The sequence below is a fragment of the Varanus komodoensis genome, unplaced genomic scaffold, assembly GCF_004798865.1.
Source record: "Varanus komodoensis strain SLA01 unplaced genomic scaffold, ASM479886v1 scaffold41, whole genome shotgun sequence".
Taxonomy (NCBI): Eukaryota; Metazoa; Chordata; class Lepidosauria; order Squamata; family Varanidae; genus Varanus; species Varanus komodoensis.
Genome location: NW_025335954.1, coordinates 1001662 through 1073529, shown reverse-complemented (window position 1 = coordinate 1073529; position 71868 = coordinate 1001662). Strand labels below are relative to the sequence as shown.

The 71868-nt window shown below is 43.9% G+C and overlaps 1 protein-coding gene across 1 annotated transcript; it reads left to right on the top strand.

The window, feature by feature from the left end:
- The first annotated feature begins 22873 nt into the window (after positions 1-22873).
- SLC4A8 (solute carrier family 4 member 8) lies at positions 22874-68261 on the top strand. Its single transcript, XM_044443117.1, has 22 exons — positions 22874-22991; positions 24074-24209; positions 26577-26737; positions 31291-31479; positions 33214-33305; positions 34597-34754; positions 39112-39199; positions 40478-40624; positions 42305-42405; positions 43562-43736; positions 44854-44987; positions 50587-50832; positions 52873-52978; positions 53730-53891; positions 55022-55135; positions 56962-57123; positions 58767-59018; positions 61515-61583; positions 62454-62627; positions 65290-65427; positions 66536-66663; positions 68174-68261. The coding sequence occupies exons 1-22, from the start codon at positions 22889-22891 to the stop codon at positions 68259-68261; spliced, it is 3123 nt and encodes a 1040-aa protein (XP_044299052.1). The 5' UTR covers positions 22874-22888.
- Positions 68262-71868: the final 3607 nt, after the last annotated feature.

Sequence of the window (71868 nt, the reverse complement as noted above, 5' to 3'; positions counted from 1 at the left end):
GTTGTTGCCACCAGTACCCAAGACACCCAAATTCTGTTTCTACTTTGAAAAGTAGAGTCAACTGGCGGCGGTGGTGGTAGTAGTAATACTTAGCATTTAGAACACAATGTTTGAATTCTCAAAGGCTTTTATCTTAGGTCCTTTTCACATCAGAGTGCTTTACCACAGCTGAAGCACTGGTCTCCTGCAATCATCTGAAAGCTAAATCAAGTGCCTAAACAGTTGTTACATGGTGTCATTTTGTCTTTGACTTTCCCTAGCATTATTGCCTTATGCACTGAGTTTTACCTTCTCACGATGTGCCTGGAGTATTTTTGCTTTCGGGGAAAGTTCTGGCTTGATTGGATCCAGGATCCACTTGTTTGTCTTTCTGTCAGTCCAAGGGTGTTTGCAAAGCACTCCTCCAGCACCATGTTTCAAATGCATCAGTTTTCTTCCCAAGAGCTTTCTTCACTGCCCCCATTTTCACATCCATACATAAGGATTAGGAAATCAATAGTGTGGATTGTCTTGACCTTGTCTGCTAGTGAAATGTTCTTGCACTTCACAATCTTTTCCAGTTCCTTCATTAGTATCCTTCCATGTCTCAGTCTTCTTCTAAATTCTTGGCTGTAGTCTTTACCTGAGTTAATGATGGAGGCAAGAAATGGAAGATTTTTCACAATTTCTGTATCTTAATTGTTGACTTTAAAGTTCTACAGTCCTTCTGCAGTCATAATTTTTGTTTTCTTACCATTCAGCTGCCGTTCTGGTTTTGTACTTTCTTTTTTCATCATCACCAGGAGTCATTTCAATTCTTTGCTGTTTTCTGCCAGTAGTATGGTATCATCTGCACATTTTAAACTTTTGGTGTATCTTCTACCAATGTTCACTCCTTCTTCCTTTGATCCTAATCCAGGTTTCCTCATGATATATTCTGCATACAGATTAAATAGAAAGGGGGATAAAATATACCCTTGTCTGATGCCTTTGCCCATAGGAAACCATTCTGTTTCTCCATATTCTCTCCCCACACAGCTTCTTGTCCATGTACAGGTTACACATCAGGACAATCAAGTGCTGAGGCACCCCCATTTCTTTGAGGATCATCCATAGCTTCTTATGATTCACACAATCAAAGGCTTTGCTGTAACCTGTGAAGTAGAGACTGATCTTCTGAAATCTGTTGGTGCAGAGCAGTAACCCCACTCCCAGACAGCCACCCCAGGGGTCCATGAGTATTAGTAGAATCACACTCTTGCTGTCCTTCATCCAAAGCAGGTCATCCTAAAGGTGACCAAAGTTTTTTCTGTACTAAAACCTGGTGGTAACCCTGACTGCAATGTCTTGAGATAATCTGACTTACTCAAGAGCATGTGGAGCTGGTTGGCCATCTATTCCTGTTGTCCAGAAAGCAAACATTCATTACCAGCCTAAAGTTATTAGGAACTTCTGAGTCCAGAGATGGCTTTTTCAGGGGTGGCCTCATCACTGCTTCTTGCATGTTCAATTTAAACATGCAAGCTAAAGAGCTGTTGTTAGCTGTTATACATACCACTAAGTATTTCCTTGAAGGTATGGTTAAACAGGAAATAAAAGAGACCTTTTATCAATCATGAAGACTGGGATATTAGGAATTAAAGTGCAATCCTATGCATGGTTAGACAGAAAACATTATACAACTCCAAGCATTCCCCAAATGGCCCTGCTGGGTGGGAAATGCTGGGGATTGTAGAAATTCTTTTGGTCTAAACACACACAGGATCATGCCCCAAAGTGCATATAAATGAGTTTATCATAGAATAGTAGAGTTGGAAGGGGCCATGAAGGCCATAGGGCCCAATGCCCTGCTAATGCAGGACGCCACGTCACACCATCCCACTCAGAATAGAATCAAGAATGGAATCAGGATTTACCTTTTGTTACTTTCAGACTCCTGGGCTCCTTCCTTAGGGGGAACAGTAATAGTGATCTTTGCTTTCTCCTGATTAATGTTTTGATATAGGACTTGCCATGCGCAATTTCCTAGTAGAAAATATGGTCTTACAACAGAATAGAATTTACTCTCCAGTAATGAGTTGCTCTTGTGCAAAAGCACCTGTGTATTATTTGAGATAGGGCTAAATTCACAAGTCTTAGAAATTAGAAAAAATGTTTTATTTTTTAAGAGTTGGGATTATTTATTTATTTATTTATTTAGGAGACTTCTATGCCGCCCCATTCACCGAAGCCTCGGGGCAGCTCACATCCATAAATAAACTTCCATAGAATAATATAAATAACAGCATAAATGAAGTCGCCCTGGCCAAAGAATAAAATGAATAAATACTATTAACAATTAAAATGACATTTGAATATAAAGGTCTTTGCCTGGTGCCAAAAAAGAAATAACGACGGCGCCAGGCGGACCTCTCTGGGGAGCATATTCCATAGATTGGGCGCCACCGCAGAGAAAGCCCTCCTCTGAGTACTCACCCTCCTAATTTCCTTCATGGAGAGTTCTCGGAGAAGGCTTCTCCCGCTGATCTCAGGGGGCGGGTGGGCATATATGCACGTAAGTGCTCCTTCAGGTAATTAACAATAAAATACATATTATCTCTCTCATGGTTATTTTACCCTGTTTTGAGTCAGTTTAAATCCCTGAACTTGTGCTTGTTCATTTGGCATTTCGAGCCATTTATTTTAATCGGCTGCCTAGTATGGACATATCTTAAAGGAGAGTAGAAGAGGAAGTCTTTGCATGGGTTGCTTTCCTTTTTCCTGCATGGCCAGCAAAACTTGCCAGTGTTCTCTCTTCTACAAGTACACGATTCTTAGATGACTGGGCATTGTATTTCCACCTGCCTCTACACCTATTTGGAAGATACCAGCAAGTATACGTGCACCGTGTTCCTGGAAATGAAACCGCTTCCACAAAACACTTTGTAGGCCTGCTTATAAACCCTGCCAAATTCTGCTAGGGAGCTGTTGCTAAGATAGGAAGGAGGATGGCTGGTAGTGTTGCAGAACTAATTAGCAAGTGGAGCCAACAGTTACCACAATAATAAGCCTGCTGCTAAGTAACACACTCAACCAATTCTCTTCCTTGTGAAACACTAGCGAACATTGCTAGCAAGATTAACACTGGGCCCTGACATCAGAATTTTCAAGACCAGAAAACTGCAGGTGTTTCTCTTTTTAATCTCCTTTTTGTGATTACAAATGCCCCATCACAGAGGACTGAGGAAGGTGACTGAGCAGCATTTGGCATCCGTAGCTTGCCTAAATACACTTCCCGTTTCATCCCTGATTGATACACTGCAGTTCTAAAACTGCAGTGCTGGACTCACCTACCTGGGAGAAAGCTCTATTGAATTCACAGAGATTTACTCCTGAGGAGACACATGTAAATGTACTCTGGCAGTGGCTTGCTGTAGAGACCTGCTGTATGGCTGTAGCAGGAGGAGTGGAAGGATTGTGGTGGTAGAGGGGACCATACCACTTTGGATCGCACAGGGTGTAGAAGCCCCTTTCAAATGTTTCTCCATGGGAAAAAATTCAGCAAGGCAAACAAAACAAGAACACCCCTCTCTATCACTGAGCAAGGCCCTAGACTAGCCTGAACTTTGCTTAGTCAAGGAGTTTTGCAGGAACTATTTTGCGCAGAAGTCTATAGCATGATCTTAGCTGTGTGTGTGTGTATGTGTTGGGGGTGGGGTGTCAGAGGAGCATTAAAAAATAGCACCCCTCACTTGAAGTTTGAACCAATACAGCCAATTCTACCAACTCTGGACTCCAAGGCTGAACTATATAGTATTTCATTAAATGCATGCCCTCATGCTTATTATCCTGAGACAAAAGCCAGAGTAGGGAGTACTTGCTAAGGAAATGAATGGTGGTGGAAGAAATAGTTCACCTCCGCTGTACCTACAGTCTGCCCTGAAAAACACTCCCACGGGTATTCTTATTTCCAGTCTCAAGCTGTGGCCAGGGAAAATGGCAGCAAAAAGACTTGAGACCATTTGGAGTGTACGAAAAGTAGGCATGGGTTCAGCGAGTCACCCCCACTTGCTGCTTCTCCTCTGTGATTGCTCCTTGCCCTGCATTTGACTGACAAGCAAAAGGCAGGCCTCAGGGCCTCAGGTTTGCTTTGTATAGTTCAGCCCGCTGCATAGGACAGATCTGAGGTTTCAGGCTTGCTCTAGGGACTGCAGTATTTGGGATTGCAGTTGAAGGTGTTCATTTTGAATAATCCCCTCTAAGATTTTTTTTTCCAAGTGGAGAACTTGCACAAATGGGAGTTAGACTCAAGCTCACTGTATGTTCCTGTTGGGTTAGCTTCCTAGAAGCTGTGAGTTTGTTCTGTTTTTAATGCAGGGAAGCTGTCAGAAACCAGACTTCCCATGTGCCTAGCACACTGGGACACTTCACCTACCACCTGATTATACTGCACCAGCAGATCCAGCCGAAATGCAAAACTGCCTTCATTGTGTCTGAGTTTATTTGACAGCTCTGCATGAAGTGTTTGTGCTGGGCTGGTCAAAGCGTCCGCAGTTTATCCTCAAGGGACAAATGCAAGAAACCATCTGAGCTGACCTCTTCTCTTCCCAAGTTTCTGTTTCCAGCTGATCTTTCCTGACTGGCTGGCTCTTGTGCAGGCTTGACTGGTCTCCCCTAACCTGCTGCCACTGATAATGCTGTGTGACATACCCAGGCTGCATAGCAGGCGAGGAAGTATCTCCTTCATAATGGCAATGGAGGAATGGTTTTCTGCTGTCTCTCTCTTTCTCTGGACTAGCCTTAATCTGTGTGTCTCCTGCTGAGGTTGCCAGGTCCCTGTTGGGCTGCTGGTGAAGGGCACAGTGTCCTGTGGGGGTAGCAGAGAGATTAATCTTAGCTGGCTTCATTGGCACATTCCTGGCATGCATGCAAGTTATCTCTCTGTGGCCCTCAGAGATGTGCAGAAGCCCGGAGAGAAAGTTCATCAGGATTGCTGAAATTCTCTTTCGCTCTCTTTTGAATTTACAGGCTGTTTTGCCAGAGCAGAACTCTCTGAATGCAAGCCAATTTTCGCAGAAATGTAGGAACATTCTATGGCAGCAGTAGAGAAAGAATTGTTCTTGGGTTACAATATAGATTTTCTGGCACACTTCCTACTTAGAGCTGTGGAGATTTCTGCAAGGATATCATTCCCATTTTTTTGGACTTTGTGACATTTCTCAGTAGGTATGTTTGTGATTTTTACAGAGATGTTTCTGCATGGGTTTGTGTAGCAATTTCACTTCCCTCTGTGTGATGTCATTTCTGGCTGGTATAGGTAGATAAATTGCCATTTTTCCTTCATTTTTAATGTTGATAATGCCGTACTCCTGGTGTTTTGAAACTGCACATATAGCACATTCTACTATAATGGGGTTGTGCAATTGTCTGTGCAAATAGAGGGCCTCTTGGTGGTGTGACACCTATTTTTTAATGTTATCCACAGTTTACATATGTTTGTATTTCTTAAAAAATTATCAGTTTCCCAGAGTTGCACCACTCAGTAGTGGAAATGGGAAGACTTTCCTGTGTGATGACACAGTAAATTTCTGCTAACAAAGTGGATCAGGTCTCAACCCTGGACAATGGCAAATAGGTTATTTTGTTGCTTTATGTTCAAATGAAGATCTGTCAAGGGGAAGTAAAGCCATGAAAGATCTTTACTCTTGTATGGGACTTTTTGGAGGGACTTTTTGTTGCCCTTTTCAGTGAGATCCTCACGGTTTTACTGTTCCTCCCATGGTTTTCCATGCCCCATGTTTTCCTCACTTTTGTGGGTTTTCAGCTGTTGGGAAACTCTAAAACATGAGGCCTGTCCCCTTTACAAATGCTTCTTTTGACAGTCACACATTTCCATATATTTCCCTGTCAAAAATGAAACATGAAGATTTGCATGGGAGTTTTAAAAAGCTCCCTGGGACACTTCCTGAGGAGGGAGGAGCAGGAGACAACTCACCGTGTGCCTGATTATTTGCTGCGTGCACCAGGGGTTCCGCAAGCAATCCATGCTGTGTAGGCCAGCCTTTTTACCTTGGAGGAACCCTTGCAATATTTTTAATGTCTCAGGGAACCCCTGCATAGTAATACTACCAATGTACTATGTATTTCAGTTTTGGTGCACTTGTTTCCAATTAAGGTAAACATTATTATTATGCTGTTAAGATTATTGAAATGATCATAAATTCATATTTGAATTATATTCATATAACATAAGCACACACGTTTGCGTGAATGGGAACACACACACACTCTCGTGGAACCCACGGGGACCTTTCATGGAAGGCTGAGGAAGGCTGGGGTAGCCTAACGGCTGGGGAGGTGGTGGGGTTGTCATGCCAGCTCACCCACTGGGAAAATCAGAAACTAGGGCTGACTTGCAGCTTAAGTAGCTAGCCAGGCAGAACTCTGTAGTGCACACAGCAGTGTTCCTGTTCCTCTAGGGATGTTTTTATCCTTGGACATCCAGTGTTCAAGAAAATTATGACAAAATAGCCATTATGGTTGCAAATATAGTGAGTGCTTTTTTTTTTTTTTTAAAGTAAAGACTATCTTAAGGATAATTTTTCGTTCCAGATTGCTTTGTCTCTTTATTTTACCCTTTAGCAGGAAGCATTCAGTCCTGCTCTACTCATCATAATAACTACAGAATAAACAAGCCTTTATGACAGGAAATGCATTTGAAACTGAAAGGGAAAAGAAGAGCAAAGGAAGGTTCAAGGACTGGTTTAACTCTACCCGGCAATGCAAAGCTCTAGTATTTAATTCTTTGATGATTCTGCTGCTAGACAGGCAGCTCTTTTCAAGGTCACTTAAGGAATTATAGGGTGATTGTGGATCAAGGAAAATTCCACCCTCAGTCAGGGCAAGTGAGCAGACTTTTGGTGCTCCTTTGTTGAGTGCTTGCCCTTTCTAATTCCCTGAACTTTTCAGAGGTAAACAAGTCCTATTCCTAACACAGTCATTCTTTAAATGGAGACTGCCCTTGTCTGTCATGTCACAAATTAAACGAGCCGTTTCCTCCCAAATCCTAGCAGGAATGGAGCACAGCTCTAGAGGATGGTGTTCCCATTTGTCTCAGCCTAGCTACAGTGCTGAAGGGGGAGAAGGAGAATGATGATGTTATAATAATAATAATAATAATAATAATAATAATAATAATAATAATGATGGAGAGATTGGGAAGGTGATAGGAAGAAAAGGTACGTGTGTGGACAGGAGGTTGCTTCACACAGCAGGGGATAGCAGGGAACCATTGTCAGTGTGGTATGTACTGTAAATTACAAGCTTATGGAAAAAAACAGAAGGCAGCAAATTGTTTCAACAAGAAGGCTACCCTATGAACAAACCCTGCTTCCCATTTTCTTTCTGGGTTATTTCAGTTTTTTATTCACTGATGTATCTGTTTCTCATCTCTGTTCTCTCATTTTGGCCCTGTATTCTGCTGACTGGCTTGTTCTTTCCGTCTACTGTCCTAACGCCTTCTCTTTTGTTTTTCCTAAGAATTTTGTATACTCTAAAACTATCCATTTCTAATTTTAACTCCTCTTACTCTGTTTGTCTCTACTTATTCCACCCCCAACACCTATATTCTTTCTAATTTCCTTTGTTTTTTCCCCCTAGGTTAAAAAATTCCTTTTCCCTTGGATTTGAATGTCTGTGCATGGTTGTTTGTGAAAGTGTGGCAGAATATTGTTGCTAATTGCCACATGCATTCGGGAACTTGTTTTTCTAGAAGATAAATTTCACAGCTTCTGCTTTGTTAAAAAGTAACTTATAAAAATAGGAAATTCCAAATCAGTCATTACAAAATAGAATAAACCTCTTCATTAAAAGGAGTCAAACAGAAGAACAAGAATTTTATTGAAACCTCTGTAACCTATGTTTCAGTGAAGGTGTTCAGTCTAGCATGTTTGATGTTGGAAAAAGCCTTAATAACCAAGAGAAAAAAAAACACCAAGAATCAAATGCCTGGGGAGAATAAAAATGTCTTGCCACCTTCCCTAAAAGAAAGAACAATGTTGGCATCTGATGCAATTTCCAGCTCCTGCTGGGCCTTGGTTGAGAAGGGTGGATGTCAGTGAGGAGGCAGTGGGCGCTTCATTTCCCTATGAGGTGAGCTTTCCCCCTGCCCCTCTGTTGATGAGGGCAGAGGAGATATTACAGTAGAATGTAGGGCTATGAAGGAGTGAATTAACATCACAGCCCAATTTGTGCTGTTCACATAGATTCAGGCTGAAGTATAGCCCGCACTATATTATATGTAAAAATATCCCGCACCATTTCAGAGACCTCGCTCAACCAAGAATAATGCAAAATCAACAAAAGCTGGGTTGTTAGAGGATATGCCAATGCACTGTGGGTTAAATAACCACTTTTGTAGACTCTGGCTTGTAAGGCTGTCTTATGTAAGCTACCCTGGCAAGAGCAGTCTGGGATTGCATGACATGCGAACTCACCAGGTTTATTAGCCATGGTGGATGGTTGTGCCATGTGATCCGTGCGGGGAGGCTTAGCTCCCTCTTTGAATGTGAGACTGCAATCACAAGTGTGGTTAGTGGAGCCTTTAAGGTGCCTCCTTAAGGGACACCTACCGGACGAATGCCATTACTAGAAAGTTAGACAGAGCGTTTCAACAGTTTTCCAATCACTGCATAACACATAATGGACAAACATTACATTATTTTAATCCATATACAAAGAATGTTTGTTAATGGGTTGTTTGAACACATAACCATCCACTCCATCTCTTCTTTTAAGCTGATTGAAGATTTAGTGTTCAGATCATAAAAGCTGCATAAGAACTCCAAAGATCCAAGCTCTGCTTGTTCAGCACTTCCTTGAATATGGACATAATCCTCCAACTTGAAGTTCTGCTGTTTAGAAAAGGTTGACGCTCAAGGACATCCTTGAGTTGCACTGCAGGCATTTATAGCAGGAACTGCATTTGATCTGCATTGTAAAGACTAAGAGTACAATCCAGTGTGGATGGCCATCGCCCTCTGAAGTTGGAGGGTTATGGGCATCATATCAAGAAAGGGTGGCCTGTGAAGGCACAGGTTGCCTCCAGGCATCTTGTGCTGTGCAATGGAACTAGAAAGCTAATCCAGCAGGACCCCATTCCTTCTTGCCCTCCCCCCAGAATACCCCACCCCCATCACTGGCTCCAAGGTTGGTCTTGTAACTTTGGAGCTGCATCTGGTGCAGAAAGAACTGAGCCAGCAGTGAGCGCGCTAGAGGACATTTCAAATTTGAAGGCCCACTTCTGACCTCAGAGGGCATTTCTGAGGCTAAAGCTGGGACTATGAATGTTCCCTTGGTCAGCCAGCCAGCCAGCCAGCATCTGTTGGCCACAGGATAGCACCCTAAATCTCCATATATGCCTAGGCTGTTATATTTTGTTTTGGGTTTGGCAATGAGTTTGTGCCTGAATGGGTGAGTTCTCAGACTTTTTTTGGCTAGCATTCATCTTCCCCAGTTTACTTTCTGCACTTGTTTGATTGCTATATAGCCCAGTCCAGACAAGGCTCAGCAGGGCCCAGAGGAGCCAGGTAATACACTAGACCCTCTATTAAAGCAAGCCCCTCCCCTAATATTGCACACAATTTTCTGATGAAGGAAGTTGAAAACGGAAGTTGAACTCTGGTTTGGACAGATCTTGATATTAAGTCTACTCGTTACATGTAGTTTTGGAGCTTGGCGTTTGGCTTGCTCTTGTTGTTGCTCATTAATGGAAAAAGAAATATTACGGTTTTCCTTGGGGAAATCCTGCTTTCAGCAGTGCTGTACATGATATCCAGCAGTGCTGTGCAAAATGCATTTTTCTAGGCAGAAGGAAGGGGTGGTACTGCAAGCAATTGTTAATGAAATGTCCTCTCTTCTCCTGTGAAGGACTATTAGCAGTTTAATAAATGATGTGAAACCAGAATGATGTCAGTAGTGGCAGGGAGCTTACTAGGTTATACCAAGAAGAGCTTCATCAGGGTATAGTAGTTAGTTCCAGAAGTCTGAAATGTTTCCTCTCCTTTGATCAGAGAGAAATAATCCCATTTCCCAGGCACCTTCCATGACAGGAAACCAAGAAGGGCTAAGTAAAATAGTTTCAAATCCTTCTCATAACTTACCTCTAAACAGTGACCATTTTAATTTTCATACAGACTTGAAAATTAGGATTCATGCATGTTTTGAATTTGAATGTGTTTTGTAAACTCCTCCAACTGTGCATTTAAACTTGATTGTTGGTATTTGGGCACAACTAGTACTGCTTTTAGTTTATGTTTTTATGGGTGCCTAATTTTGTGGCGCAGTAGTTTAAACTGCTGTGCTGCTGTGCTGGTTGATTGAAAGGTTCAATCTGCACAAAAGGGTGAGCTCCCGTGCTTCGTCCCAGCTCCTGCCAACCTTGCAGTTCGAAAGCATGCAAATGCAAGTAGATGAAAAGGTGCCACTTCGGTGGGAAGGTAACAGCATTCCGTGCACCTCGGTGTTTGGTCATGCCGGCCACATGACCACGGAGACTGTCTGCGGACAAACGCTGGCTCCCTTGGCTAGGAAATGGAGATGAGCACCGCCCCCTAGAGTCAGGCATGACTGGACTTTAATGTCATGGGTTAACCTTTACCTTAATTTTGTTTGCATTATTGAGAGCTGCTTTGGGTTTATGGGTTGTATAGAAAACAAGTGAATAAATTATGCTGGTGATGGTGTATATTAATTTATGTTTGTTCTGTTATTAATTATGGATTTCTGTATTTGTATAAGTAAGTTGCTTCAAGACTGCTTTTTGTGATGGGAATATAAAATATCTTTTAGAGTGAAATCTTGAGGGGCCTGTCACATTTAGCTAAAAACATCAACTATTCCTTGGCCAATTCTTCTGTATTTTCCACCTCAAACAACCTATGATATTTTAATGTCTTGGAGTAATTATCTTGACTAAGAGATGCGTGAGGAATTCAGTTTTTGCAAATTCTTTACATATATATATTTATTTTCTTAACATAAACAAATACATAAAAGGAATATAAAGCAGAACAACCTAAAACAAACAGAGCAAACTAAAATGAACAAGAAAGCAACGTTGTCAAGGGAATTTCAAACAAAAGCAACCTATACATTCAATCCCCCAAAACTACCTATCTTTCATTGCAACGCTCTGTGACAGTTTAACAGGGAAACAAACAAACAGACATTAACATAGCAACAACAAATCTTCCCGTCACTTCAAGCCCTCTACTACTTTTCCTTTTCCTTTCCAAACTCTCCTCAACTCCCATTAGCCATACTGAGCATAATAAAATTTCCATTTATCACTGAATTCTTCTAACACTCTTCTGTTTATATAGTTAATTAACTTTGCCATCATGGCATATTCTGCTAGTCTATTTCTCCATTGTTCAATTGTTGGGGGCTCCGATGATTTCCATTTAGAAGCAATTGTGATTCCTGTAGCTGTTGTCATATACTTGAATAACTCTGACATTTTTTGAAAGGAACTCTGGCACTATATTCAAAAGCATATTCTTGGGACTCATATGAAACTTAGTTTTGAAAACTATCTGCATTTCCACATGTATCAATTTCCAGTTTTTTTTCATTATTTCACAAGCCCACAAAATATGATAGAAAGTCCAATTTACCGTGCTACATTTGCAGAATTTTCCATTGTAATTCTTATCTATTTTTTCAATATCCTGTAGAGTGATTTACCACCGATAAAACATCTTGTACCAATTTTGTCTTAATGCTTAACTAGCAGTGAATTTAATATCTCTTTTCCAAAGAGTTTCCCACTGACATGGTGATATTTCTTCTCCAAAGTTCTGTTTCCAAATTAATGTATAGTTTTTGTGGATTACAATGCAAATTGGCCTGAATGTAATTTTCCTTGGGAATTTTGTGGTTTTCCAAATATTATGATGCAGTTTTCAGCTCACAAATTGAAAAAAAAATTAAAACATGAATTGTACTATCTACAAAGTTTAGAAATATATACATTGAGCTGCAGGGGGGTGTTTTATGTATTTTTGAAATCTGTGCATTGATGTGGGAGTGGGACAGAATGGACACAGAAGTGAATGCATGTGAAACTGACTTGGACCAAAAGTCAGCCGATCTATTCATCCATTTTTCATGACCCATGGGTTTTGGGAGAACCTTAAAGAGTGTTTAAGGTATTGGGAAAGACAAACAGTTTGACTTCCGTTTTCCAGAATCTCAGCTTGCATTTCAAACAAAATAAGTGCTGTGCAGAACTTTCCTATGGCCCTAGGAAAGGTCCAGGGCCATATGTTTTTGGGATTCCCACCTCCAAGGTCAGAAACAGAGCTCCATCTGGGGATCCACACTGAGATTCCCTCTTCACCTGCAGCCAGCATGGAGAGAATTGCAGTGGTTACTTCTCTGAGGTTGTACAAGTGACATCAAAGAAGCGATAGATGGGAAGAACGGGAGCCACTGGGATACGAATTATCCCGGCATTGTGTCACCCTCCCCATCCAAAATGCCACAAGTAGGCAGCTGAAACTGGCAGTCTTGCTGACTCACAGGAAGGTGGAGGTTGTCTCTGCTGCTTCCTCCACTGTGCACAGGATGCTAATAAGCCCCTGTGCTTAGAGTTTTATGAGTGTCTTGGGCACAACCCATTGCATTGTGGTGTAAATCAGTGTATTGATTTCCATACAGCCTTCCTGAACCTGGTGCACTTCAGAGGCTTTGGATTACAACTCTTAACAGCCTCAGCTATCATGACCAATGGATAGGGATTATGGGAGCAGTAGACCAAAACACCTTGAGCGTACTGGGCTGGAAAAGGCTGTTCTAAAGAAAACAACTGTATGCTTAAGCTATAAGTATCTTTTTGCACAGGTGGAGGCAACATTTAGGTGAGAGAATGAGTGGAGGTAATGCTACATAACAGACTCACATTTGCACAACAGCCTAGCAGTGAAAAAGTGTATGCCCCATTCTGGAGTGAAGTGGGTTTTCCTATGCTATCCTCTGAATCGTCATAAATGTGAACAAAACAAAACTGAAATGCGTACAAAGGTTGCTTGAGTCATATTTTACAATCAAACTTCACCATGAGCCACAGAAGGTGAGAATTCATGGAATGCTTTGTATATTGCAGAAGATTTTGAAAACAGCCTAGGATGTATATCAGAGCAACTGCATGGGATTGTGTGCATGTATGTAGGTCCACCTTTGTGTTCAACAGAGGAGAAAGCACGTATGTAGGGGTCAGAAACCATTAGAATACCAGAATATGATTCAGCTTAGAATCGCCATGTTCTTTATTCTAGTTCTAGATACAGAAATGTGTCCATGGAGGGTGAATTATTTGCATGATGAATCCTATTTATTTTTCTAACAGAGACCTGAGGATGAGGCTGTTGTGGATCTGGGAGGCACCAGCAATGTTGTCAACATTCATTATGAACCAGAAGAACTGGAAGGTACTTCCTAAATATTCTCATTCTCTCTCTCCCTCTCCCCCTCTCCCTCTCCCTCTCCCCTCCTTTTTTTCCAAGCAGGCCATTAGTCATCTTTAGCAATTTGGCAATTGAAGTAAATGTGCCTTCTGTCTGTGAATTTTCTAGATGCACTGAAAAGTATATTATAATACATACAACCAAAGCTGCTGCCATTCTATGGCAAAACAAAGAATCCGGTAAAAATCCAAGTATTTGTCAAGACAACATATGTCCTTCCTTTAGAACTTTGTCACTTGCTCATATTTCATGATGTTTTATTTCAAGTGCAGCAGTTCAGTGCATGAGGCCTTGTAGTATGTAACTGGAAGTTTCTGAAACAGGTATCTGTGGTGTAAAACAAACACGATGGCACACATGATAGTGTTTTTTAAGTATTTGGAGGATGGATGGACAGAACTGCATCCAGTGCATTTCTGTGCCCCCCTTCCAATCCACATAACATGCTCTTTTTGGCCTGTATTGGTCCCTTGTCTGTTGCCAGCCCTCCATGCTTATAGACAGGATGGTGTGGTTGGCCGATATCTTGTTTTTCAGCCTGTTCATCCCATGTAAATAAAAGTATCTGTCTTTTGGGCAGGGGCACTTGGTTTGCTGCTCTTTCAGTGTATAAAGGCAGCCTGGTTATCAAGAAAGCTGAATATCAAGGTGGTGGGATTCTATTTCACAGAAATGTTCAATATGTGTCTGCCCTGCTGTGGGATCATGGACTGTGGGCCCAGGGAGGACTCTATAACTGGGACTCTTCCGTGTACCAAAACTTCCTGTAATGGTGTTTAATGATCCTCTGGCCTAAATCCTGGAGCTCCGTGGAGATGGCACCAGCATCATTTGGGTGGAACAACTGCTGCTGTACTGACACTTGGATACACAAGCATGCTTAAAATATCTTAGCTCATGTTATGTGGCAGTATGAGAACTTCCTGCTCTATGACAAATATTTATCCAACAAATACAGCCTGCTGCCTTTTCTGCTTGCAAGCAAGCCTCAGAATAAAATAGTTCTGTGGTACAAACTAGTTCAAGTCTACATACAGATTTTGAACATACAGATGATGCTGATGAGCAAGGATCTGATTGTCCTTCATTCTGACAAAAAGCCAAAGCAAGCCTGTATCTTTCTGTGGACTGTAAGAAAATAATTGTGCTTCAAGGTTTGGGAATCATTCCAGAGGGGAAAAACTCCAAGTATGTTGTCCGATTAAATCCAAAAAGAAATATTATGGGAGTGCCAACAAAAGGCTAAAAGACTTTACATTATAGCAGAGCATCAATTTTTGGAAATTTCAGTTTTCTGTCTCTCTTTCTTTCTCTCCCATGCCTCCCTCCAGTGCTGACCTAAAAAAAATAATATTTTCTCTTGCCTCTTGCAAGAAAGAACATGGGGGCCTTTGTAGAAAGGAGTTCGAAGGAGAAAAGCTGCAACAGAGGATCTAGCAGGGGACTGGAGTGCTCAAGCTTTGGAAGAAGGACTTTTCCTAGAAAGGCAGAGGAAGTTATCAAATAATTATTTATTATTTTATGCATATTGTCTCATCATAAATTAGCACTTAAAGACATATAAATGTAGCTGCAACAATCACCATAAAATGACTACAGTGGCATGCTAATTATTTATCCAGTGCACTTTTGAGGACCTGAGGATTATTGCTGCACCTGCCTTGTGCATTTATTGGTCTTACATGGCACCTCTCATGTGAGTTGATGGTGCACATGAACGGTTGTTTGCACAGGGGAGCCATCTGGTACTATTTCAACTGATTCTCAGGGTGTGTGAGGGAGATTTGCCAAGAACTGATCTGTATATCAGGGACCTGCACAAATGTTATTTGGGCTATCTGGACATTTGTTTCTGGACACTGTGTTGCTTCTCTCTCTCTTGCTCTTCTTTACTGGTTGGATAGATGAAGTCCTATTCACATGCTGTTTTCTCTCTGCCTTGAAGGCAGGGTGCTATGTGAAAGTCCGGCACTTGCACTGGATTGAGATTTCGCCTAGAGCAGGGTCCCTAAAGGGAGTCCCAGGGGTTCCATGTGGCCTAGCAAGCCATTTCTGGGGGCCCACTAACTCCATTGCATCTCCCCCCATCAGAGTTTGGAGATAAGCAGTGACCATATTGGGGAAGGGGAAGGCTGCAGTCACCTGTCTTCCCCAGCAGCCCTAAGCCAGGACAGATTAGTGGGGTAGGAAGGTGACTGCAGCTTCCTTCCTTCTCCAGCAACCATGTGTGCATGCATATGCGTCTCCCCATCCACAGTATATGTATGCGTATTCCCTGCAGATTCCAGAGCAAAGACAAAAAGCCATTTCAGATTCTCAGAGTGGAAGACAAAACATAAAGCAGCATGTTGAGACCTGAATCAGCTACTCTGGAAATTTAAGAAATGTGGCTCTATTGTCCTTTTGAGGAAATACTCACCTTACTTTCACCATACCAGGAGTCAAAATACCAATTTTGTATTGACAGTTTCTGATATGTAGTTATGATGTTTCTATTTTGAACTTTATCTTGTCTTAGGTCACAATCCTAAACTGATTTACTAGAGAGCAAGCCCAAGGAGATACAGTGAAACTTTCCTCTGAGTAAACATGCATAGGATTGTGCTATGACTTGTTTATTTAAAATTTCAACTGTATGCTTTAGCTAAAAAGGGATCCTGGAAGTTGCTTAGAGCACTAATCCTCCCAGCACGATTTAGAAATCAATGCTGCGTATCATTTGCTTCTAGCCTCTGTCATATTCCACAGAAAGTAAGCGGGGCGTCAATTCCTATAAATAATTCCTTTTTATACCAAAGGAAGTCATCCTCAAGAGGAAGCCCATCTAAGTTCAAAGGTGAAAAAAATCCATGTATCTCCTTCTTCTGCTTCTTTCTCTGTATTCTCTTTTTGGATCCTGTCTGGCACAGAGCGCTTAAATTAGTAATAAAGAGTAGACCAGCAAAATGTCACAAATTTTTCCCTCCTTCCCAGTTTTGTATAGCTAAAGGTCATGGTTTATCAGGACTCTGTTCCAAATCTTCTGAAAAGAGGCATCGGTTTCCAGTGCTAGGACTCAGCCTTGGAACATGTGCAGTACTAACAGGGGAGGGAAGGCCTCTGAACATGGGCTGAGTGCATATTCCTCATCTTTAAGTACCCACAGACTGAGCCTATTTTGAGTTTGGGGTGGGGGCTGGTCTTTCAGGACAGGAAGGTATAAGGAAAGTTTTCTAAGGAGAGTTGCATTCACGCATCATTCTCGTTTCTCAAATCAAGCACTGGGAACACACATACATGCAAACCTCTTAATACAACTGTCAGCCAGGAATAACAGCAGACAGAACAAGTGAACTGGCTCTAAACTGGGAATGGACAAAGCTGCTGAACACAGATCCATCATACAGATTGGTGTATGTAATGCATCAAGCCCAGTGCTATTGATATTGATGATGCTTAGCCGTGTTGCCGATACTGCTGGACATTGGAGATTCTGGGAATGAAGCGTGGGAGCTTCTGCATGCAAAACCTCTTCTCTGCTTCTGAGCCGCAGGCCCTCTTGACGCTCTGCAAGATGGTCCTGCAGAGCAAGCCTTTGCATGTTTACTTGGAAGTAAGTCCCCGTGTATTGAATGGAACGTACTGCCAGGTAAGTATGTGTGAGACTGCACCTTTAGTTCAGTGGGTCTTGGAGACTGGCATAGTTGATCTGTGATTGTGGATTTCCTTCTACAATTCATTTTGAAGAGATTGGTTTGCCTTGGTTTGCCTGGGCCTTTTTGAGGTTTTTAAAAATCCCTGCTTCTGCTTAATGAGCTCTTCTAGCCTTTTCTTGTTAAAAGTGCTAAATTGCAATTTCCTAGTTAAAGGCTATTTTTGCTTAGTTTCCTATGAATTAAAAACAAAATCTGTTTTTAATCAGGGCACTGGTCTACTGTGCATGCTGTGATTCGTGAAATCTTGTTAATGCGTGGTCTGGATGATGGAAATAACCCTATTTCCATTTTGAAGGAAGTTAATGCCTCTTTCTAGCATTGGTGGTTGCAAAGTTGAGAAGGCAATAAGAATAAAGGGGGCAGAGGATGGTGCTTGCAGAGAACAGCTGTCAGGACCTGTCTGGGTCTGGACTCCTAAGCCAGATGAGACCTCCTCTGGGAGGAGGAACTGGACCTTATTATTGGTCACTGTTCAGACTTTTTTAAAAAACAAATTAACTACTGGGAAAATATATGTATGTGAAGCTTTTAATGAAACAATACCAGCAGACAGCACAGGTGATCTAGTTCTAGATGGGGAACACAGAGGCCATGTTCAGCCTTGAGAAGAGAAGACTGAGGGCAGACATGATATCCCCCTAGAAGTACCTCAAAGGCTGTCACAAAGAGGAAGGTCAAGATCTCTTCTCGCTGATGCCAGAGTGCAGGACACAGAATAATCAACTCAGGTTGTGACAACTCAGATTCAGGCTGGACGTCAGGAAAAGCTTCCTCACTGTCAGAGCAATACGGCAGTGGAGCCAGCTGCCTAGAGAGGTGGTGGGCTCTCCCACACTAGAGACGTTCAAGGTGAAACTTGACAGCCATCTGAGTGGGATGGTGTAATGTGGTGTCCTACAACACTAGCGGGCTGGACTCAGTGGCCTTCATGGCCTCTTCCAACTCTACTACTCTATGATTCTGTGAATAGTGGTCAGTGCTGTTGATACTGCTGGACATTGGAGAAGGTAGGGATGAAATGTGGGACCTTCTAGACCCTCATGGACAGACTGAGGCTGCCATCCGCATGGCACTGTGATACCCAGGGACTCAACACCTCCATGGGATCTTCATCTTGAGAAGAACAGGCAGACACGAGTGACTATTTTGGCTCAGGGCTCTGCTAAGCTCTCAGAAGAGGCAGGACTTATCTCTCAGTTTGGGATCCAGGAAGACTTGGGGAGCTCTTTGTCTCCAAGAGAGACTGCTGCCATCCCTCATCCGTGCAGGCCTCCTCTGCCTCAGCATCACCAGTGGAGCAATCCAAGGCTTGGGGCATAACAGTAGGTCAAAGAAAGGAGATTCTTACTTGGTCTTAGGTTTTCTTAAATCCTCTCAACCCAGGTATGCCCAGCCATGCTGATTACGTGAGAGTCACAAGGAAGGTTATAGCTTTTCAGCCTCCGAGTAGGCCAAGCCTGTCCTTGGGCTCTGTAAACCTCTTATTTTTGCTGCTTGCAGGGGACTGCAAAGGGACGATTTCCAAGGCCCGTCAGGCCCTCTGTGTATGTTTGGTGAGCTGTGTTTGGCGTAATAGGTCCCGTGCTGTGTAGGTGTGGTGTTGCCTTATGTCTCCCTGTAGCTGAATGCACTACCTGGAGAAACCAAGTCCTGAATGTCTCTGCTCACCCACCAGCAGATGGCCATTGGGACTGCACACCCACTGTACCTCCTGAGCCAGCTGGCAGGTGAACCCAGGGTGGGTTTCATCCTCTGCTTCCCCAGCTCCAGTCTGTTAAGTGCATTGCTGCTGATTTCCATGGACTGTAACAAAGCACCTGGAGGCAGAAGCTGGCTTTCCTTTTGCACAGTGTGTTTGCAATTACCAAGGCCACTCCAATCCCCTTGTCCCCTATATTAATACAGTCCTCCCACCCAACCCTCCCTGTGACATATAGTTGTTTCTGTAATTAGCATCGGGGAGCTCTCACCAAGCTTTGATTCTAATGGGAGATCCTGGCAGCGCAACCCAGGCCCACTGGAGGCCACTTGAGAGCTCTGTCGCGGTCCCCCGTCTATGCCAACTGGCAGCGTGATGGCTGCTGGGCAACCGAGGAGCAGCTGAGAGGCTGCCGTCAGCTCTTGCTCTCAGATGGGCAATTGAGGGCAATGGGCACCTGAGAGGGTTTTGTTTCAGTGCAGCAATTTTTATACAACCATATTCTGCTAATTATTGGCAGCAGTTTCCAAATGATTAAAATGAAAAATTTCTCCCCACAACCTTCATGTTTGGTTCAGGTGTTTTAGTTTGGTTAGAAAGTTGTAGTTGCCTCTTTCAGATTAAGAGCTGAGAACTTTATGCTTGTTTTCATAATCGCAAGACTAGATATTGACCTGGTTGGCATAAGAAACCATCCACCATGCAGGGGCTATCATGTCGTGTCCATGGGTGTCAGCTTGCTGTGACTTGTCATATTGTACAAATCTAGAGAGTAGCTGTTGTTTGAGGGTGAGACAACCCTCAAAAAACCCATGGCTTGTTTCAATCTGCAGTGGGTTGTTGTGACATGCAAACAGTTCCTTACCATAATATGCCCTGTAGGGGACATAACAATTGCCCAGAAGAGGGTAATAATGCAAAAGATACCACCTCAGCTTAATCTGGGCCATTAGAAATAATAAAACTGATATTCCAGGATCTGCATTCTCTCTTACAGTGCACTGTTCATGACCTATAAGCTCCGAAATGACTTGGGCATGATATCCTAAGCAATTTTTTTGTTAATTACATAACCCAAGGACAAACTCTCTCCCTGTGCATGGTTATTAGAGAACAATTTTGTTTTGGTGATGGTAGAGGTGAAACATCCCTGGAGTGAGGGATTACCCCAGAAAGAAGAGTGGAGCTGTTCTCCCCAGAGGGGGTCTGTAACACCATCATCTTCCACATGATGTTCATTTCATTGCTTCCATGATAAAGGTTTGCCTCCTCATTGCCAGCCATCAGACCTCAAACATTGTCAAGGACCGCAACTCTTTGACCTCTGTTTCTGTAGCATTAATACAATTTTATCTCTCTCTGCTGTTCAGGAAAGTTCACCGAGTGTCTTTGGATACATGCTTAATTGGATCTATTTCAGAGTGAAGGCAGGTACAAATACTCATGCAAAGGGTTTTGAGAGTAGGCGATAACGACTACTTTCAGCCATTTGGCCTTATGCTAAGGTTTATACATCTGCTATTATCTATACAGGTGTGGAAGAGTGGGGAGAGATAAGATTGCATTAATAATACAAAAACAAATAATACAGAGTTCTGTTCCACAACATTTCAGGCATCTGCAGCAGGGCCTCAGATAATGAACAGAGCAAGGAATGTGGCCGAAAAAGATGGCGGTCCTTTAAGCACCCAGTTTTCAGTCATTTAGAGTTTGAAAGGTTAAAACCAGTAACTGAAATAGGGCCTACAAGCTAATGGGCATCCAGGGAAGGTAAAAAATAAAGGGTGCAAGAAGAGACTACCATTTGGATTTTCTCCTGTGGAACTTCACTCTGCATTTAGGGTTATCCAAGTAAGCAGATTGACTAAAGCCTGTGCATCAGCCACTGTAGGAGAGGCGACTGGAACTGGCAGGGGATCCCCTGAAAGCAACAAGTGTCTCTGGCTGCAAAAGAAAAGCCCTTTGCTCATATAACATTTTTTGCTTGTGCTGAGAGAAATATGCACCTGTCTGATTGCTTTGTATGCAAATTACAACAATCGCAGGCACACCAATCAATCGATACATATTTGACCTGCTCACTTTGATGTTGATTTACAACAGGCATGGGCTCCATCATGCAGCAGAACAAAATGGGAGATCTGGCAGGCACAGACTACATCCTATGTTATTACAGATAGGTGCGATTTACTACATCCCAAGCTGTTTCAAGAAAGTGTACTAATTGCTTTCTCAGCACATAACATGATCTACTTCCACCAGGCCTAGCAGACCAGAAAATATTCAAGGTGTGAACATCTCCTACTTTTAGACCTCCTTCCATACTGTATAAGAATTTTGGACCAAATCAGAAAAAAAATATGGACTCTGGCGTGAAGCTTTCAAGTGGATGATCTGTTGATGATGTAATTAGAGACAATGCTAAGCTTGGAAATGCTCCAATGTAGAAGCATATATCCTAAAGGAAATCAACCCTGACTGCTCTTTGGAAGGTCAGGTACTAAAGCTGAAGTTCAAATACTTTGGCCACCTAATGAGAAGGAAGGACTCATTGGAAAAGACTCTGATGCTGGGAATGATTGAAGGCAAAAGGAGAAGGGGATGGTAGAGGTTGAAGTCATTGGAGAGTTGGTGTGGGGCTGAGCATACTCCGGGGGATGGTGGAGGACAGGAGAACCTGGAGGAAGGTTGTTCATGGGGTTGCGAAGAGTCGGGCATGACCTTGTGACTGAACAATAAGAAGCATAAGGGCCATATTTACAGAAGAAGTGGGGGATGTAGGCAGGAGGTGGGCTTCTTTTAACAGTAAAAGGGACTATGTATTGAATTGTCCCTCTCCTCTTACATTTTAGCTCCCTGTGGTTTCCTTTCTCCATTCCAGTCTGTGATGCTAGAAGAGAGCCATGAACACAGATATGTGGCTGAAGGAAAGAGCTGAAGGGGTTTGTGTAGAAGCCTAGGAGTTCTTGCCCATCACTGTATTTGAACAGGATGGACCTATGGAAAGATGCTTGTCCCTGTCACATCTAGTTTGGTCTTAATATTTTTCAAAAACGTTGGAAGACCCTTGAGATTTATAAGGTGCTGCCTGAAGAATCACTAAAAGAGGGCTGGAATGTATACATCGTTACAAGCTGTGAAACCTAGTGAGGGTTGGAAAAACAAGATAGTTGAATATGCAGTGATGGCAAAATTAACCAACTATGTAAATAGAAGACCAATCAAAGATTTTAATGATAAATGAGAAGCTTATTATACATATCTTAATAATTGAGATGAAAAATGGAGTTTAAGTAAGGATGATTAAGCTGATACATCTTCTAATAAGTCATAAAAAGTAAATCCAGTTAATTAATTTAGTTACAAATGGAAAACTTATTCATGTTTATTTTTCATAATTGAGAAAAATGAATTTTTGGATATCATTAATGTATAATACACATAATGATTAGAGTTGTATAATTTTGAAACAAGGAAAGGAGGAGAAGCAGGAGAAGGGGAGATGGGTGAAGAAGGGAGGCGGAGAGGAGGAGAGTGGGGAAAGAGGGAAAATATTGTTAATTCTAATTTGGCTTCTGAATACGCTCTGAGGTGAATCACAGCTTACCTATTGTCTATGTTAAAGCAGTTTTTCATGTGAAATTATTAGTTTTATTTGACTACTTAGCAATTTAATTGAGCATTATTTATAACTATGTATTATCATGTAAAATTGTTATAAGCTTAGATGAAATAATGACTATTGCTGATTCTTTGTGAAACTTCCCATATTTAGTTTGATAAGGAATCTAGTATGAGGTTCCTTGATAACTTTTTCTTTTTGATTCTCTGTTTTTCTTTCTGTTTCTTATTATTTACAAAAAAAATAGAAAATTAAAAAAAATTACAAGCTATGATGAGCAATCATGTCAAATGATGGAATGCACTGTTATGCCGCCAGCATAAAGTATAAAAGTATAAACATCTCTGCTTTTATTCCAGGGCACAGGACTTTATATGTTGGAGTACGGATGCCTTTAGTGAGACAGGGTCACAGACATCACAGACCTCATGGCCAGAAACACCGCAAGCGAGATCGGGCAAAGGAAAACATTCCAGATCAGGAGTCCCATGGTAAGTATAGCTTCCGTATAGCCTGAAGTTCCTGATCCTATGTAATCCTGGAAGTTAAGCAGGGTTGGGCCTGGTTGAAATCCGGATGGGTGACTTAAATGTTCCAAACTGCCCAGAGAGCTTTGTCTATGGCAGGTATAGAAATGTAATGCGATGATGATGATGATGATTTCTTTTTAAATCTGTTTCCCAAGACTCTTAATGAGGATCACACTGATTCTCCCCTTCTAGTAATACGCTGTAAATTTTACTTGCCATCCCTTTCATCCACATATTGTTTTGCTTTTTGTAAAATTATATCTTCAAATTCAGTATATTCTCTGCATTTACCATTTTTCTTCAACCAATCTTTAGTCCAATGATCTAATTAAGTATATTATACCAAGTTACTTGACTCTGTCCCAGTATTACCTCATTTCTTTACTCTAACCAATCTTTCAACCTAATAACATGTTTATTTTTCAGTACTTCCCTCTCTTTGCTGGAGAGCCATAACATGGGGTATACTAAGCCCAGCCTTCCATGTTTAGCTTTGCTATGCTGGGACCAGCCTGGGGCAAATTGCTCTGCCCGTCCTGAAGAGGGAAAGAAGACCACATGCCTCTAAGTGGCCAAGGATTCGGTGGGTGTCAGGCATGGTGGGGCAGTGCAGCTGAGGCACTCAAGCATTATGTGGGACTGTGGTGAACCTGCCAGCTCAAACTGCACAGCAGGGAATCGAAAGGATTAACCCAAATGCAACGCTGTCCAAACTAGGGATGGTGGTGTAGAGTTCTGCAATATTCTCTGTTGTCGCTGCACTCCTGGTTTAGCATGAAATGGCATAATGAAGAGCACAGGCTGTTGCTGCCTTTGCACAAAACTTTATTGTCTGGATTATCATATAATATACTTCCCCACGTTGTTCTTTAGGCTGAGCTGCTGCTGCGAAGAATGAGCTCCATGTTTAAAAACATCACAGGGCTTTTCTCAGCCTTGCAGGACATCTCAGAAAGGGATCCACCGTGTTCTTGCCACTTTTCTCCTTGCCTTTATCCTCTCCTTATATTTGCTTATTTGTTTTTTATATCCCATCCTGTTAGATACTCCATCTCAGCGAGTGCAGTTTATTCTTGGCATGGAGGAGGATGAGGAACATGTGCCCCATGACTTGTTCACAGAGATGGATGAAATCTGCATTAAAGAGGGCGAAGAGTCAGAGTGGAAGGAAACGGCAAGGTAAAATGACAGGTGGTGGTAGCGATGCAGCTTCCTGTGCAGCCAGCCATCGCCATGAGACTAAACCAGAAGCACAGTGTGAGCCCATAGAAAGAAACCCTAACAGAACCAGGTACATTTCCCCTTTCCGCGAGAAGGGAAGGCCAGTCAGGTAGATGGCAAAATGGAATGTTGATTCTGGGCCTTCTTTAGTGTGACTGACCTGGAATAGCAGGCAAATCACCACAGCAACTTTTCCATGCATGTGTAATGTAAAATGCAAAAGAAAGACGGACAGAAGTACACCGTTCTACTCTGGACAGAATTTGGCTGCCCAGGATTTCCTGTCAGGAATTCCTCCAGGCTTTCAGTTGCAGAATCGCTTCCTGGTTTCTCAGATGGCAGGATCTGTTCTTGCTATGCTACTGTCAGATCTAATGGAAATGGGTGGGTATGGATGTTTCCTCCATGTTGTCAGTCATGCTGGCCATGCACAGAAGCTTCCTGTGTCAACATGAGACGACAATGTCACTGTATCAGGTCAGCTCACGTGGCTTCTGTTCATTGGTGCTTCAACCTATGAAGCCGGGAAAAGCTTTCAGACTTGTGTCAGGATCTTTGGAATGCCACTAAATCCAATTTCTGGACTAGCTTGTTTCTGCTGGGCTCATTCTACTAAGCTGCTGTCAGAGCCTATTCTGACTAGATTGCACTGGTGTCTCTAGTTTAGAAATGCACTTTCAGACCTATTCAAAATACATGAGTATATATATGCTAAGTAGGAAATAGCAGTTGCCAAGCTAATATAAACCAAACCACATCACACGGGCATCATTGGCTTGCATAATAGCCTGATAATGCCACCTTGTGGCAGAAGAGATGTCATTGCCAGCTACATACAGGGTATGTAGTAGCTTACTGGTTTTTCTTTTCAAGAAATTTACTCTCCCTTGTCTCTGCTGTTGGTTTACATATGTATATGTCTGAAAGAATATCAGAAAGAATATCTGAAAGGATGCCTCTATCCATTTAAGCCTACCTGGACCCTGAGATTGTTATCAGAATCCTGCTCTGGCTGCCTGAGGCAGGGCCTTCTCAGTTATGGCACCCCATCTATGGAATTGACTTCCCAGAGATATTAATCAGGGGCTGTCCTTATATATATTCTGGTGCCAGACTAATACTCTTTTATTCAAGGAGCATTTTAATTGTTGATGATTTTAGTTGGTATTCAATTTTAATTATATTTTAATGCAAATTTTAATATTCTTAATTGTGACATTTAAGATAATTCTAGTCTGTTGTTAAATTATTATTTGGTGTTCCTGCTATGATGTTACATTATTCTATTATTGATACTGTGGTTTTAATTGTGTTATTTATGAAGTCCTATGTTGTCGGTTTTTATTATGTAAACCGTCTAGAGAGGCTACAAGAAGGTATACAAAAGTGGCAAATATATCACTCTCTTGCCTGAGCACCAACCTTACCTAGCCTGCTTCTTGAGCCCCATCACTGTTTTCCTTTGAACCATGTACATGGCTTCTTTTTCAGCCCTGCCGATGGTCGTGTACCTTGGTGTGACTCCTCATGGTTCATTGCTCCAGGAAAGAGCAGTCAGTAGAAGCCCGTCTTCAGAGCCCATCTGTTGCCAGGCACTTTCACCTGTCAGGAAGTTGTCCCTCACTGTTTTGTTCTGCAGCACTGATACATCACCACAAGCACCATCTTGTCACATCCTATCTTGCTTTTAATTCAGTAGTACCTATTTCTGACTCAGAAAGTACATGTAAATCAGATCACAGGGAGGCACTCAAACACCAGGCCTGGCCAAGAATTACCTCCCATCCCAAGTAACTTTTCTAAGTGCTTCTCTAACAGTGGTGCCATCAGAGTTGCAAAAGAAAAACTGCAGCAAAGGTGGCTTTGTTGTGGCAATGTTTTAAAACATAATAATAGTGCTTTTAAGGTATGCTCATCACTTGAAAATAAATAGAGCAAAGGGGGCTAGTTTTGGTTATGTGTAGGTAGATAAATATCCTCAGGACCTCTCTAGGTCTGGAAGAATCAAAAATGGAAGGCTTTCCCTGCTATACCCAGCAGGTGGCTTATAATATTGATGCTGCTGAGAGACAATTGCAAGCAGTTTTGCCCTGCCAAAAAGAGTCCACTCTTCACTCACATTAATGCAGAAAATGTTCCTCAGTCTCTCTGGGCTTTGCTGCTCAGCTTAACATAGCTGAAACACCTGAAATCTTTGACACAGTAAAGCCTTTGCAAGTGTTCTGGAAAAGCATGCACTGATGGCCGAAACCTGGGCCATTTGGCTAGATCCTTTTCCTTTTGCCATTGATTCGGGCTTCCTATGTGTGCATCCATCCCTTGCAGGTGGGTGAAGTTCGAGGAAGATGTGGAAGATGGCGGCGAGCGCTGGAGCAAGCCGTATGTGGCCACTCTTTCATTGCACAGCCTCTTCGAACTGAGGAGCTGCATCATCAATGGGATTGTCCTTCTGGATATGACTGCGAACAGCACAGAAGACATTGCAGGTGCTGGTTTGGGTTAATTCAGAGAGCAGAGAAAAGGGAAGCAGCAGGCAGAGCCTTCCTGCAGGGCCAAGCCTCCAAGAGCCAGTCCCCAGCACTTTCCCTGGCTGGACTGGGAGACCCTCCAGACATGGTTGGGCTAGGGGCCGCAGCAGTCTGGTTTGGTAGGGGGCAACCTCATGAGTTCATATTTGGGCTGGCCTAGGTACACCCAGCTTTGGGGTTCATCTATTTTATTGGTCCTCCAGAAATTGCATGTGGGATTTTGGGAGGGGGTGCTATGGCAGATGGCTGGCTCTTCCTTGTCTTTTTAATTTTTTTAAATGCCACACATGCAACTTGTGGCCGCTAAAGCAGAATTAGCCTGCTGCTGTGTTCTTCCATTCCCCCAACCCCTGCAAAAAAAATGAAAGAAAAGATGCTAGCTGTGTGATGCTAGAATTATTCCAGGAGGAAAGGGTGATGGATGGAGCTCGGCTCTTCAACTTTGCAGCGTTTCTTAATGAGTAAAAATAAAAAGAGAGGAAAAAGACTTGCCACCCAGTGTACTTTGCTGACTCTAACATCCAAGCTCATTGAAATGTTTCAGCTCTTTACCTTCAAAATCACCACGATTCTCCCCCTGCACCAACTTCCCTTTCATGAACCAGGCTGGTAATTCTGAGTGGTGCAGAGCTGGGGCTTGGCTTAGCCCTAGTCACATATGCCAAACAGGCATCCTCCCATTCATTAATAGTGGACAGAACTCAACCCACAAGCTTCGTTGCTCTCCAGCACCTGCCAGTGGAAGCAGCAGCCCCTCCCCTGTGCATGGATCCAGTTGCAAGGCTTGCTGAGTTACTGCCTCTCTGCAGGTGTGACGGGCTTGGAGAACAGAAAGTCAAGGCAGGGTAAGTTAGCCTTCTCCAACCTGGAGCTCTGCAGATGTGTCGTCCTGCAACTCCCATAATTTCCACCCAGCTTGCCCATTGGCAATGTGCCGTGTTGGCTGAGAATTATGGGAGTTGCAGAACAACACATCTTCAGGAATTCAGGCTGGAGAAGTCTGGCCTAACCATGCTTGAAAGGAAGTGCTGTTCACATTCCAAAGCATTTCCTCTTAAAAAAAAAAATGCTTGAGATGCTGAGACACTGCACCATGCAAAGAAGGTTGAGCCAGTGTGGTCTGAAAGGCAGTGAAAGCCAGTATTAAATTACTTTAAATTAGTAGCACAGTATATTTGGCTCTGATTAGTGCTGTTAGATTAGTTTGCAAGCTGACAATTTCCCCCAAATCATGGTTTTATTATGGAAGGTACCAGTGGGGTACGCTTGCCAGAAATAATGCATGTGTGTTGTATACTACATATTTCTAAGAAATACTGTTAAGGGTTTTTTTTTAAGTTAATGTTTTTCAGGCATTAAGAAAATCAAGTTGCAATGCCGTGTCTGTTTACACTGTAAAAGGAAACTTGGAACCCCAGCGCTGACCTCGGACAAGTGTTTTAAGGTTGGCGCTGGGCTCCGAAACTGGGGCATCACTGAAGTGCTTTGAGGGGCAAGGAAATCATGGAGGCATCTCCCAGCCTCTCACCCTCCAGTAGTGCCTGTGCTCCTCTGAGTTTTGGGCAGCCCTATTAAACTGTACCTGTTACATCCTAGAAAATATTATCCTCTCATGACTGGCAGTCTTTGAAACCTACTCATTACAAAATTCAACAAAATACTGGTAGACCCAAACGCTTTGGAAAACACTATTTGTTGTAACAAAACTAGCTGAACTCCACCAGGAAGTGTGTTATTTAGAGGATGATGAAAAAACTATCCCGAGCTGTTAAATCTGTATCATTTGGTAGCTGGCAAGCTGCATGTTGCATTGATCAAAGGCCTGCGTGTATCCCCCATGGCTTCTTGATCAAACAGGAAGAAATTTGGACAGGCCATTAGTTTTCAGAGATAGTTTCGTTTAGCCTGATAAACCAAAGTAATGTGTTTCTGTGGAAGAGAGAATGGGGCTCTCTCCTCTCCTCTCCCCTTTTCTCCTCTCCTCTCCGCTCCACTGGTTGCTCCTCACTCCTTTCTTCTCTCTTCTCCTTTTTTATTCCATGAAAGCAGTTTTGTAGAAATGAGTTCTTGATTGGTAAGATTTCATCATCCCTTTTGTTAACTGATGACGTCAGATTCTTAGCATATTTTCTTCCCATAAGGATTGCCTGTAAAAGTCAATTATGCAAGATATTTCAGGAAGGCATTGCGTTACAGATTGCTTATAATTTGATTAGATGTGCAGAGAAATAAAACTAACTCAAATTGCAGAAGTGAACTGCATTATCTAAAATGGGGTTGCAGATGAATTATTTTGACAGTGACCAAGTATTTCAGCTGGACGTATTAGCTAAAAGAAAAACATGTTCCTTCCTGATATGGACAGACGGACTGTCTGTCTGATAGCTTTCTGTAACACAATGCAAATATTGTTGATTTCTGGGACTCTTGTATCTGAGTGTTTTTTTTTCTAAACTCTGGAATTAAAAGCAGATCTTGTGTCTACCCAGACATAGGACAAATTGTGCTCAGTTGATTGTTTTGCTGGCTTTGTTGGTGTGTGTGTTTGCATTTGCTTTGCATTATTGCAAAGTGGCTGCTTCCCTCCCACCATCCCACACAGTAGTTGCTGAAGAACTTACCAGGTGTAGGCACGGTCCTCTGTAGGCCATGCATCAAAGTCAGCTGTTGTTATCCTTCTGGAAATTTAGAGCATGAGCAGAACTTACCAGTTGGCTATAGTGTAAAGATGGGATCACTCCACACGGTTTTGATCTCATTTAACAAGCCCTTAAATACATCCCATATGATTGCTGTCAGCCTGATCTATTTACAGATGGTTCTTCTGGTTTGGTAGTAAAGCAGAACCTGCCAGACATGCTTAAGGTCCAGTCTCCACTCCCTTCCTCCTCCACAGAAGAGATCTCAGTAATCAAGATTTCTCCCTAGGACCATGGAGAGTTGCTGCCAGTTAGGCTGATAAGTAGAGGTTAGGTTGAAGTTAATAGTCTGATGAATGGCAAGTCAGCGCTTCCTATGCTTTTCTTGTTAAACATCTCATGAAATAGTCAGAAATCAGCAATGAATATAAAAATATATATTTTGGGGCCTATGCTTTATTGACCTATCCTTCTTTCTTTCATCCTTTCATTTTGACACACACGCACACACACACAGACTCACTCACTCTCGCTTTCACACTTGGAAGCCCCAGCAAAAACACTTCTGTACTTCCTCAGCTTCCACACAATATCCCCCATCTCCCATCCCATTGTACTCAGGTGGTTGCATTCTGCCTTTCATATTTGCTCCAGATCCCAGATATTTGCTTTCTTTATTTTAAATGACTTTTAATAAGGATTCGATCAGATGACGCCAACTTGGATGCCTTCAGGTGTTTTGGACCACAACTTCCATCATCCCTGTCTAGTGGTTACATGGTGACTGAGCTGGTCAAGGTTGCAGCCCCAAACATCTAGAGAAACCCAAGTTGGGAAAGGCTGGGTCAGACAATGGCTACCAGTCATAGAAGCTACATGACACCTTCATATTCGTTGGCAGTATTGCCACTAAATACCAGTTATGCAGATAGTCAAGCGGGAGGAAACATTACCATCTTGTCATTGTGAGCTTCCTAGATACATCTTGAAGCTAGATGTATCTTGGTTTGATCCAGCAAGGAACTGTTGACATTCTGCCATTACTAAGGACCAAACTTGATTCAGTGTTAGAAAAGCCGTGCTGGATCAGACCAATGGTCCATTCAGTGCAGCACTCTGTTCTCATGGTGGCAAATCAGCTTTCCACAGGACTGCTCAAGCAGGATGGGTGCAAGAGCTCCTCCTGCCCAAGCTCTTCAGCGATTGGTGTCTGCAGGCCTGCCGCCTCTGGTAAAGAAGGCAGTGCAAGGCTAGTAGCCACTGATATTCTCCTCCATCATGAATCAGTCCAATCCCCTTTCAAAACCATCCAGTTTGGTGGCCATCATTACTTCCTGTGGCAGTGAATTCCATAGTTTAAGTATATGCAGTGTGAAGAAGTGCTTCCTTATATCTGTCCAAAATCTCCCACCTGACAGCTTCATGGGGTGACCCTGGGTTTGAGCGTTATAGGAGACAGACCTCTCTACTTCTTCCACATTGTACATTATTTTAAATACTCTTTCATGTCCCCCCTTATCTTTTTTTAAAGCTGAACAGACCAACTTGTTGTTGAAAATACTGTGTGTGTGTGTGTGTGTGTGAGAGAGAGAGAGAGAGAGAGGGAGGGAGGGAGGGAGGGAGGGAGGGAGGAGCAGGGAGTTAAGCCTTTTCTTCTCTGTTGCAATCCTGACAAAAATTGTCCCTCTGAAGCTATTTGCATTGGGAGGAGAACACCTGTTGGCATCAACTGTGCAACAATTACTTAGCATAATGGTTAATCCAACCTAAGCATCCAAAAGATGTTTCATTTAGAAATGTACTTGCCCCTTCTTAATCAAAACTGTATTCATCTGCGTTGTATTGGAGTAACTCAGCAGATCTCCCTTTCAGACATGGTTCTGGATCAGCATGAACCTTGTAGTGATTTTGATGAAAGTGTCCGTAAGAAAGTCTGGGAAGCTCTCCTGAAGAAGCATCACCACCAGAATGAGAAGAAGAAAAACAACCTCCTCCCCATTGTCCGCTCTTTTGCTGAAGTCGGCCAGAAGAAGTCAGACCCACACTCGATGGATAAGACAGGTGACAATTTTGGGGCCCTGGCTGCCCTGCTGCAGGCCGTAACACTGCCTTATTATGATCTGGGTTCTAGTCCCTGCTCAGCCTTGGAGCCAACTGGGTGACTTTGGGCCAGTCTCAGCCTATCAACCCAACCTACCTCCCAGGGTTGTTGTGGGGATAAGATGGAGGAGGAGAATGATGTAAGCTGCTTTGATGTCTTGAAAAAAGAAAAAAGATTTGATTTAATGTGAAGGATTTTTTTCTCCTAGAAATTTCCTGGAGCACTTGCAAGCATTTACAAACAATTTTAACATATAGATAGGGCATCATTCAGCGTGGCTGCTCGTAACCCTCGAAACTCAAAGAATGATGGGCATCCAGTGGGAGGCAAGAGGAGCCCTCCGAAACACACGAGCAGCTTAAGTGCTTAAGTGTCCCACCCCTGCTTGCAAGGATGGGGGGCAGAGGCTCCGCTGGGAGCCTTTTTTCCCATGGGAGCCTTTCTTCTTCCCCCCACTGCTTCCCCAGGGCCAAGCCTGGCACTGCATTGCTCCTTCAGAGCCACAGCCAGTGCAGAAAGCACTGCACCCGCCATGAGGGTGGAGGGAGTGGACCTTGAATTCAGATGTCCTGCTCTGGCTGCAGAGCACTCTGCTGAGGCTGTTGCTGGGGCTGCAGACTTTCCTGTGGGCATCCAGTTGGTGTCTAATGATTACTCCCTTGAAACAGTAACATGACTAGGAACAGCATAAAAACAGCAATGAAGGGCATCAAATTAAATTGAATGGCTTGGCACCAGAATGACGTCTGTATAGGACCTTGGAGAGAGAGCATTCCCGAATAGGGGAGCCACAACTAAGAAGTCTCTACTGCTTAGTTCAAGATTAATGTGAAAAATGGCTCTTCTAAATAGAGCGCAGCTAGATCTTACACTTACCATAGTGCAGGGGCTGACACCTATGCAAGGTTTGTGAAATTGAAGTAACAGCTTAAGACAGGAGCTTTCAACCTTATTACAGCTGGGGACTGGCAAAAATAGGAAGTCTTTTTGGGGGAACACTGAGGAAAAAATAAAAAGCATTATATACATAATATAGTGTTTTGTGTATTAGTTTTTAAATATAATACCAAAAAATGATGATTCTCTAAAACAAGCAGAAACCGAGCAGTAAAAATGCTAATAAAAGAATAAGGTGAGCCATCCTTCAGGCGTTCCTGCTGATCGTAGCTCCTTGTCAGGCGGCACAAGGCCCAAGCCAGGCAGCTTGGGGCCACTTGCACGGCATGCTGAGGGGGCAGGAGCAGCGATGGCAGTGGCGGTATTCTCAGAGCCAATCATAGCAGGAGGGGGGAAAGAGCTGGCACGGATCAGTTCCCCTAGCGATGAGCGATGGCAGAAGCCCTGAGCAAGCGGGAAGAACCAGATGAATGTTCTGCAGCTCCTCCTCAGAGCTTTTTCACAGACCGGCAGGAAATCGCCGGTGGGCCGCCACTGGTCCACAGACTGGCGGTTGAAAACCACTGGTTTAAGAGATTTCCCTTTCTTCATGCTCTTGCCATTCCCATGAACAAAACCATGGAGAAAACCGAATATTCTGTGTAATTTTTTGTTAAGAAAGACGTGTGCATGTATATAATTTCATGCATATAAATGTGCACTGTGTGGAAATTGTTCCAGTGATAGGGACAAGTTGGAACTAATCATTCCAAGAATAACTAAGCAATGAAAAGAATTGTCTCATATTTTCCTCCTAGGAATGAACCCACTGAATCTCCAGCCTCCTTCTCACTCCTTAGATGTCAGAAATGGACTGAGCCATGATACTACCCCAACGGACTTGAGCAAAGTAACAGCATTTTAAAAATCATTTTCCATTCCTGCTTGACTTTTTCAAAGTGAAAAAGATCACGTAAAACACAATGCAGATTTTTTTAAAAAATGATAAAATCAAACAACTTAAAGGGAGGAGAAAACCTTCACACTTTTGCCAGCGGTTTGCATTTTTTTTCCTGAAGGTCATCAAATTAAGTTTTTGATAAAGGCGAGTGTCTCTAAGGTGTTCTGACTTTAGTTCACTAAAGAGGAAACTCAGAAGCCTTCCAGATCTTGTTTACGTAACCCACTCATGCGTCTTCAAAGTCACAAGATCAGACTCCTCTGCCATCTCTTATGTTTAGTTAAAATACATGAGAAGAAGATCTAATGAATAGGCTGGATCTAAACTGGCTGGATCCAACCTAAGGCTCTTGCAAATGAAAGGATTCCTAATTTTCCTCTGCAAATGGCTTGCTGCTGTAACAAGTCATTGCAGAGTAGGGAATGTCATATTTCTCTTGTAGCATCTCGTCCTGCCATCAGCCTTGTACTCTGGATGTGTTGAGTTACCAGGGTTATATGAAATCTGGACAGATCATGTGGCGCTTTACCCAAGTGGCCAAAAAGATCGGTCAGTTAGGGAAATATAATCTCTGCTTTATCGTTCTTCAGATAATTATTACAAAGGAAGATATTTCAATGAATATCTTTCATGTAATTTGGGGTCATAGAGAAAACTCTAGAAGTTGTATGCTGATTTTAGACTGAAGAATCTGCTAGGATTGAAGGAAATGTTTCGTACCACACACAAAAACAGAATTCCTATAGATCACCGATAATGTACCTGATCTTTTGTACAAATTTGCAGCTGTGCAGTTTTGGAGTCCCATTTAAAAAACTTTTAATAGCATTTATTTTGGACACTTTCACACAGCCAATCATATTTGGCTACATGAGACCAAACTAAATGAAGCCCCCATACACATCACTTTCACCCTGGTGGGCTTCCTCAGCCAAGTGGCTTGAGTGCTAATGTCAGTGTTAGCTGGAGGAGCTCGTTTTCAAATGAGCAATGAACCTGACTGTGCAACGAGATAATAGAGCAGATGTGGTGCGCAGCAGATCTGGTGCACAGTGGCATCTCACCTGGATGTGTGTGGGGTTGGTGCGTATCTGTGCAGTGTTTCCTTGTGGGGGAAAAATGTGGTAGTCAATGAACAAAGAAAGTTCTGAGCCAACAGGGGAGTACACTGCAAAATAGTTGTCAAATGCAAACCATTTCATTTCAGCCCTAGAAATTATGCCTTGTTCTTTGGAATTAGGCAGAACTTCATTTTATGAAGAAGATCCCTGTGGGAGCAGAAGCTTCCAATGTTCTAGTGGGAGAGCTGGATTTCCTCACTCGACCCATTGTTGCCTTCGTGCGCTTAACACCAGCTGTTCTGCTTCAGGGCATGACTGAGATTCCACTCCCGACCAGGTAAGAATTGGTGGCATAGGAGTGAGGTTAATAATGGCAGTGATGATAATCCTTTTTGACCATTTCTATGTACCCATAAAATTATGTGCCCCATTTGCCCAGTTGTTCCCAGAGACCTTGTTGTTACAGAATTTGTAACGTTAGGTTTATTTTTTATTTATGTTTATGACTTGGGGGAAAATGATTTTTGGGATATGGACATGGTAATGGCAGGTAGACCAAGACATGAGGGGTGAAGAGAGAAGCATTAGACTTAAAATGTCACAGTCGGGAAAGATTTCAACCTCCCAATCTAGGGAACTTCTGACTTGCCTAAGCGATCTCTGTGTTTCTGAACTTTGAGCAGAAATCATCAACAGACTTTTCTGTCTTTGCTCCTGAGTCAACAAAGGAGATATTTACTTCAGTAACAGTAAAAATGTAATAAGCAGCTTAAACAAACCTTGGTATGGATCCTGAGATCTTTGTAACAGAGGAGGAGGGGGGAGGGGGGATAAAACCCTAAGCTTTATCTAAAGCCTCTCCATAAAATAAGGTAATAAAATACAATTAAAATATCATAAAAACAGGGGAAATGGTTTAAAACAGCTAAAAAGAAACAATAAAAAAGAATGTAAAACTCTGTAAAAACACCTGGGATGGGTACTAAGGATGATTCCTCTGTAAGAGGAACCCCTGGATGCTGCAGAGCTTGTACAATGTTTTTCTACCATGTCTCCATACCATTAATGGATGAGAAATGTGTTCAGTTTGGATTTCAATGAGAAATTACTAAATTCACATTTCCTGGAGCTGAAGGCCAATCAGAATGCCACTGGACATCAAAATCACTATTTTTCTGAAGTACGTGATGCCTTCCAACATGGAAGCAGGACAGAGTGAACTTAGCAATAGGAAAATGAGAACCTAAGTGAAATACAGCACAAAAAATTCTTACCTCAAACCAGCTGGTAACGTACTGAAAATGATTCCATCTCTTCAGATTATTAAAAGCAGCACCACAGGAAGAATGCTTTAACACAGTTTATATTGCATATATTTCAGACAGCATTCAAATGAATGCCTAAACTGTGTGATATCAAAAATACACGCAGTATCCATCCACTTTGGCTCCTTCATGTGGATTTGCCAAATACCTCAGAAACTTCATGGGAACCTCTGTCTTTTCCACTGGTGGAGCTACTTCTGCTGCTGGTGTAGAACAGCTACTCGCTTTGTGCTTGGAATTGCTCTCCTCCTTGAGGCATCTTGGCCCGCACAGGCAGGCAGCCCTGCAGCCACCCCCCGCCATTGCCTTCCTTCTCTCCCTTCCCTCTTCCCCGCAGCCACTGCTGCCTTCCTCCTGCTCCGAAGCAAGCAGAGGCCTTCCTGAAAGCCACCTCTCCCAGGGCAAGACATTGGCCACAAAGCGATGCGGAGTGTGGCTCTCCCTGCAGTGTTGGCTGCAGCCCCCTTGGCACCACTCCTGGGTGGGGCAGGGGAGGCACAGCCTGAGCCCCTCCACTGGTTCCTCCGTCAAGGCATCACTGGGTGCGCCCATGCTTTGGCACCTTTGGCAGCCGCCCTTCATGGGTTGGGTGCTCATGCTGTGCCACCGCTCAGTGTGCACTGGGCTTTGGTCGGCATCTGCGTCTAGGAGCAGGCTATATTTATAGGAGCTGCTCTTGAATAGCAAAGAGTAGCGTTCCAGGCATTCTAGGCTACCTGAGTACTGAGTCTAGCATCTCATGCAAACCAAGGTCAACGCACCAGTACACGCACACACGGCATGCAATCAGCTGCACATGCTCAGTGATACATGAAGGACGATTAGCCCTTGCAGCCAGCGCATGACAAGACAGCGCTACAAGGGAGTAGTGGACATTCCTTCCTCTCAGCCTGCACAGGGACACCGCAGAGCTTGCTTGCTCTCTGTCCATGTCACCCCATCAGGCTTTCTGGCTTGGGACTTACAAGAGAGGTTGCATTACACAAGATAATGGCGGATTACCAGCTAATTTCTCATGGCGCTGTTTTCCTTAACTGTGCTGTGATTTGTAATCTGATTCCTGTGCCAGCAAAGATGCTGTGCTATGCAGAGGAGAAGGAAGGAATGGATGAGAAGTGCGTAGAGATGTATATGTTTGTGTGTGCATGTCTGCAGCATTTGCTGGAGGGTCAGCTAAGATCAAAATGCGAGGACCAAAAAGGATGCTTCTTCCGCATAGAATTCTCATGGAGCTGGGAGTACTTACAGGGGGGCCGTACAAAAGAGGGATTGTCAAAGGGAGGAGCCTTCCTGAATCTTCTGTTGAGATCTTGCTCATTTCATCTATTCATGGATGCAGTTGTGGAAAATGCAGCAAGGGCATGGAGTCCCCCCAAGTCCCCCCTGGAGTACAAGAGGGTGGGATGCAATTAAGGCATTGAGGGGCAGCGTAGTGCAGCGAGGAGGTGACTGCTGGCAGGCAGCTACCTGAGCACAAGTGCGGTCTGTAGGCATTCCACATTTCAGTCTTGAGGAACGCTGGGCCAGACAGGGAGAGGATATTACAGCCACCAGAATATGCAGCTTATTCCTGTTTGTTGCAGCATGTTAAACTCCACCGGGAAACCAGGGCTTTGCTCAAAGGTTTGATCTGGTTTCACTGGCTGCTAGGAATGGGGCCTGCCTATCATTAAGAAATTTACTTGCCCAGCTTTCGATTCCTGCAATCTTCAGGGCTATTATGCCTGAAAAGTTCACTGGCCTCTTGTGCTGCCTACAGCTGATCAGGTGTTTACGTTGGGTCACCCCTTGTAGGACCCTCCAGGCTAGAAGGATGGCAAATACGGATGGGTGCCTCCCTGAAATAGTAGCACAAAGCACCCTGCACAGCATTAGTAGGAGCTTCGCAAAATTTGGCTGTTTTGTTTTATGATATTATTGGATCTATTGTTTTTTTTCAATAAAAAGAGTTGTTTGAGCCAGTGAATAGTGTGCAATTAGTTTGTTGAATGAGTGTTTGGGATGCTAGGCTGTAGCAGCAGGTGTGAGGATCAAAGTGATGGTATTCAGAATGCCCAAATGAGGGAATCAAGGGAACATATGGTGCTAACTCTCATGTACTATCTGCCTATATGACGGTTTGGCTCAATTTTGTTAGTGCAAATGCCATCTGTCTGCACTGAAACTCATGCAAACTGAGTTAGTGTGTTTGCCTTGCGTTCTTGGAATGCTGAATTGGGATCCAAGCCAATGCTTTCTGGTAGTCTGATGCAAAATCTTCTCAAGCCAATCCTACAAGGAGAAATCTGGAATGGGAGGCTCCTCACAGTGCTGAATGCCTCTTTCCAACCCGCTGCCACTCAGCAGTTATGAGGCGCTTCCCCCTTGCACTTCACTGAACCACAGTACAGCCTGAAGCCCTTGTAAAGGCATCCCATTTCCTTCAGGCATTTGAACATACTAGTAGAGACACCAGTTTGAATGCATAACCTATACTGGTACTCCAAGCAGCAAATGTGCCAAGTATGGATCTCTCTCTCTCTCTCATGCACACACACACCTTGAATATACACATCTTAAACGCTTTGTTGGGCCAGGGTTGCAGAGATGTTTATGCATGAGAGTTTTTCTAAGCACGCATATGTGTACAAAAATATGTCTTATTTTTGGTATAGAAATCATTAGTGCAACACAATACAAACAGTAAGCACACAGATGCTTATATAGAAGAGACTGGAGATGTATTTATGTACACCCATGCTGGTGGCAATATTTTCAGAAATGTTGGTGTACATATTGCATTTTATATTCTGCTGTGTAAAATGTGGAGCTGACCAGATCACCTTCCTCTGGGGACCTGTCCCAAATAAATAATGCAGACTCCTCCTGGCTACAGGGAAGGCAGCGTAGAAAACGGTCCATTCCCTTCTGTCCTGCTCAGATCTGGCTCTCTCGGAGCTGTCATTGAAATCACTGTTGCCATGGGAAGGTGTCTGGTGTGAACAGGATGGAAGGGTGTGAATGGGAGAGAAGGGTGTTACTTCCTGTACTTGATAGCAGCTAAAGACAGTGGACAAGGAAGAGTTCTTAGCTGACAGAGGCTAGAAGTTACTCTGAAAAGAAGAGGCAATCAGCTTGGTGCCTAAAGTGGGGCAGGGAAGGATTTTATGTACATGCAGTGGTTCAATTCCGCCACCTCTTCGTACAGCATCTGACAGGAGGGGAAGCCCTTGGAGCACACGCTTCCTTAGTGCCCAGGAATGACTCCTTTACTTGTGAAATGTTTACACGTCCTCATCTGTTTAAAGGAAATCTAATTGCCAAACCCCTTAAATATGCCTAGTGCATTATATAACAAAAATGGTCTTTCTCTGTCTTTTTTATGTCTAGATTCTTATTTATCTTGCTGGGCCCATTAGGGAAAGCCCAGCAGTATCATGAAATTGGAAGGTCAATGGCTACCCTCATGACTGACGAGGTACAGTAAATAATACAAAGTGGTACTTGGACTCTTTAAACGATCTTTATTGCTTTGCTGTACGTGTAATACTCATATCCAGTCTTGGAATTAGATGCTTACTTGATATATAAGTCCTGTAAAAAGCTGTGTGGCATTTCTCCCTCCCTCACCCATAATAGCAGAAAAAGAAACGACTCTGCTCCCAGTTCATTTCTGAGCAGGATTCACAAAGTGAAATAGGATAGTTTCTCAAGGCAGGGCCTGAAGGGACTGCTGTGGAAAACAATGCCATTTTTTGTTTCTCCCTCTCTTCTGCACATCACTGACTAGTGATAGTAGTTAGGGAAAGATGTACACAATGTTGTCATACTACAACTGAATGTGTCTAGATGTTACTGCGGGGGTGGGAGAGAGGAGAATGGGCAGCTCTTTTTAGCAGAGAGTTGAGGAATCTAAATCAATGTGGAGTCATCTGAAGGAATGTTTGTGTGGTCTTTCTGAAAGGAAAGAAGTCATAATCAGGTGATTTCTTCATTGCTTTCTTTTGTTTGAGCCTACATATGGTTCATTTAGCATTTTATCATGTTCTTAAGAGTATGTTAGAAGCAGCGATGTTGCAACAAGGGCTCTTGATGAACAACACGTGTGTGATGGGGGGGATTCCACTTCCCCTCCCCCATAAGGGTATGGATGCTGGGGTTTCCTGGAGGCAGAGTGGAGCAGGCAACCTCAGCTTGAGAAGGCTATGGAAGCACCCAAGTACAGTTTTAAGAGTCCCCCCATCTTTTCCATAAGTTGAACTCTGGTCATAAAGGCCAGAATGTGTTACTAACCCTTTGCTAGTAGCAAGAGAGATGGTGCTTGAGGCTGGTACATATTTTGTGAAATTGCATATCTAGAAAGAGAAAAGTACAATTCAGGAACAGCTAGTTCTTAGAAGCAGGCTGCTAACTATATAGTAGAAGAGACTATGTGAAAAGTAGTTGATGCAGGCATACGCCTGTTAAAAGCACCTGGCAATGGCATGGTTCTTGGAGGCGCTGCCCCTGCAGGTGTGCTGCTCTGAGAGATAGGCAGATGCCTTCCCCTGCCTGGCAAAATACTGCACACCCCTGAAGCCTGACTGTTGCTCCGTCCCAAGATCATTCAGTGTAAAGCATCTTCTGCTCATTTTTTCAGGCCAAGTAAATAGCTGCCTATACAAATAATTTATTTGATGAGACGTTGTGCAGATGTGTTACTATTTCAGAGCTAATGGAATAAGTGGATGCTTTTCTCTTGGTCTCCTATCTCCAGGTTTTCCATGATGTTGCTTACAAAGCCAAGGACCGCTCTGATCTTTTGGCGGGCATTGATGAATTTTTAGACCAGGTGACAGTCCTGCCACCTGGAGAATGGGATCCATCAATTAGAATTGAGCCACCCAAAAATCTCCCTTCCCAGGTAAATCGCAATGTGTTCCCTAGCACACAAGAATGCAATAGCTATCCTTTTGAAAGAAGAGCCTTATGCTGAAGATATAATTCTCTGAACTAGGCAGGCAGTGCTCAAGATCATCACACATTTTAAGGCTTTTCTCTTGTTTGCCTGTAGCTAAGTTCCCTCAGCCATTTTGGCACATTGTAGGTGTGGGAAACACTTTAGCTATGCTGCACCTGAGGTGCTACAGCCATGGCAATTTGATTGTGTGCACATGATACTATGCACATAATTTGACTTGCAGATCTTCCATCTTGATGGCTTGTGAATGCCATTTGCATGGAGAGAGGTGGTTCATGTGGGAAACTGCACATTGGGAGAGCACCTGTTCTCAGGGGCACCTGTGGGGGGCCATATTGGTGGGGAGGGAGGGAGGGGGGGAGGGAGGGAGTGCAATTTGCTGCCCCTGCTGCTTTGCTGCCAGAGCTGGGCATTTACACCATTCTTTGGAGGGCCGGCATGTTCAGGTTAATCGTAAGGTAGTCTGGCAGGAGCCATCCCTCGGTATACAAAATAGGCAGCCTAAGCAAAACAGACTGAGAATTTAGCTCAAAGCGAGCAGAGCAGAGCAAACAAAATGACCGCAGAACCCCAACCAAAATAGCATCCTGCTCCTGTAGACTTAGAAACCGAAGAGGAAAATCTCCCCAAACCAACGCAAAGAGCAGCCCCTTCAAATAAGTCACAACCTCTGCTCACAATACACACATTTGCTGGAGCAGCCCCTCCCACACAGAACTCCCGTGCTCCCCTTCCTGTTCCGGTTCTGCCTGCAGCCCTCTCTGCAAGCCACGGGCTTTTGGAACAGCTGGATGTTTTGGGGACCCAGCTGCCAAAGCTCCATCCCAAAGTTGAGAGAAAAATAAGCTGTGTGTGTGTGTGTGTGTCTCCAGCCACAAGAGCAAGTGGAAGCAGGGCACTCAAGAATCTAAGCACGAAGGGAATGAGGGAAAGGGTGCAAACCAGAGAGTGAAAAACAAAACAGATGAGAACACAGAATCCTAACTGTGGCAGCAGGCTGAGTTAGTGAATCAGCAGACTAGGCAAAGAGGGGAAGAGGCAAATCGCGAGCCAAAGCGATCAAGACACCCTTCAAGCAAGCCACCAGCTCAGCTCAGAATCTACAAATCCACCCCTTCCTTGGGCATATAGTGTGAGTTCCCCATTCCTGACTTGTGGTTATTTATAGGTTCTTTGGATGATACTGTGGCCCTTCAGTTTTGCTTCTATGTCTAATCAGCACTTCTGGTAAGGTTTTTTTAGTGTAAGGAAAGTGGGGGTTTTAATTTAGAAAGAGAAAGAAAGTGTACCTTTTCCTATTCTGCTGTACCGTAGCATCTCCTAGAGTTTACATAGTGGAAAATAAGGAAAGGGAACACGTAATGTTTGGATCTCAGTTCTGCAGTGGAACAAAAAGCAGTAGATTAACAGCCTCATGTAGAAAAACTCTTTGCCTCTTAGAGCAGTCACATGTGAAACACCCCAGTGGGCTCATCGGTTGCTCATTTCTATGAAGCAGAGAAGTTTCCTGCAGATCTCACGTGCTCTGATTGGGCCCACTGCGAAGGGTATTTAAATGCACCAGTACCTTGGATAGAAGCCACCAAATTTAGGAGATGGTTCATAATGTTTCGATTTTGTTAGGAAAAGCGGAAGACTCCAGGAACTCCAGGAATCCCTAATGGAAGTGTCTGTCATGATGAAGCAGAAGATCACAGCGGGCCTGAGCTCCAGAGAACAGGAAGGTGAATTTTGTGTGCCTCTGCTAAAGGCAGCTTCCTCTCTTCCATAAAGATGGGACTCCAGGTGCCCCAGTGAAATGTCCAGTAGCCACAAGAGATGGTAAAGGCTGCCCAAGTGCACCTTCTGCTTTGAAAAGTCAGTCCAGATTACCTTAGCACTCCAGGCTTTACTGAGAAGGATGGGGGCTAGCAATAAAAAAAACACAATAAAAAATAAGATATCTTTGGGAAGCAACTCAAGGGAGGAATGAGTCCAGCCCAGAGAACAGGCTGTGAAGTGCACTGTCCCAACTGTCCAGGTCAGGCAGGAGCATCCAAGAGCCAAAGGTTAAGGAATCTGTCCACTCCAGAATATCACGGCAGAGCACAGAGCTGAAATGCTGTTGTCTGCAACAGAGAGCAAGCTCCAGCTCCCTGATTTATAGCTGGCTGAAAATCAGCACAGCTGCTCACTAGTTCCATATGTTGCTTACAAGGGAGTCCGTGCCTTTTGTTTGAGCTTCTGATTCTCACTCTTCATCCTCCTCCTCTCCAAGGGGTGCATTGCCCTTGGCTCTGCCTCCTGCCCAGGAAGGCCCCGGCCGCTCTTCCATTGGAAAGCTCCCAGCTGCACTATCAACTTCACTGCCTGGCTCTGGCTGGGGCCTGCTATGCTGGCCTTCTCCCTTTTCTCACTCTCATGAGTCCTTCTCCAAGTTGGGCATCGCACACACTGACAAACCTGGATACTTGTTAGTGGAGATTTTAAAAGTGTGTGGTGCAATCAGGTTTAGACAGAAAACATCCTACAACTTTCACCATACTAGGAGCTTTAGGTCTTTTTTCTTTCTTGCTATATATGTTTAGGGTTGAACCCAAAGAGATTCGAACATACAGTAATCCCTGCTTGGAAGTAACGTCTGAATTAGCTGCCAGTCAGACCAGATGCCCCCAGTGGCTCTCTGCTTGTAGAGACTCTAGACTCTAGACAGAGAATAATAGAGGCATTGTTTTCCATGGTGTACCTGTGCACACAGATGCATGCGCACATGTGCATACTTTAGCCCGCTCTCATTTTGTGTCAAATAAACGTTGCCAAGGGGTTCTGTCTGTTTGTTTACCTATCGAACGATGACCCAGTCCATCTTTGGGAAGTAATCATCCTGTCTTTCCTTTGCAGGCTCTTTGGCGGTTTGATCTTGGATGTGAAACGGAAAGCTCCCTGGTACTGGAGCGACTATAGAGATGCTTTGAGTTTGCAGTGTTTAGCCTCCTTCCTCTTCCTGTACTGTGCCTGCATGTCTCCTGTGATTACGTTTGGGGGGTTGCTTGGAGAAGCAACAGAGGGACAAATCGTAAGAAAGTTTTTTTCCCCTCCTTTCATGTGTTATGAGTAACTCTCAGATAGAAGTCATCAGAAGCTGTGACATTACAAAAAGCAGTGGAAATGTAACTTCACCACTGCTCTTCCATGTTTAAGGTATGTGTGCCATGCAGGATTGATGGAGCCAATATTTTTTCATTAACAGCCCTGATATTTATTGCTCAGTTCGTGTGTCCAGTGAGACATCTTTTGAAATTATGGACTATTATACCATTTGGGGAATATGGCCTTTGGATATTCATTTCTCATAGAAGAAGACATGTTCTTCTCCATCACTTTTAGAACAGCAAGAAGCTTATTCTTAAGCTTGCTTTCCGTAATAACTTACCTCTGAGCCCATTTCAGTCATGCTTTCACTTTTACAGTCAGAGCACTTGATGACTGGGCTTTTTAAAAGTGCTCTGCTTTGCTCGTGGGTAGAATGTAGTTCTTAAAGGGTATTACAATTGCAGCTGGACAGCCATCCAGGAGGGATGGCTTAACTGGGAGTCCTGCACTGAGCAGGGGATGGGACTCGATGGCCTTCTGGCCTCTTTCAACTCCTATTCTATGATTCTAAGAAGGACAAAATCCTATGCATGTAGGACAGAATAACGTCCTACAAATGCCTGGAAGAACACTGGGAAATGTAGGACTTTTTCCTGTCTAAAAAGGAAAAAGGATTGTGCCTTGAGGAGTAGTAGCTATCTGGGAGTGACTGATCCAGAGAAATACCTTGTCATTTCAGAAACTGAGACCAAAGGATGGGGAAATTGGTTTTATGTAGGAGCTGCTTCAATTTTCTCCCTGTGTCACATGGTGACCGCTTCCATGGGGGAAACGGTTTTTTTCATCACGCAATCCCCTTTCCTTTTCAACCTCTATTAAAAGAAATCTGTGGGGATGTAGAGAAAATCTTTTTAAAAACCATGGGGAGCCTAAACTTGGGGGCTATTTTCTATGTTCCACTGGATGCGCTGAAAGTTCCAACTGAGGCTCCTTTGGAGAATCTGGGATTAGTTGGAACCATAACAGTGAGCTGCACGCACCATTTGGCCTGACTTAATATGGCAGCTCTTCCATTCTTATGTGTGTGTTTCATTCTGCAGAGTGCCATAGAATCCTTGCTTGGAGCCTCCATGACGGGGGTGGTGTATTCCCTCTTTGCCGGTCAGCCTCTCACTATCTTGGGGAGTACCGGGCCGGTGCTGGTCTTCGAGAAAATTTTGTTCAAGTTCTGCAAGTAAGGCTTTATGTCCTCAAGGGAAATAAATAAAAACTTCAGCAATAGAGAAAAATTAACCTCACTTATCCCCCCTACCTTTTTTTATTTTCCCAGGAATATCCCAGGGATAATATTTATCATCCCAGCAATATCCCTTTTTATTATCCCTGGAATATCCCAGGTTGGTGCTGATCTTGATGCATGGCCAGTCCATGTTGTAAGCAAGGCAGAAAATGAGAAATGGCAATTCTACGGCACCTGCCATCATGTGCTCTATGTACCTAGTGGAAGCGGGAGAAGGCCACTTCCTCTTCAGACATCTAGGGACAATTATGATTAGCTTCACAGATGACTATGGTGACCTTGGGCTGCTGACTTTCCCACTTGAGCTCTGACTTTGGGGGGTGATGGCAGTTGCACCCCAGACAGTGCTGGCTGGTCAAGACACATCCGAAGGGCCCCATTCCTCTGCGGGTCTGGCTTTTCAGTACTCTTGCCCCCAGTTTCTGTTGCTCCTCATCCTCTTCCTCATCGCTGCTCCCACTTGCTGGCTGAACAGGCAGAGAGCCGGTGAGTAGGCAGGCGGTGCGATCTACTTTGCCTTCTCACCACCACTGTTGCCTGGGCCAGAGCAAGAGTCACATGAAGAAGCAGAAAGCAATGATGAAAGAGGAGCCCCTTGAGCAGCTCTTCTCAGTGGATCCCACAGGGGTGTGGCAGGGATATGGCCATGCCTCCCTTTGACCCTGGCCCCAAAACAGCGATTGATTGATTGATTGATTAAAAGCTTTTCTATCCCACCTCTACAGAACATCTTGGGACAGCTTGCAATAAATAAGTAGAATAAAACAAACCTCACAGCATCCAACCATGAATAAAAATCAGTGGATTTCCTTTATATTATTTTGCCTTTTTATGGAGCAAGAAAAGAAAGCCGAAGTATAAAAATGTCTGTCAGTTTGCCTTTTGTCAAAAACTTTCCCCCTTCTTCCTCCTCTAACCTCTTTAAAGTAAGCTCATAGAATTTTTCAATGCAGTTCAGGAGAAAAATCGAATGTATAAAAGACTTTTTAAGCGATGGAACTCTCATTTTTAAAATAGCTACTTCATAGAAATAACTGCACTGTGGTGCACATCTGGATATGCTGCATGGCAGCCCCTAGCATTTTGTCACTTAAAATTTTACAGGGTGATGACTATACCAGTCAATCAGTGCAGTAATAAGTCACTGCAGTATTGCAAATAGAACCTTTTCCTGTCTGTACACAGAATGCCAAGACACGCATTTCTACCTGCTCTTCCAGGTTTCCTCTCAGCAGTAACATAGCCATAACCATGAGGCAATTAAGAGGATCAAGCAAGAGCCTTCCCACCTCTTGGTCATGATCAGTACTGTCAGGGTTGCTTTTGAGAGCAGTTAAATTGGTGGGAAACAAGTCAGTTGTCTCTCTGTTCTCCTGCAGGCTTCCTGTAAGATGTGAGGAGCAAGTATACCTATCTAACATTTAACTTGTGGTCTGAGTGTGGACACAAAACTAGATCAGAGGTTCATGTAGGATAGTAATCATGGAGCACCCCTACCTTTGCACAATAATGCATTCTTTCCCCATCAACTCCTAAAAATTGGAGGATGGTAGAGGTGCTTCTTCATATTGCTCAAGTTAGGAATTTCCACTGCAATGTCCACTTGTATGAAAGTACACAGGGTATTTCGCCAAGGGTAAATGAGGTGGTGTTTCCTGCCAGCCAAACTCCAGACTCTCCTGGTGTCACTCCAAGTAAGAGTGCAGCAGAGTGAGTTGATCTCGCTACAAAATGAGACTCAAAGAATATTCCTGGGTGGCATCTTCTCACACTGGGGAGCAGTAACAAGTGAGTTACCACAGGGCTCGGTCCTGGGACCAGTGCTCTTCAACATATTTATTAATGATTTGGATGAGGAAGTGCAGGGAATGCGTATCAGGTTTGCAGATGACACAGAGGTGGATGGGACTGCTAATACTCTGGAAACCAGAAAGAAGATCCAAGGTGATCTTGATTTGGGGTCCTGGGCTAAAAACAATGGAATGAAATTAAGTTGGGACAAATGCCAAATTTTGCACATAGGGAAAAGAAACCAAATACACTGTTACAAGACAGGGAATACTTTAAAGGAGGAGGTAATCAGGCCTGTCCTAAAGAAGGCGTCTCTGGAGATGGCTGCCAATTATAGATCGGTGGCCAACATCCCATTTTTTGGGCAAGGTGTTGGAACGGGTGGTGGCGGGACAACTCCAAGTACTCTTGGATGAAACTGATTATCTGGACCCATTTCAGTCTGGCTTCAGACCTGGGTACGGTACTGAATCTGCCTTGGTTGCCCTGTATGATGACCTGTGCAGGGAGAGAGACAGGGGGAGTGTGTCCCTGTTGGTTCTCCTGGACCTCTCAGCAGCTTTCTATACCATCAACCATGGTATCCTCCTGGATAGGCTGGCAGGATTGGGAGTAGGATGCACTGCTTGGCAGTGGTTCCGCTCCTATCTCAATGACCGATTCCAGAAGATGGTGCTGGGGGACTTTGGCTCTGTGCCATGGCAACTTTGCCATGGAGTACTGCAGGGTTCCATTTTGTTCCCCTTTGCTATTTAATATCTACATGATATTACCTACATGACCATGGGAGAGGTCATCAGGAGGTTTGGGCTGTGGAGTCATCAGTATGCTGATGACACCCAGCTCTACCTCTCTTTTTCAACTAATCCAGGTGAGGCAGTGGCTGTACTGAACCAGTGCCTGGCTGAGATAATGGGCTGGATGAGGGCCAATAAACTGAAACTCAATCCAGATAAGACGGAGGTTCTGTTGGTGGGTGATTCGAGCGCCTGGGTAGGTGACTTGGGCCTTGCCCTGGACGGGGTTGCACTCCCTCTAAAGGACAGGGTCCGCAGCTTGTGAGTGCTCCTCGACCCAGAGATGTCCTTGGAAGCTCAAGTGACAGCGGTGGCGAGGAGCACTTTCCTTCAGCTTCGGCTAATCCATCAGCTGCGTCCCTATCTGGAGGAGGATTGCCTAGCAACAGTAACACATGCATTGGTTACTTCCCAGTTGGATTTCTGTAATGCACTTTACGTGGGGCTGCCCTTGAAGACGGACCAGATACTTCAGATGGTTGAAAGCAGAGCTGCCAGGATGCTGTTGGGGACTGGGCGTTATTCTCATATAACCCCAGTCCTCTATCAGCTCCATTGGCTTCCCATCAAAGTCCAGGCTCAATTCAAGTTGTTGGTTATTACCTATAAAGCCCTTAACAGCTTCGGACCAGGATACGTAAAGGAACACCTTCTTCCCTATTTGCCCTCCCGCCCCCTGAGATCAGCAGCAGAAGCCCTCCTCCGGGAACCCTCTGTGAAAGACATTAGGAGACAGAGTACCTGGAGGATGGCCTTCTCTGTGGTGGCGCCCCGTCTATGGAATGTGCTCCCCTACCAGAGAGGTCCACCTGGTGCCGTCATTATGTTTTTCGACACCAGGTCAAGACCTTTTTATTTAATCAATATTTTAATAAGTTTTAATATCAAATTTTATTACCGTATTTTAATTTGCAGCCAGAGTGGGTTGTCAATTTATTGTTTATGTACCTCGGAATTTTATTTGTGTAAGCTGTCCTGAGGCTCTTGCAAAGGACGGCATACAAATATCTTAAATAAATAAATAAAATACTAAAACCCCAGTTAAAATCAATTAAACGTTAAAATAACAGGAAAATAAAAAGGGTTTTGACTGACGCCAAAAAGAATATAATGTCGGCGCCAGGCGAACCTCTCTGGTAGACAGAGGTAATCTGAATCAGCGAGCTCTTCCAGGAGCCTGCTGTTAAAAGGATGCTGAACCTGAGTGTAGCAGGAAATGTCAGGCCCAGAGCGAAAAGGAAGGTGCCACAGTGCTGGGGGTTTCCCACATCTTTTCCTTGTATGGATTACAGTATGCACACTCACCTGCTGATCCCACAGCGGTCTGCCGAGCATTTACCAGGGGATCACAGTGCGATTTAAGCGGAGAAGCTTTGCTGCATGTGCGAACAGATACATTGAATAAAACGAAGTCTCAGATTTCAAAGCTTTTAAAAAATAAGATTGAAACTTCCCCAACTTTCTGTTTGGCAAAAGATTTCCTGGCTGCTTCACCCCTCTTGACAAACCAGTGGTTGATATTTGCATTATGGCAATGTGGGTAAAAGTCTATTTTTATGATACGTTATATGGTTTTTAAAAAATCACTGTCTTAGTAATATTCCAGATGTAAAATGCTCACAATCAGATAGGCATAATTCAGAGTGACTTCTTCCTGGAGCAATTCTGTGCAACTGGGAGCTGATGTGAGTGATGCAGCCCTGATGGCAGAGTTAAGTGTTCCCAATATACTTGGCACGGTTGCTGCTGACATGGGCCCAAGTCGGGCTGAAAGGCACCCAGCCAGCAGCACCTCCCATATGGTGCCAGGTCTCTGGTTCAATAGCAACAGTTTGACGAACTGCGAAGTGGTTCTTTGTGACTGAAGGCATTGTGCTAATAGCTGCACACAATCCTGTGCATGGTTGTGCAGAGAAAAGCATGGTCCAGGGCCTGCTAAGGATTGTGGCTCTTTTTTCTGCCTGAACAAGTGCAGGACTTGTACCGATATAGCCGAACTGGGCCACAGTCCAACCCAGAGCTGAGAGCACTTAAACCATTTGATTTCAGAATCGCTTAATTCTTTGTTGTAGTGCAGCTCTCCTGGTTTGAATATAAATTTTAAATTATTATTATTATTATTATTATTATTATTATTATTATTATTATTATTATAACATTTCCATGCCGCCCCTTGCCGAAACCTCGGGGCGGCTTACAACATGAATTGTCAGTATAAACTAAAAATGCTTTGTATAATGGAGAGCATCTAAACTTACATTTTCACGCAGGCAGCCTTTTTCCTCATACAAGCTTTGCCCTTGGTATGTGGATTTCTGCAAAGCCACACATGTTTGTTGGGACTGCAGACACACACAGGTACACAACTGGAGATTGCATGAGAAGAACACACTCGCCAGAGGGGAACTACGCAGATGAAACAGGCTTTGGGCCAATGTTACATTATAAGAGCAGTCTGGTTGCCATTCGGCTAGGATTCTGTCCCACACTGCTTCTGATAATGTAAGGAAAAATAAGGTGTAATGGATGAATTATGTGACTGCTGCAACAGGGGGAGGAATGGAGAAAGTCCGGGTGGGTCTGACCGATGGCTGCGACATGATTGCAGTGGCCTCCTGAACATCTCATCAGGCAAGGCTGCATTTCAGAGTAGAATTTTCTTCTCTTAAGAAGGGTAGCTGTCGAAGGAAGGAAAATATATTACTGCATGTAAGGGAGGTGTAGAATCCAAGTGACTGGAGCAAACTCTAAAAGATTCTCTGCTCGTCTCTGCTATCTGTTTTTGGAGAGGAAGGGGAAAAGTCCTGATAGGTTAACAGGCAAGAGGTGGGAGTTGAATAAAGACACCTGTACCTCTGTGGTTTAATGATTCTGATCAGCTCTGCATTCAATAATTCTTATTTCCCCCCTTTGATTTCTATTTTCTTTGTGGTCCACTTTTGCAGAGAGTACGGGCTTTCTTACCTTTCCCTGCGAACATGCATTGGCCTTTGGACTACTTTCATGTGCATCTTGCTTGTGGCAACCGATGCCAGCTCTCTCGTCTGCTACATAACTCGCTTTACAGAAGAAGCGTTCGCCTCTTTGATCTGCCTCATTTTCATCTTCGAGTCTCTAGAGAAATTACTAAAGCTGGGGCGGACTTACCCGGTTCATATGCATAGTGATCTTGACCAACTGAGCTTGTATTTGTGAGTTGCTGCTGCTTGTATTTTATAATATGTTTTTATTTATTCGCTTCAAGGGATTTGAATTCATGAATTCCTGTGAGGATGCTGATTGTGTAGAAATGAGAAGCAAAGGAATCCACCTGCTCCCCCAAATATAGTTAAACAGGCTCATTGGAACAGACATACTATATTAAATATACACCCAAGCAGAACCTACTCTGTTCATATATTGGAAGAGGTTCAGCCATTCTTTTGGTGTTGGGCAGCCTTCCAGCATAGCAAAAAGCTGGGAATCATGGGACTTGCACATATGATATAACACATCTGGAACGTGCTGAAATCTCATACCATTTAACTCCTGGATCCTGTGTGTGTAGAGGTGCAGATTCCTAAGGAAACAAGATTGCAGAGTTTAAGCCTCTGGCTACCACTGTAAGCAGTAGGAGAGATAGTGACCCCTGATAAATCAGGCCTTGATGCCTAGGACCAATGACTGTTTTGCTGAGCTTTGACGCTGCAAAGCAGTGCCTACAAAATAGTAATATCTGAAGCTATAGAACAAGATGGAAAAGAAGTCAAAACTTGAATATGTCAAAATGATTAGCATGGAGATAGGAGACCACCGCAGAAAGCACTGAGAGAACTAGATGCAGTATATATATTTATTCACTAGCAAACAGGTTAGCCCTTGTCCAGTGGATGGCTTAGATGCGAAACAAGCCGTTACGGGAGCACTGCTTAGCTGGGCAGGTACAGACGGAAAAGTTACCAGGGTCTGGGGCAACTGGGTGTTCTTGTTGTAGAGCCTTCTTAAAGGCGCAGCAAGACTATGAAAAGGGCTGGCCTTCACTGCAAGCACACCCGCACCGTCTTGACTGCACTGCAGGCAGGCACAACACCCCGGGCTAGCACTACTTCTCCACCCGTGCTGCCGTGGCTCCAGCGCAGAGTCATCAGAAGACCAGCGTTTGAATCTGCTCTTGTGGCCAAGTGATAATCGACTGCGTCTTTATCCCGCCCTTTCTCCAAGAAGTTCAGGGAGAACTGTGACCACCGTATGATAGGTGTGAAGGGTGAACTCACATGGAAGTTTTAAAGGTTTGCACCAGGAGCGCCCAGCATGTAGGCCATGCGCTGCTCTTGGAGGCTTGTTATGCAGCCATCGTGCGACAGCCATATTCCCCCTGCCAAAAGGGGCCTCTGTTTCTCTGCTTCTAGTGTTCCCACTAAGTCAAGATGCTGGTTGGAGCCACTGGTAGGCAGATGAAGCTAAAGCTTTCTCCCAGCCATCCAGAAGTAGCTGGCAATGCTGCTTGCATTTACTTTGACCTGAAATAGTTGTATGGACACCTTTAAGTCTCAAGCAAATTTCTAATTCCGGGTGTCTCCCATAAAGTGCATTCTCCCATAATGCCTGTAGAGAGTGGGCCTTAGAGAGTGGGCACAGCTCTTGCTCGTGGCAGGCTGTGCAGGGTGAGTCCTTGTCAGGGTCCGAAGAGGAAGAGGAGGAGGAAGGAATGGGGGATTGAAGCCTTCGAAGTTCCTTCGAGGGTCCTTAGTGCAGTTTCTCTCATGGAGTGCAAGTGTCACTCTGTTTCGGCAGCAGTAGAAGGGCTTTCGGGAGGGGATGGGGTGCAGATGCGGGGTCCCGTCCTTGACCTAGTAAGGAGGCATTGGGAGAAATGAGCTGCTCAACTGGAGGGGCTCCGACCCTCTTGCCATCTAGCTTTTCAATGGCAAGAGCTTCCTGGAGCGGGGAGCCAGCAGCCTTATGGGAAAGGGAAGGACTGCAGGCAAGTTCCCAAATTGGATTCAGTTCTTTACACAAGCAGAGGCTTCTCCTTCCAGCTTTGGTAAAAAGCTATTTAGAGTTAAAGTGTTCTGTCATCTGTGTAGTTAGAATAAAACAACTGCATTTCAAAAGAGTTTTGGAACCCGAAGGAAGGAGGGAAAGGGCACTGCCCCAAATCGAGATAGGTGTGCTCTCTTTTGTTTTGGGATGTAAACAAGGCTATACTTTGAGAAGATTTTTGGTGTGCAATCTTTCCCCCTGTTCATCAGTTGCAGATGTTCAGCCCCAGAGAATCCCAGCAATGAGACTGTGGAGTTGTGGAACAGCAAAAAGATCAATCCTTCAGCAGTTTCATGGGCGAATCTCACAGTCTCTGTAAGCATATGGATTTGTTATTGTACTTATTGGGGATTAGATGATTGCTGCGGTCCAGTATTGTTCACTGATGAGGCCACGAACTCTTAATCCAGCTGGTATGACCACATTGCTTTTGTTTTGTTTCTTAAGGCACGTGCCCTTAAATTGTTATAGATTGCACTGGAATTGGTATCGTAGTCACTTATAGGCATAAAAAGAAATACAGATCTGCATTTTCAAAGTAAAAGGCATGCTCCATCACTGCTGGAGAGTGGTACTGCCAGAGGGACACAAGATGGGACAGTAAGACTAGCCTCAGAGTAAAAGAGAGCCAGTGAGGTGTAGTGGTAAAGAGTATGGATCTGGGACTCAGGCAGTCTGGGTTCTAGTCCCTGCTCAGCCATGGAACTGAGGAATTTATTCCTGGTGTCTAGCCTGAATCTCATGTTGCAATTCAAGTTCATTGTTCCATGTCTGGGTCGAGTGAGAAGAGGTCTTTTCCTTCCTCTTTGTGACAGCCTTTTCCCCTGTGTTGAATTTGTGCTTTTCCACCCATGCGCTTGAAGGCTGTTGCTCTGGGGTAATAGAGGGCCATGCTTAGCTTGAATGCTTCCATTTCTTTTTCTCCGTTCTTGCATGGCATTTCTTTAGTACAAGAAATCCAGTCATCCTAATGTATTGAGGTGCTCGCTGTAGTTAATTCATGCAGTTCTCTGAGCCTCTTGCCATGGCTGCCCTTTCAGTGTTTGGGTTATACTTGTTTGATCAGCAATGCCAGGAGATGCTCGGAGAATTCACAGGACCTACATGTGGACACGACGGCCCTTTTATCCCTGATGTTCTCTTCTGGTCCTGCATCTTGTTCTTTACTACTTTTATCCTGTCAAGTGCACTGAAGACTTTCAAAGCCAGTAGCTATTTCCCAACAAAAGTAAGTAGAAGGCAGCAGCTAACACCGTGAGTTTGACTCCTTTGTAACCATGCCTGTCTGAATGATTTCCCAATGTTTGCCACATTTGAGAGTCAGAAGGGAATGCCTCCCTCACCCCCCTTAGCTGGCCCCAGCTAATTTTCTTGCATGTTGGATTTCTGCTTGTCATTGCCTTTTGCACGTGGCCGGTGCGGGGGTGGGTATCTGGTAGTCTGGTACTGACCAGAACGACCGTGAGGTATTATCTGCAGCATTGCTGGGGGAGAGTCCTGAGATCCCCACGCTGAGCGCAGGGCTGCAGCTGAAAGCCTTGTGCTGCTCACAGCAGCTCTTGAGTGAAAGGACTCATTCTCTTATTGCGGTTCTTCTTCTTCGCTGGACCTCGTCCTGTGCAAAGTCAAACTTTTGCCATGATACGGGTGACTCTGGCCCTGTCCCGACATTCCTGAATGGCGCATAGCGAATGCGCAAACGGGGAGTGCGGTGGCTTCCTGAAGCTGAGCTCCTCCTCAGTCCGTAAAGGGCTATGGTTCCAAAGCACAGTGGGAGCCTCCATTTGCTGTTTCAGAAGTCACCTTCATAGGTACGTGGAGGGCAGGTGGGACCAGCTTGCTCTCTCTGGTCATGCATTTGCTGCACACAGTTTGAGAAGCATGTGCCCCTGTTCAAGGTGTCTTTCTATAGCACAAGAGGAGTGACTCTGAGTGTCTGATGCATGTGTGTATCAGAGCAGATGTCACTTTTGGAGGGGAGCGGGAGAGAGAGAGAGAGAGAGACTGTGCTCCCTCTGGTGTGATTTGTTTCATGTCTGGATGGCTTTATTTTCTTCACTTTTCTGCCTAGCTGTCTCTTGTGTTTCTGAGCTCTATTCTGGACTCTGCCCCCCCAGATTGGCTGGTATCACAGTCCTGGCCGAACCTGTGTAAGTCCAGATGGGTCTGTGGCAAACCATCCTGCATTGTGTTGGGGAGGCTGAGCTGCTGGCCTTTTGGCCTGTTGTCCTTTTTCAAGCCCTGGTCTCTCCCTCTACACGCCAGTTATCTACTGTGATAACCGCTTGGGATCCCTCTGACTGCCCTCTCAACCAACTGGTCCCCTTTGTGAATCCCTCTCCTGGTTTCTCATACTAGGTGCGTTCCATGATAGGCGACTTTGCTATCTTCATCACCATTGTGATCATGGTCTTGATTGACTACTTAATTGGAATCCCGTCACCGAAGCTTAACGTCCCCCACACTTTCATGGTAGGAACACCTTTAAAATATTTCTTTTACTGTTCTCCCCTGTTTAATGATGTTTCCCCCCTCAATAAATCAACGTTGAATTGTTTGACTGAGTTTTGTTGTTTGCCCTCTACTGTGGAATTATTTTGTAAGGAAAATTGGACCAGAAGTTTCTTAAATAGGTAAATATGATGATGTGTTTTTTAGGCAGGGGAAACATAGTACGCCTGTGCAGGTGCAGCAGAGCAAAAGGGGCTATTCCAGCTGGATTCTCCTGCTCTGGGAGGGAAGCCATTATTAATGGCTGGTCAAATGTGGGTGAAGGAGATCCTCAGCCAAAGTGCCCTGTTTTCTCTCTGGTGGAGGATTGAGCACTGATACATGAACAAGCAGGGCAGAGTGTAGGAGGCACCCGGAGTTCATGGTTGAAAGTAAGCAGGAGGCTGAGTAGAAGTGAGGCAGAAAGCAGTAAGGCATTATCACAGTGGCATTCAAGAGCTGTGCAATCCAGCAAAGCTTGAATTACAAAGGTGGTGATTGGCTTTGTGGCAAATGGAACACCAAGAAACAGGCAAGAGCAAACGCCAGCCCCTTTGTAACCCACCCGATTACTGGAATACTTGAAAGCAGCAAACCTCCTGGTATCCTACTTTCTTGATTTTGCCAGCAGGTGCCCTTCCACTGATGCTGAAGTGGCCCTTTGAAAGGCCTTTCGCTCATGCCTTGTCTTTTAGTTTTTAATATTTTGAAGCCTCACCAAAATGCAGTTGGGGTAGTTTTTGTCCCAGTCCCTGAAAATTGCACATTATTATGTATTATTATTTTGGTTAGTGTGTACTTGCGGTTATCTCATATGTGTAGACCTGTCCTGTCAATTCCCTTATCGGTTTCAATTGTCCATTAAAAAGCACTGGCAAAAGGGAAAAGGCAGTAAAATTAGGTGCACCACAAGAAAGTTGGAGCAATATCATTCATTTAGCAATGCAGTCCTTTTAGTTCTAAGACACCTTCCCCTTTCAGCACCTCTCTGACTCTTCAGCTATTGGAGGAAGGGGATATGTTAACTCCCTTGACTTTATCCAACTCCTTTTTGGAGCTCTCATTGTTTTGGTTAATGTGATTACTCAACAGTTTTCAAAAGACCACAGAAATATGCATAAAATTAATAGAAGGGGAGTAAATGAAAGGTTAGTTTGCACCAGTTGGGAAATAAACCGAGGGGACATTTGTGCACCTGCTCCAAAAATCTGAACAAAATTAATCTGTCCCTTTTTTGGAGTAGCAACAGGCTCAGTTAATTGTGGAAATGCTGGAAGATCCTGGGAACTGCCAGTTCAACACTTAAAATCAAGACTGCATTGCCAAGAAGGTGTTAATGTCTCGCTAGCTTTTAGTGTCCCTTCTTTCACTGCTTATTTGCCCTTTGCCAGTGCTTTCTCACTAGGCACGAAGTCTCCATCAACTTGTGCTAGTCAGTCTATATGCTGTCTGGCCTGCCTTCCCTTTAACGGTGGAAACAGACAAGGCCATTTACCAGGAGAGACTGTACGTGCCGGAAAGTTGTTATTGTGCACTGGTGCCTTTGTGAAGGACTGGCAAAAAGAATAACGGAAATGGAGTTTTGAGGAGCCGCCTGGCAGGATGCCTGCTTACACCAGTTGGAGGGGAACATGGGCAGTAGGGTGCCGTGGCACTTGTGTCCTGCTTGTGGGATCCCGTGGGTGGGTGGTTGGCCACTGTTTGAACAGCATGCTGGACTAGATGGACCTTGGCCTGCTCCATTGGGGCTCATCTTACGGTCCTACAGATGTGGCACAGTGTTGTTACGTCCGTGTATTTTTCTGCAGCCAACAAGAGATGACCGTGGGTGGCTCATTAGTCCCATAGGGTCCAACCCATGGTGGACAGTGGTCGCAGCGATCATTCCAGCTTTGCTCTGTACCATTCTGATATTTATGGACCAGCAAATCACAGCAGTCATCGTGAACAGGAAGGAACATAAACTTCAGGTAAGGGCGTGCTCGGCCCACAGCAGACTGCCATGCTTATATTCTTGTTGCCGGTGGATTAAAAGGCTCAGCTTAAATGCACTAAGTCATGCTTTGGTGCCATTGAAATAAATGGGACAGGTGAGTAATAAACCACATCGCTTGCAATGGGATTAAAGCAAAGGTGGGCAACTTCTTGGCCCTCCGGTTGTTTTGGCCTACAACTCTCAGATCTTTCATCACCGGCTATGTTGGCCACGGCTGATCAGGGTTGCAAGCCAAAATAGCAGGAGGGCCACAAGTTCACTACTCTTGGATTTAATTCGGCTGATTAAGGCTGCCATTCTGTGCCCACTTACCTGGGAGCAAGTTCTGTTGAACTCAACCTGAAGAAAAGGGCACCGTATGTCTGGATCCAACCCATTTCTTGCTGGTGCACTTTATATAGATGTATTATGGGTAATCTGAGATGACTGGTTAATGTGCATAACTTCCAGCCAGTCTGCACATTCGCTATGCCTCATGGTCCTCTCCTGGAAGGAGGCTTTGGGAAATGTGCTTTGAGGAACCGCAAATCTTGACAGGAGTGTGTCCTTTCTCTGGTCACTATGCATAATCTCCAACAAGCCCGGGAATGTATTTATCTCTACCAAGTTCTGTGTGTCCTCTGGATAATATGCAGATTGTGTGATCAACATGCATAGTCTTCAGAAAACATGCCCTTTGTTTCTGTCTCGAGTTCAGTGGTGGATAGGTTATTGTCTGCAGGCCACACGCTTGCTACTGTCTATCCAGTTCAAAGTACAGTTGAAAATAAGGGGGGCAACTATCCTAGTGTGTGGAGGACAGTCCTCTAATTCTGTTCTCTGTTTGATAGGCTGAGCAACCCAAGTCTGGCTTAAGATAAAAAGCCATCAGAAAAGATAGAATGGAAGGGTTTCAACTTGTCCATCAACAATGGCACCAGGGTGCAGCAATACCATGTTAATGACTTACAGGGGTGCATCTGCCTTTCCCCCTAGCATTCATTGGTCCGTCTTCACCTAGCTGTAATGGTCACAGTTAACAGAGGAAATTTGATTTTTCCAGCAACAATGTATTGTTCCTTCTTGAAATGCAAAGGATTTGGATGGCTTAGTCTTGAATAGACAATTAAAACCTATTAAGATGTTCTCCTGATGGAGATGGGAATGTTTAGAACCAGTTTGTTGATATGGATCTATATAGCTGCCTGCAATTTTGGAGTTTCCTTGCAAGGACATGGCTCTGGGGATCCTTATGCTGAATGCATGCACTTCAGAACTTCCTTCTGCACTGCTGCTCAGTGCCTGGATAGCAGCCTGAGCAGGCATGGAGACTTCTTTACTATGGTTTGATGTATTATATTTTTATTTAAATACTAGCCTTTCTTTCTACATATGCAGCTATAAATATAAATTAGCTTTTATAAGGTTTGCAACCTCATGCTCTTTCCTGTCCTGTTTTGTGTGTGTGTGTGTGTTTGTGTGATGTATAACTGGCCATCTTAGCTGAAAGAAAGACTGTTGCTTACTGGTGTGGATCTGGAATCTGAGCTTTGCCATCTGTGGCTCTGCATCTTTGGTTGCATATGGAACATTCTCACAAACTTCCACAGCTTCCAGCTTGTCTCTGTATCTCCACAGAAAGGGTGCGGCTACCACTTGGACCTTCTTATGGTGGGCATCATGCTTGGTGTATGTTCAGTGATGGGGTTGCCTTGGTTTGTTGCTGCCACAGTCCTTTCCATCAGCCATGTGAATAGTCTCAAAGTGGAGTCCACCACGGCAGCTCCTGGAGAGCAACCTAAATTCCTGGGCATACGTGAGCAAAGAGTTACTGGACTGTTGATCTTTGTATTAATGGGCATCTCGGTTTTTATCACAGGTGTGCTAAAGGTAAAGTATGAACATTCAATTGTACATGAGGGCAATCTGTGCTTCCTTTTTGGGATAGACACATCATTGGCCTAGTTTGCATATAACATCATGGCTTGTTGAATACTAGGTGGTTGTGATGTGTGAACCTATTTGCACTAACTAATAATTATGGGTTGTTTACTACAAACAACCCAGAAAGAGAACTCATGGTTAGTTGTTAGATTGTGAACTCTGTGTTGTTTCAATTATTTATTTTTATTTATCTAAGACTTTTTAATACCGTCCACCACGGAAGTCTTGAGGCAGTTTGACAGCAAAGCAATCATGGGTTGCACTTACACAGGATCCCAAAAGCATAGTTTGTTTTGCAGGCTACAGAGTTAGAGGGCAAGACTGATAAAAACCTCAACCATTCTGCATGCTAATAATCTACCATCACAAAGGCATTTGGGATACAGGAAGGAACTGGGGAAGGAGGACGAAACAAGCAGCCTGGGGATCAAGAAAACAAACAATGGTTTGTTCAATCATCTGCTATACAAATTGTGTCTAGAACAATGAACCATGGATTAAACAACCCACAGGTTAATGTTATATGTAAACCAGGTGATTAAATAATATAGTATACTATCAATAATATACTAATAGACCTTATTCCCTTCATAGCAAAGGCTCCCAAATTATTGATGGCTCTTTTTGTTCTGCAGAAGAGCAGGAATTGAATGTCCTGCTTATACGCAGGAGACCAGAGCTGTACTATCTTAGTCTGCTCCTGGAACTACAGGCAGGCAACCTCTCTGCAGCTGCAGGATAGCTTAATTAATAATGGCCTGTTGGTGTGCTGCCCTTGATTACTAGGTTCAAGACAGCACTGAAAGGTGGTGTGGGGTCAGGAATGAAGTGGTATCATTCCATTTCAGTTCAGCCTGTGGTCTGTTCATGTCCTCTAAAACTATGACATGTTGATAAACCTGAATTAGCCTGTTCCTACTTTGCAAAAATTGCAGCCTTTCTTAATGTGATGGTAGCAGAAATTCGTTTTGAACTTGGGACTTCTTCAGTCCCAGTTCTCTGGACATGCTTGCAGCCAATGGCAGTCTCACTGGGCCCATGGCAGCCGTCCCCAATGTGATGCCCTCCAGATCTTTAGGCCTAACTTCCCTGAGTCCCGGTCGGCATGGCCAGTTATCTGTGGATGGGAGCTGTGCTCAGAAGCATCTTTTGAGCACCATCATGGAGAAGGCTGGCCTAAGACATTCACAATTTCCCTTCTGCCCCTGGGTTGGCACTGCCTTGGTTTTGTTATTTACATTACATTTTTGTTCCACTGTGAGTTTAATAAGACACAAGGGTCATGAAGCTTGCAGTGGTGTGGTGGTAGGGATACAATTCTCAAACACTCAAATACTCGTATTCAATCAGAGCTTTGCTCACAACAGTAGTGATTTTAGTGGAATGAAATCCATAATGGCCTAAAATTCTTGTGCAAGACCTATAAGGGCATGGGCAAGCCAATTTTTTTCCTGTCTAGGCTGGAGAAGAAAATGTGTGTGATAGTGATTGTAGTCTAGGACACCAGTCTCAAAAGACATAATAAGAAAGTAACCAAAATGTTTTCTTGGTCATTAAGAACAGGACAAGAAAAAAGGCAAAAAGAATCCTAAACGTGGTTACAGTGAAAGCAATTCCCACTCAGTTCAGTGGCACCTCCTTCCTAGTATGCATATTTAGGATTCAAGCTTAAGTTATAGGCACCTGTCCTTGCCAAGTCTGAGAAAAAACAGGCTAGGACTTTTTTAGAGGTGAATCCATGTTCTAGGCAGCACTTCTTTTTCTGCCTCCTTCTAGCTGTCATTTCATTGACATATAATGAAAACAGCTATACCAGTTTCTAAAACTGTTTCTTTCTGGTTGCTGTGTGTGCTTCTGTAATGCAGAGTAATGCTTCTTAGCCCTAGCTGACTCTTTTGGCTTCCCAGAACTGCTTTGAGAATTTTGCATCATAGTAGTTAAGCCTTTAAATGACACTTACCGTATGACATTGTGAGTGCTTCAAAATTAATAGAAAAACTGGAAAAGAGAGAGGATCAGTGGAGACATGGAAAGGAACATGTGGCTAGGGTGATTCAGGAAACTCATGCTAAATGCTGAATGTCTGGAATTATTGTCCAATAACCAGAATACAAAACCAGTGTACTGAGTTTACAAATGTCAAAGTGATAAATCTGGTAGGTAGAGAATTGGATTTGGTCTTGCAACTGGGACTTCCAGATTCATATCCCATCTCTGTAATTGGGCCATCAGCTCCAGTTCTTCATGGATAAAATAAGAATAGTGGTTCTAGCATTTTATTGTAACTGGTTTTTTTTTTAGCTTTTTAACTTGCTTTTAAAATGTTTGTATGTTAAAGATTTTATAGCCTGAGTTTTAATGTTAATATTTTTGAACCATCCAGAGAGGCTGTTGAGCAGTTTAGAAATGAAATGAATAAATAAAAGCTCTCTGTTGTTCCAGTTCATACCGATGCCTGTCCTTTATGGAGTGTTCCTGTACATGGGTGTTTCGTCTCTTAGAGGAATTCAGGTGCGTGTGTTATGGACCTCAGGACACAGACCTTATCTATGAAGCAGGCCGAAATAATCTGGATCAGAGACCACATCCTCTGGCAGGGTTGTAGGGTGAGGTTCCCTGGCAAACTCCCATCTGTTAAAGGAAGAAATGCCCCCTTTCCTCGTGTTACCTTCTCTTTATTGAGAGCAGATCTTCCTCCTCTCCCAGCGGAGGTTAAGTCTGGGCTTTGTCCAGCTAACACTCCCCTGTGCTCGGCTGGGGAACGTTCAGGTAGGAACCTTTGCTGTAGAACGGTTGGCACCCCTGCCCTGGAGAGAGGAAGAGCTGGGATAGGGCTTCCATGCAACCCACGCTGCTCTGGTTTGGCAGCTTCAGCTGCAGCGTTTCATCTTGCTTCCTGATGGGCAGGAATGGGGCAGGGGGCAGCCTGGGGCTGGAGGGTGGTGGTGTGTGTGCAAAGCTGTGGAAAGGGCAGGAAAGCCCTGTTGAAGTCTGTGTTGTTAAACTGTTTCATTTAATGGTGCTTTATAATTTTACACTGAATTTTATTGTCGAATGTTGCTTGGGAAGGCCATGACCCTTCTATGTTGTGCAGAGATATATTAAATAAGGTAGATTACAGAAGAGTCCGATACAATATTGGGCCTGGAGTTCATTCAGAATATTTATGTGGATAGATACTTCTAGATGAAATATTCGAATGAGCTGAACTTGTCTTTAGAAAAACACACTTCAGTTTATGAGCACAAGAAATGTATATACGACTTGTACCTGAATCAAGAAAGATCAAATGGTTTGTGAATGGCTGTTTATAAATCAGCTGCTCTATAATCAAAGCACCGTTTCCGATGCACTATCTCATCTACTGTGCATTCTTCCCAGTTCTTTGATCGCCTGAAGCTCTTTGCAATGCCAACCAAACACCAGCCAGACTTTATTTATTTGCGACATGTTCCACTGCGAAAAGTGCACCTCTTCACTGCCATTCAGCTGACGTGTCTCGTCCTCCTCTGGGTCATTAAGGCATCTCGTGCGGCGATCATCTTTCCTATGATGGTAAACACAATTAAGGCTGAACCATTTCGGTCATCCTGCAGGTAGAAGTTTAAATCTCCCAAAGGTTGCCTTGGGATGCATCCTACACATAGGCAATGTGAAGAAGCCCCGTTTAACCCAGCTTGTGCTGCAACTAACCTAAACATGTTCAGAAAGAAGGGGGAAAGCCTAAGCTTCTCAGCGTGCTCCAGCCAGAGTGAAGGTGTTTTTCCCTGTGTAAACATATACAGATTTGGGACTTCAAATTATTTTTCCAGTTTCTTAGTGTTTATCAGTCAGGTTGGAAAGTGTATTATAGCAGTCATATGTGAATGCATTTGAGCTGTGCACAAATAGCAAAATTAATTGCTATGTTAATTTAGGTAATTAAAGGAATTGATATGGGTGGGGTGTGGGAGCTTCAGCTGCATCGGCAACTTGACTGCAAATGTAAGCTTGGACTCCGATCCGGCTTGTGTATCCTGGCCTGGTTGCTGGCAGCAGCCCCCTCTGTTCCCTAGCAAAGGGTGGGGTGACGGAGGAGAGACCTTCTCAGTCGGGACTGCATTTCCTCTCGGTGTCAGCCGAAGATGTTTTGTACCTGATGCAGAACCCAAGCAGTGTCTTTACACTCGGGCAAACCATTTAAGAAACACTTGTCGCCTCATTCAGACATCAGTTTCTGCCACCTTCTCCTCCCCTCATCCTGTGCCTTTGCCTGCAGCGAGTCGCTGTCCCCGCCTTCCCCTTCAGAATGGTCTGTTGGGGCTGTTGCTGATTATCTGATCTGGGTTACAGACATGCTGCTTCCCCTTCCCCTTCCCTTTTGTTCAGGACTATCGTTTCGCATTCTAGCAGCTAGTTCAGGGGAGGAACTGCTCCTGTTTACACACCTAAGGATCCACCTAAGGATATGCTCCTCAGGGTAGCCTATGGCATTTTGAAATTCCACTCCCCGTGTCTCTGAGTCACCTGTTACCCTTTCCCTGAGGTACAGTCTGAATTATACGTCTGAATTACAGTTGCTAGTGTGCTCAAGGAGGACGGTGGGCAGCTGTATTCGTGCTGATGTGAGCCTTTGCTATAGGCAGTTTGGGGATGAATGCAGATTTCTGGGAGCTCTAACGTGGTTGCTTAGTAACTCACAATATGGTGCTGCAAGAATGTGCACAGGTGGGTGTCTCTGTTGCCATGAAGTAAAACCTTACTCCCTTACCTTTGTAACGTGAAACCTTTGTTCCCCTACCATCTGGAAACAGATTCTGCAGGAGTGAAAGGTCTGCAGTTGATTGTGTACTTGGTTGCTTTCTCTGCATGTGGTAACTTTTAAGTACCTACTGAGCCTTCGGGTTTTCTGACTCTATCCCCTCCCTGTGGCAGGACCAGTGTCCACTGTTCCTTCTTGTCTTTCTGGCAATTTCACTAGCATCATGAATGGACTAAGGGTTACAGATAGGAATGCAAGAGAAATATGAAATGACTTCAGATTCCTTTGAATTTGACCCATCTATTCTGCAATGGCCTGGCATCCGCAGAGTTGCATAGAGTCTGAGAACTGTTTTTTTTAACTTTTCCAAACTGTGTGCAAATTCAGTCATATTAAAATACAAAACTTTACCGGAGAATAGGCTGATATAAGCACCATTTAAAAATACCCTCAGTGTTCTACGCAACTCTGATCTTTCTACATCCTCTGCTGCATAGCCATCTCTTGTGTATGCTTATCAATGTGCAGGTGGGGAATATATGATACCTGGTTACCCACAAAGCACACATGGAAAGAATTAAAATTGGTGCATCCCCAGTTGCAGTTTTGCTTCCATAGATTTAGCTATGGGAAAACCTCACTGTGCAGCTGGTATAAGGCAAACTTGCTCCCTATAATGAAGGCTCCTAAAAGAAAAGAAACAAAAACGTGCTAATTGATCTGTCAGTTGTACAGGCAGTCCCCCAGTTACGAATTAGTTCCATTCTCGAGAAAAAAAAATCACCTTTAACTTGAATTTATATGTGGGACAGATCTCATATAGTTGGCTCTCTGCATCTGGGGGGGTTAGCAGTGCAGGACCTTGTGAAACTTGAAAAGCCGCTAATGTCTCTAGTCTCCTCTCATCTCTGCAGCAAGGAATGCCAGACAGGTTTTCCTTTCTGGATGGGCAGAACAGGAAGGACCTCTTTGGAGTCCCTCCCTCTCTCCCCTTTCGCTTCTTCTCTCTCCACGGTGATGATGATTTCCTGCAGTAATTGTTGAAAAAAAAGTTAATAGGCTTTATGGCAGTTCATTTATAAGTATGAGTTGTTCTTAACTCAGACATTCATAACTCGGGACTGCCTGTATTTTGTTTGTATTTATTTTATTTATTTATTTTCCGATTTATATCCTGCCTTTTTCCTACAAAGGGCTCAAGGCAGCTTACATCATTCTCCTCCTCCATCTTGTCCCCACAACAACAACCCTGTGAGGTAGGTTGGGCTGAGCGTCTGTGACTGGCCCAGAGTCACCCATGGCTGAGCGGGGACTCGAACCCAGGTCCTCTGAGTCCCAGTCCCATGCTCTTCACCACTACACCACACTGGCTCTCAGTTGTGAACTGTGCAGTTGTGAACTGTGCATGCTTATGAAGTGTCATAGTATAAGCTCTTTTACTGCTCCCTTTCTTATTTGTCTTCTCTTTACAATTAGGTTTTGGCATTGGTCTTTGTCCGGAAGCTCATGGATGTCTGCTTTGAAAAGCGGGAACTCAGCTGGCTTGATGACCTCATGCCTGAGAGCAAGAAGAAAAAACTAGATGATGCAAAAAAGGTGGCAGATGAACAAGAGGTAAACAAACTTATTCCTACATTTATATTTCAGTTCTTTAGAATCTAAGATTGCTACAGCTTGGTGTTGGGCAGAAACTAATTACATTTTAATGCAAACTTACTACATTTCTCATGTGAAAACAACTGTGTAAACTGAAACTAAGGTATCCTTCAAAATTCACACTTCTCCGAATTTTGCAATGATATTCTTCAAAAAAAGATGTATAGAAATAGGGATATTAGGGGGGAAAAAAGCTTTGTGTTGGGAAAACTGCTTTCAGAAACATTAAGCAAGAATGCTTAACATCCATATATTGGCAGAAATGTGTATAAAACGCATGTTTTGGTAGACATTTTAATACATTTCCATGCAAAGTGTTAAAAAATCAAAGTTTGGAATAAACAGAAACTAAGTTTGGAAAAATGAGAAATGTCAGAGAAACCAAAAAGGACAGATTTGTCCATCCCTAGCTACAGTATGGTCATGCACCAGCCCCCAAATCCTGCTGCACTTCTTTATCAAGGGAGCTTTTGCCATGCTACATCCATGACTCTTCTTTCTTCACAACTCTTTTTTATGGGTCATTTGATGAATCTTTATAATTTTCAACCCTAGACTTGTACAGGTGTGTGTGCATTGGCTTTCTGCATGCGGTCAGGACCCACACAAAATGCAGAGACAGAATGTGTACATGCACACCCAAACGCACACCCTCCATCAGGGCTGTGAGACCTTTTCTAGCCTTGGTTCAGTTTTGGAGAAGTTTTTGAGGCCAGTGATGGATGAGGCTGAAGCCAAAGGGCAAAGAGGGTGGGTCAACATTACACTTCTCCATGTTGTAATCTAAAAGTTCTTCTGCCAGTTATTAAGTCTTAGAGGCATTTCAACCTTTCAGAAGGGGCGTGGGAACTGCACAAAAGACAGGCGGGTTCTACCCTTAAATCTTGCTAAATGTTATGAACAAGGGTTGATCATAACTGAGTCTCTGTGCATGCTGAGGAAGTTGGGGTTTCTCTTTCTTGGAGTTCAGTGAGAGTAGCTGGACCAAGTTTTGCTGTGCAGGTATGGAGAGTTGGAGTACAATGCATGATTTGCTCACATGTTAAAAAAAATGTGTGTTAAACAGGCATCTCAGAAGATGGTGGATGCTCCTCAACAGACTGTAATTGACATTCCTGTGGTAAAAGCAAAATATCTGACAGTCCCTGGAACTGAAGAACCTCAACACCAGAGTATCTCACTAAAAAATAACCGGTAAACATTCCTAAATTAAACCAGAGCAATCTATTACCTTGCCTTGACCACAGACCTTTTCTGTGCCTCCCTTATTGGGGAGATCAGTCACCCAACCTACTAACAATGCTTTTGCTAGGAATTTGAGGAATGGTTTTTGAATCTGGAGGGGGGTTGATGTAGTGGGAACTTTGGCTTTGGCAAGTGTGGGTTCAGTTTGCCTGACCACCATAGCAGAACATCAAAAAAGCTTTTCATAATCAAGGTTAGACTTTCCTTAGCCACAAAGTTTGTCACTATTCTGCTAATGAATGTCTTGAGTCGGGGTTTAGTTTCCGTCTTAGGCACTGAGGAGTCCTTCACTTGGTATATGCTGGGTGCAGCCCTATGATCCTCTATCACAGTGGCCATGGGAGAGATTGAATATTCAGCTCTGAGGATGGAGACTGAGTGGTCCAACCTCAGAGTGCCTCTCCCACCCCTTGCAGAAACTCTGACAGTCTTTTCCACTCTGACTTCGGAGCTTTGGACTTGGAGACGGTCTCTGGGAATGTGGGAACCAGTGCCCAGATTACCCACCCTGCACAAATGAGGATAGCTGTGCCAGTCCTGGAACTGGAATAGTACTTTCTAATGGTGCTTCAGGGAGGGAACAGGGTAAAGCAAGGCCCTCCCCACAAAAAAGGAAAAATGGAAAGAACCTGGAAAAGAAATCTGTTGTACCAGCCTCAGACCAGCAGGCCTTGGATATTTTATTTATTTATGTATTTATTTAAACCATTTTATGCTGCCCCATTTGCAAAAAGGTTCGGGGCGGCTTACAACAATAAGCTGGAGGCTCCAATGGGAAGGCTACTGGGAGTGCCCCGTTATTAGTTAATGTGCATGTTTATACAGAAGGCTGACTCTTTCTCATCACAGAACAGAATTCAGTGTTCTCAGAGTAGGCTGAACTGGAGTTCTTACATTTGGAAGTGGTCGTCCTATTCTACTAATTCATTTTCAAAATGAATATTTTAAAGTACAGACTAACAACAGTGTATGTGAAAAAGGGTGAGGTGTTGAAAGAATCCAGGGGGCACATGGCTGCCTGTACGCAGCAGGAGCAAAGAACGGAAAGTCTTTCCCTATTGTTGGTTAAGCAGAATTTTAGTACATCCATTCTCAGGGGAGCTGAGAGTGCAATGAATGCTATTGCTCCATTTTAGTAGTACAGCAGTCTGCTGAGAATCATTGCTTCAGTACATTCTTAATAATAATTAATACATAATTAATAGTGCATACCTATACATATTCACTCAGAGGCAAGAAGTCTCGTTGATTGAAAGGTAGCTTATTTGTTACTAAATTTGTGCAAATCAGCAGCTGATGTACTCCAGAATTCTCTTTTAAATAACATAGATGATCAGGAACACCTATATCAGAAAGTGTTTAATGGGTATCAGAGAATCGACAATATTTATAGCACATTACAGTGCCTTTAATTTCTCGGTCCTGGATTTCAATCACTCACTTAAATTGTTTATTGCAGGCTTGATCCTGCAGACATTAACATCTCGGATGAGATGTCTAAGACTGCAATGTGGAAGACCCTCACCATGAATACAGGAAAGCTCTAAATCCAGAGGGAAGAAGGTAGGTACCCCCCATCCCCCATCCACCGGGAGGGCAGGCTGGCCTTGCCCACAGCACATGCAATCTGCAGGATAGCTTGCTTTATTTATTTATTTGGGTATTTTTATCCCATCCAATTATGTTGTGCTTCTCTGGAGGGCTTACAAACAGGACACCCAATAAATACATATAAACCCATAATAATGCATGACTGAGCATAAAACATAGTTAAAATATTTAAACATTAAAATTATGGGAAAATAAAAATGTCTTGACATGGTGCTGAAAAGCATATAATGACGCTGCCAGGCAGACCTCCCTGGGGAGCGCATTCCACAGCCAGGGCTAAAAAGGGTTAAAATAAGATCGCAAGTGGCATGCTCAGCATTGTCCCTCCTGCATCGACTAGTCTGTGCTGAATGTGGTTGGATGCAGGCAGGCTAAAAGCACTATCCCCCCTGAAGTGGGGGAAGTCCATTGCAATCCTGGAGTTGCTCATGAAGGAAGATGCCTTTCTGGGCACCATTTGGAGCTGTCAGTTCTGGAAGCACCCCCTGTGCTGCTTGGGGTGTTCCCGTGTCCAAAGGAGACGCCCACTTGTCAATAGTGGCACCTAAGCTCGGGGATCATGCCACATTTTTGAGCTTTGTGGGGAGGAAAGGAAAACTGGAAACGGGAGGAAATGGACTTTGATTTGTTCCCTCAAACATCCCCAGTTGGTGTACGTATCTCGAATGACATATGTCGCTTCGCAGATTTGCCATTCCAGCCTCTCGGCTTTGGACGAGGAGCAGCTGCACAAGAAGATGACTCAGGGAAGAGCCAGGATGTCCAGGCAAGGGAGAAATACTTTTGCAATGGAGAAGGGCGCACACAAGCCAACTGCCCTGACACGTCATACGAGTAACTGGGTTCATATTAAAGCCATTCAGAAGTGTTTTGATTATCCTTTCTGTGCTTCAGTGGACATTCTAATTATCTTCAAACCAGCAAATCAAGACGCACACGCAGTCAATGAAAGTTCAGTGTTTACGCCTATGTGTGTGCGTGTATGTAAGCACACATTTGCTTTGTCGCAGTTTCTAATTTGTAGAGGAACTGCTGCAGCTTCATACTTCCTTTCCCCCCCCCCGTGTCTGTTTCTTAACTATTTAAACTTTGAATGTACAACAACAGCAATGACATTACACCGCAACTACTGCTCTCCTTTATTTGGGTGGTACTCTCCATACGTACTTGTTCTTTGCAAGACTACCAGTTCAGTAAGCGTTTTTAGCTGAGTTTTTACAGTGAGTAATTTTCTATAGTTATCACAGAAGCAATGGATAAGAGAGGGCGTGATATAAAAGCTTACAAGCAGCTAGGTGAAAAGTCCCCATGACTATTCATTTTGACATTTTTAAATGAAGTGGCTTAAATCACATTCAGCTCCATCTGTCATTTTTTTTTATTTTGCAGCTACACTTCCAATAAGATCTTAATTCATCTAAACATTTAAATGTTTCAGTTGCAAAATATTAGGACGTGGGCTTTCTCCCTCTCTTTCTCACTCTGTGTGTGTATGCGTGGTCTGGGAGAATCCAGCCAAACTATTGACTTCAGTAGTCTAAATGAGCTAGAGGGACAGAGGAGGATGATTGGCTCTGATGTCACAGTTGGCATAAGCTTGATGGGTACCTGCAGCCAGTGTAGTATGGGGCAAAATTGAGCTGATAAGGAGAATCGGGTGCTTGTGGCTGGAAATATGAGCAGAAAGTTTGAGCTCTAAAGGGAGTACAGGAAGCAGGTAGCACAAGCTGCCCCAGTGGAGATTTGCTCCGATGGGAGTCTCTTGGCCTAGGAATCCCAGTGGCTCGGAGCATCGTTGAGAAGATTCTTCTATCCTCCTGAAATGCATAAATTAAAGCAAATTGATCTATTGAACAGAGATTTGTTTCTTGATAATTCTGTATTTTTTATTATCATTCAGAACATGGGGACCCCTGGTGGGCCTTTACAGGTTGAGAAATAGTTCCTGAGCCTCTCCGAGTGTGAACTGGCAAAAGAATAACCAATGGGGTGCAGGTGGATTAGCAGAAGAGCCAGGATGCCGGCTCATTTGGGCATGTGGCTTGCTTTGATGATGGGGTCCCGGGGCAGGCTGCAAGGAAACCAACCAACATCTGCAGGAACTAAGAATTTGCCCCATTGGCCCCGTACACCATCCACCAGCAGATAGGCACAAAACCCAAGGAAGGCGGCTGAGGATTGCATAAGAGGAAGGGGGCCATGCTTCCCCACTGTGTGCACCTCAAAATACAGGGTTGTAGGCACTTTCGATAGCCCTGAATCTCAGGTCTCTAGCTGAGTTTCAGGATCCTCCTCAAGACCCAAAGAAGTTACACAATTTGAAAGAGATGAGAAAATGGAAAAGCAGGCTTTCCAGAGCATGTGTCTTGGCTTCAGCCCTCTAGTGGCAAGCAAGAGTTGTTCCAAGAGAACCAGGCTTTGGTTTGATTTCTCCTCTGGCCCAACCCTCTGCAATCGCCAGCTGATTGTTCTCCATAACTGTTGAGGTTAGATCCCACCAAGGTCGAGGAAGCGTTCTCCAACCTGGCCGCAATCCCTGCATCCCTGCTGCAGCCTTTTCTGGATGGGATGCTCAGTGTCTTTCCAAAGCCTTGCTTATGTTGAGTATGTACTTCAGCATGCTCAAAACCAGAGTGTGTATGTACTGAGGACATTTTAGAAACAGAGCTTAGATGAAAGTACAAATGCCAAACGTGCTTTAACAGGCCTTATTTGTAGAGCAGCCGCCCAACAACCTGGTGCTCTCCAACAGTTTCAGGCATTCATTTCTATTGATTATATTTATATCCTGTCATTTTCCACCTCGCAAGGCACCCAGGCTGGCTTAAACAATAATCCTCCCTCTCTCAGTTTTACTCTCACAGCAATCTGGTGATGTTATTAACTCCCATCAGGCCGTCCAGCATGGCTAATGGTCAGACATGTTGGGAATTGTAGTCCAAAATAGTTTTGCTGGAGAACCCCAGAATGATAAGCTTTGTGATGAGGAGAATGTGGCTGTTCTGCTTGGCATTGTCCTCCTCCTCACCAAGTTGTACTTCTCAAGATTCATTGGAGAATGTCACACAATTTTAATTGACCTAAAACTTATGCTGCTTGGCAAGTATAGGGTTTGTGTGGTGGAAAGCCGGTGTGGTGCAGTGGTGAAGAGAGTGGGACTTGAACCCAGGTGATCAGGGTTCTAGTCTCTGCTCAGCCACAGAGCCAACAGGATGACTTTGGGCCAGTCACTCACTCTCAGCCCAGGTCACCTCACCTCACCGGGTAGGTGTTGTGGGGATTAGATTGAGAGCAGGAGGAACAGCATGATGCAAGCCTCTTTGAGTGCATTAGAAAAAAGTGGAATAGAAATCTAATAAACAAATAAGTATAGATAAACTCACAGTGCGTGTTAATAGCATTATTAACCCATGAGAATTATTAGCCATTCTATGAGCAATATTTAAATATTCTTAGAAATTTTCACAGGAAATCCTTTCTGATCTACATTTCCAACAGGTATGCATGAACCAAAACTGATCCTTGAGATACTGCCACAGAGCT

Excerpts from the sequence above, each read along its gene's own strand:
- SLC4A8 (XM_044443117.1), top strand. The coding sequence starts at position 22,889 with ATGCCTTTAGTGAGACAGGGTCACAGACATCACAGACCTCATGGCCAG. Across the intron at positions 33,306-34,596 it reads CCCCAACGGACTTGAGCAAA|GCAGAACTTCATTTTATGAA; the intron begins GTAACAGCATTT and ends CTTTGGAATTAG. Across the intron at positions 39,200-40,477 it reads CTACCCTCATGACTGACGAG|GTTTTCCATGATGTTGCTTA; the intron begins GTACAGTAAATA and ends TCCTATCTCCAG.